Below are 72,089 nucleotides of genomic sequence, written 5' to 3' on the forward strand. Positions count from 1 at the left end.
TGATTTGTTTGGCACCTATCAGGCTAATTAATGAACATGTACTTGCCACAAGATGTATTTAGAGGAAATAACAGCTTTCGTGATTGGTTATTTTAATTCCTATTTACATGTCAATATTTCTTAGATGAGAAGTTTATGTTTACTTTATTCATTGATATTTAGACATATTTATCATTATCGCTATTTTGTGCATTTTTCTTTTGATCTTTTTGTGTGATAATTTTCATATCATGCTTCTCGCTTGATATGGAATAATTATCACTAGAAACTAAGGAGGCCACGTGGCGTTGCTAACGAAATTGACATGAAATTGACAACGTCGTCATAGGTAAAATAGCGATAAATAGATTATCATTGGTCATCTCAACTCGATTGCTTTTCTCACTTTCGCTGTACCAGCTCAAGCGAGAAAATCAATCTCGTTGAGATGATCAACGATAATCTATAAATATAGTTATATTGTTCGTTAGTTTTATCATCTTAAAGGAAATGAGCAAGACTATTGACTCGTAAACACGTATGCAGTTTACATGGGGCAGCCCTATAACCAAACTCGTAATAACATCATTTACGGCAATACCTGAATACGTGAACATTACTTGGGAGCAAACGTTTTATTCACAAAAATTATTAAAAAAAACCACATCACCATGTTAAATGATATCGTTGCATACTACTAGTATTTAAACTGGTTCTGGCTTATGAAAATAGAAACAAAAAAGGGCTAAAAAGATAAGTTGAAATTGCATGCCATAAAAAGCTTTACATTGACATAATGAAGTTAATATGGTTCATCGACCTATAATTTGGATTGGGGAACGTACACATTTCTTAATATGAAAATGTAATACCGTATCAAAATAATGCTTTGGGTCCATGGGATGTTGAAAACAGGATCATTTTTAGACTCGAGAGATATAGATCTTGATATATTTTTATTGAGACTTGTCTACTATTGAAGCATATCTTGAATTTTAAAAATTCTTCTTTGTTTGTATCGTTTGTTTGCTGTCCCATGTACGTATTATTTCAAATTTTGTTACATACATTTCAACATAAAAAATGGTTCCGAGCAGTTATTGAATAGGAGTAAAACTTCCATATATTTTGAGTTCATAAATATATGGTAAAACTTATGATATATCTTCGGTATATTTATTTAAGTAAAACTTTAGGAGTCTTCATTTCAACATTGTCATCAATAGAAAGGAACATCAAAATTGGGAATGGAAATCGTTTTGTTCATCATAAAATTGGTTGTATATGTTTGATTTATAAGATTAAATTCCGTCAGATTAAATGTCAACAGTAGACTAGTTTTAAGAAAAATCGAGATATATCATATAGATATCTGAAGGTAATAAACATATTATCTATTATATGGTACAACGTCGAGTTCTTAGGAAGCTATGTTATTCAAAATAGCGTTCGATATAGCAGTTAAGAAATAAACGGATTCATGATTGTTGTGTGTCCCAAAAGAATTAAAGGACGATATATTTTATAAGCAAAACGAACATAAATGACTTCGACCTAAAATCTTTATCCATTTAGACGTAACGACCATATTTTGATATAGTCACGGTCAGATTTTATTTGATATGAAATGTTCTTCTAACTATAGTCTACGACTTAATGGATGGATTGAGTATAAAGATAGATATGTTGCATGAAATTTTTCCATGCGATATTACAAATTCAAGCTAAGGGGTCGTGCGATTTGGTTGTACACGTATATAATGTATAAAACAGATTTGGGGACGTTACATACGATACACTACTGGTGTAGGGAGAATACAGCACTCATTATACGTTCAAAAACACTTGCTACAAACCTTTAAATGATATTGAGTCTACTTAAATTACTGCCCTTACAACATACTCATCTTTTCTCCTTCATCCCATGTACACCAACTTTGCAGAACCTGCATTTTGATTGCTAATTAGTCATCCTGAGTTTGTACGAAATATTTGCCACTGAAGGTTTAACAAAAAGCAATCAACCAATGAACTACGTGGGAACATTATGTACGTCATCCAATGTGGACACACTTTTCAGAACCAACATTTCGATTGCTAATTAGTCATCCTGGGTTTGTATGAAATATTTATAAACTGTCATAAAAATATACGAGGAAATAAAATAGTAGTACTAATTATATAGCAAACGAATATAACATGTTAGACAAAAACAACAGACAAATACAATTCAAGCATTGAGAGTATTCTATTTCATGAGCAACCTTTCAACAATAGTAGAAACACAGAACTAATTACTCGAACAGTGTATTGACGTTTGGTTTCATCATCCGACACGCGTCTTGCATCACAATTACTTTTAGTTAGATTTTCTTTGCAGACTGCCTTAGTTCGCAAGTACGTTAAAAAGTCAGTTTCTCAAAAGAGCTGGTTTTCAACTTATTTCCTGAAATCGTAGGGATATGTCAACTGATTGATTCTTTGGAAATATATCGTCGATTTATTTATAAGGAAAATATTCAGTACATACTTTGATGATCTATATTAAACGAATTTAAAGTGACATTCCGTGTATCAAAATTTTACTTTGATGAAGAAAATGGCTTTGTAAAGGTATACACTTTCCTTCTAAATTGACTCGTACTAATACCATGAATACCTTGTGTCGTCTAAAGTACATTTACCTTTCATCCATTTTCTAGCAGTACATTTGCATCATCAGAAGAAAAAACAATGATTATAAGCTAAAGTTCATGTTATAAAAGCAGTTGAGAGTATGTACTAGTATATGAAAAAATGTAACTACATATACATGTTTGAAGTAGTTGGATACGTTTTTGTTATTGTTTTAGTAAATGTAAAAATTCTGTTGTGTAAAGAAACATTTCACTTCCTGTTTATGTATTAAGGTTAAATTGCTATGCTTGATATAATACAAAATAACAGTGCTCAAAATGTCACTCTTTTAACAGCCTCTGAAGTCAATATAAAACAAATCTTGCAAAATTGCCAATGAGACAACATTGTCAACAACAGACCATAGGACAAGGATGTGAAACTTTACCATGATCGAATTTCATACCGTAAAGTAGACCTCACACCACATCTTCCTATATCTATTCAAAGGCCCAGAAGTGACAAAATATGAAACAAGTAAAAAGAAAAACACCGACCGTTGTAGGCTAAAAATTTAAACAAAAACAACAGTTATGGCATTGGAATTTTTCATATTTTGTATGTTGTGGGCATTATCATTATCTCTAGATGATTTTTTAAAAAGAATACGTTTATTGCCTTTTTTGCAAGCACGTATAAATATTATATCTTATAATTATACATATACATTCAAATGTATAATACAAATGTCTCGTATGGTGTGTAAATTATGTCTAAACAATGAAATGAAAAAGTGTCATGATTTAAAATCATGTAACTTATTTATTCCATGGTGTACGGTTATATGACATTTAGTGGGGTTGCTTCAATATCTTAATCAAGGAGTCATTTGTGTTCAGTATGGGGTAACTACCTTTTATTACGCTAAGCATAACAAAATGTAATGATTATGATTATGTACAGTTACCAAGACCGATAATTAGATACAAGACAAAGAATTTCTCTTTTTGGCAGATGATTATAGGCTCCTGTAGTTTAACATTATCAACAGGAATGATGTATTTGTGTTTATGTGAAAACAGTATAACCCTGATCCCTGGAGAAACAACGTCTTAGAATACCGTTTTATTTTATAGACCCTCCTGAATTTGTTCTATGGATTTTATAGACTCTCTTGACCATGTTTTATTGATTGTTGGCACATTGACGCGTTGTATATATCAATTTTACCTCTAACCCCAAAATCCAATTAAAGAATAGTACGTGAAGATATGAGTTATAATCCTGTTCAATATTCGTGGATGCGTCAAGTTTAATTACAACTTTCTTGTAAATTGCCTCCAAAAAAAACTGAGTTATAAAAATAAGTAATAGGAAGCTTCAACACAAAAACAATTTCCATTTTTATGGAACCATCAATAACCTTCGTTTGGGATCAGCAGAAAGATATAATTGGTAAATAGTTGTTAAACTTCTTTTATACTTGTCATTTAGTGGTCATTTGTCCTATCTGTGAATACGTTATTACACTTATCTGACAAAGGCGAATAAAATAACAAAAACACAATTATATATAATGACTTAACGTTATTCGTTTGCAACGTTGTTTTAATCACGTATGATGGAGAAACCGCGGGTACCACGTTTTTATTACTGTTAACCGCGGTTCAAGGTATTTGAAATCGTCAAGTAAATGAAAAGGAGACACTCGATGAACCCAATCTGACTCTACAGTTGATACGAGTTACTTTCCTTTCATACGTTAAGCGGTTTGGATTACTTGGTTATAATAGATTGCTTAACGTCCAGTGACAATTATTGCCAGCATATGGCAGGATGAGAAACCATTAAAGCCATAAAACAGTACATGCATGTATAGGTTCTGCAAGTTAGGACGACAGGGGTGAAGGGTTGATTTGTAAGTGCCTTCGGAAAGAATAGTTATTTTGGATAGGGATGAAATTTAGTTTAGCAATAGACTTTAATGTAAATTTGGACCCTCGAAAGAGTTATTCAGTGTTTTTTTAAATTTTTTATGCACACCGTTTATAAATAATTCAAATATAACATGTTTTTAAGAGAAGTAAGGCGAAGAGGCATAAAGTACATGATAGAAATAATAATAATGATTAAATTGTAGTGTCACGTTCAGTAGAACATGTTAAATGCATAGATAAGTATCATGCAGGAAGTGAACATGCTAATGTGATGTGAATGTGAATCCTGCTTTATACAAAATCCACACTCTAATTCAGATGTTTAACACAAAAAGGAAACAGACATTACGTCTTTCAGAATAACTCCAAAATGGCACTGGCTTTTTCTATAAATTTCAAAATCTTTTCTAATATTGCCCCTGACAGTACTGACCATCATTACTAAAGGTATAACAACTTTTTTGTTCTATATAGATACCTTCTTTTCAAATGTTTAACCCCGTCACATTATTTATGTATGGGTCTGTCCCAAGTCAGGAGCCTGTAATTGAGTGGTTGTCGTTTGTTTATGTGTTACATATTTGTTTTTCGTTCATTTGTTTTTTTTACATAAATAAGGCCGCTAGTTTACTCGTTTAAATTGTTTTACATTGTCTTATCGGGGCCTTTTATAGCTTACTATGCGGTACGGGCTTTGCTCATTGTTGAAGGCCGTACAGTGACCCATAGTTGTTAATGTTTGTGTCATTTTGGTCTTTTGTGGATAGTTGTCTCCTTGGCAATCATACCACATCTTCTTTTTTTTTTTATATATATAATCGTTACCTGCAGAGAAGTTCCCTTTATAAATCCATAGATCAAAGGTTCGCATACATGAATATGCATGTACTATTTGCTACTGGACGTTTATTGCATTTATGTTGATAGAATTTTGTCAATTGGCAGTCTCATTGGCACCTTATTTTTAAACAATTTTTGTTCGTTCGTTTGTATAATAAACCAATTATCACAGATTTGCATTCAGTAGTTAATTCATTTATTTATGATTGTTAATATACATTCAATATTAATGTTTTGGAACGAGGTTTCTAATGTAAATACTTACTAGTTTTCTTTTTTTTACTACTGACTTTAGTAAAGTAACAATTTTATACACCGACAATGTTTTGAAACATTAGCGTATTTTGTTAATTTCTCAGTTATGACAAATATAATATGTCTGTATTCATGGAAAATATATTTTACAGAACACATTATTGTTAATAACTTAATAACGTTGTAATTCCTGATGACACATGGCTATTCTTTCCAGTGTTAATGTTCGATTTTGTAATGTACCATTTAGTATCATGTCGAATCGTATGAAAATCATTTGAAAAACAACTGGCCATCTATAAATGTAATAATCAACGAAATAAACTCCCAAATAACATAGTTTACAAATTCTAATATCGTAAAGGTCAGAACCATTTACCGTAAATTATACTATTATATTGTTTAGCATATTTTCGCGCAATTTTCTTGTTAACGATGCGTAACTACGTGTCTGTAATAATTAGACATGGAACTACTGCATGTTGTACTATGCATTGTATACGGATGCATCTGATTAACAACTTGGCAGAGAGACACCCCCGGTAAAATTAAGTACACATTTTCCTGGATATTCATAATTATTGAGGCATTGATCAACATAGCGAAGCTCGAATGGAACTAGCTACTTCTGTTGAAGTATGATTTCTTAATTTAGGTAAGTAATTTAATTTGGTATTACAATCAATATTTCTTTGAATATATACAAAAATAAGTAATTGGTTGAACTTTAATTTCTTTTTTATCTTTGATTTTTTTCTTTTCTTTATTTGTTTATAACTTAAATGGAAGAGATAAAACTAACATATACGTTATTTTTTTTATTAGTAGACATCTATACCGATAAACTGCCTATACATTACTTGTGTTTCTTCAGTCTATAGTAGTAACTAATGTATTTTCGATATTTTATTTGATCCTGTAGAAATAAATGAAGTTATAACTTGAATCTTATACTCGTGAAATACTCTCAAAAAAGAAAGAAAGAAAGTAAAATTTGCTAATTCTTTAAGTTTTTTTTTTTATTGAAATATTAATATTTTCAAATAAAAATTCCTTAACACACATAACATAGATTTTTTTATTTTTTTTATTATTAACATGTTGTGCAAAAGTTTCACACGCAATTTTAGGATAGGCATTTTTATTTGATAGTTAACTGCCATGTTTATGCCTTGGTTTATCTTAATTGGTTTTGATCACTGTATACAATGTAAATGATAAGAAAACGTTGCGCCAATGGAGACTGATAATTGACAGAAATAGTTTGCTTCCTAAGCTATTTGTCAGCACATAATGTTGCTTATGACTTGAAATAATTATCAAACAAAGTATTAATTCGGTAATAGCGAACACCTTGTCTGTGCGGGGGAAGTTTATACGTTACAAAACAGTTTAACAATTTACCAGAATAACGTAAAATATATTTACATAATAAAAAAAGCATACAACATTAAGGGGCGGAAGGATACGGGAGTTAGGTTGAGTTACATAACGATACAGTAGACGACATAGATAATTGCTAGTGACACACATGATTACATTCTCTGTCGGTATATGTTGTCTTCACAACAGCTGACTATGCCGAACAGGTCATACCTGGATGAAAAAACAATGTCAGACAATCTATTTTAAAATCAGCTGATTTATTGCTTAACCGTTTATATTTGATAGCATCATCATCATTCATCTTACACCATTGCAAATCTAATTACAACACTTTCGTTACGGACAATGCTATTACTGTTTTCACTATAAAAACGAGCAAAATGATAATTAGCTAACAAAAGTGTGTCACGGTGAATACTACTGCATTTCATCTCATTTGTTTAAAATAAATCAAAACAAACAAAACACCCATTCATAAATAGTGACACACAAGTACAATTTATTCTGGAAGACTAAGAAAAGCAACAATATTTTTTTCCATTTGATGTATACATTATACCCAGGTTTTAGCACATAGTTTGTTCGGCGTTTGTAAACATCCCTTCTTTTATCTGGTCCGAGACCACCATTGTCGTCCCTTGATTTTCGTCAACAAATATAGTCCCTAGTGTTGACAGTGGGTTACTTGCCATTAATTTTTATACCCCTTCCAAATTTATTTCTTCATGTTCAATGCCTCAAATTGCAAGTAGGGGGATGAAATTACACTGTAAAAAAAATTTTGGTTCAGAATTTTAAAGGAAAGTAGTGATTTGGTCCAGCTGAAAAGGTTGAAAATGAGCACTTTGGAAGCTGTCAAAAGATTTCAAGACGCCCTAAACATAAAATTGTCCATATTTTGAGTTAGATGCGATGAAGTTTTCTATAAATTTGATATAATTTGTCCCAAAAGTAGTACAACACACTGCAAAAGTTTCATTGAGAAAGCGCAGGTGTGATTTTTTTTTATTTTCATTTATGTTCTAAAAGAAATGCACTACAAATTAATTGTGTTCTCGGACCGTCTTGCCAATACAAAATAAACAGAACAGGTGACTCTTGCTGCTTTAAGTTGTTGTTGAATGTGACTAAAAGTCGAACATAATTTATACCTGGAGAATGTGAATATATAGAGAAAATGACGCTGTTGTCTCCTTAATCTTAGTGCAAAGAAGACAAGATATATTTCCCACTATTATGTTTTTGGCTGCCTATGATTTGTGTCATTTCTTTTTTTAATTCCGGCTACATAGTATGCAAGGATTTTGCTATGTGCGTAGGATAACCAGTACCTTGAAATTGCTATGAATCAAATTGATATATACATTTTTAAATCATCATTTTGTAAAGTATGTAATAATTGTTTGCTTAATTCAATTGTCGAAATATGCATCTTATGCAGTAACATTGGTACCGTTTAAATTAGTTCACCACAAGAAGAGAGGGTTTATGCGTTCGTTGTTGTGGTCCTCTTAGACATTATAAATCATTGGCTTTACCAACTTTGTATTCGGGTATGCGTTTCTGATAAAGGTAATACCAGAAACAGGTATCAATCGTATAAAGAGATTGGTGCTAAACGCTTATATTTGATTCGATATCAATAACCATATTTTATTAACATGGAAGATTTTTTAAGTCTTTCCATTTTATAATGTTAACAGTTTACATAAGATAAGAGTGTCAAATTTTTTTTTCTCGATTTTTTGTTTAATGTATATATAATGATGGCTGGCGGTTAGTTAAAAATCTTTTGAAGATTTTAGTTGAAAAAATATTTTACATAGCTATAGGTATGGCTGCTGAAAAGTATACATAAGCTTAGATAAGGTTAACTATGACTGTTACTGGTATCAAAAAACAGACTGCTTATTTTTACATATAGATAGATAATAGCACTTTTAATCTATGTTAATTGCTGTTCTTTCCCAATTTTTTTTTACGTTAAGTGTAATGCTTCATGTACAAATCACAATTGCAATAGGTTTAAAAACCATGTTTTATCCACCATTTTCTACATAAGAAAATGCCTGTACTAAGTCAGGAATATAAAAGTTGTTAACCATTCGTTTGATGTGTTTGAGCTTTCAAGTGATTTTGATATTTAATACGGACTTTCCGTTTTGAATTTTCCTCAGAGCTCGGTATTTTTTTTTTATTTAACCTTATACATACACAATATTTATACGTGCATAACAATATTAATTTTGAAAATTTGTCTTTATATATATCTATATATACAATAAAAGTATTGCAAATAACCATGTCAGCACAATTTCCGGAGAATATAATATTGTTACTAAGGGATTTGTGGTTTATGTCCTATTGAAAAAAAATTCAGTAAAAGTATCGCTTTATAGTTTTAACTTTTTTTTCACTAAATGTGAAATTACCGGTGAACAAGACTGATTTTACAATTTAATATTAACTTATATACTTACATCATTTACTTTATGCATATATCAGCTATGTACGCACTCTGTGTAGGAACTCTGTGGAAAAGTGCACTCGTCTAAAAGAAATATTTTTACAGCATCAGATTTCGTTTTACAATCCCCTGCTCTGACACATAATTACGACTAGCAGTTAAATTATTTTTTGTTTGAATTACTGTACATTTGGCGAACAAAGTCATTTTAATGAATATACAGGTTTTGGGATATTAATGATTTTAATATGCACTAATTGAGTACATAAATCGTTTTAGGCAACCAATATCAATTTTGTTCAGATATCTTTTTTTGGACTAACAAACATTTCATCATTTATCTATTAATTTAATAATATTTCACCATAGGATGTACGGAATTAAACACGCATGTTGATCATTTGTAATCTGGTTTGTATAATCTGTCTTGATGAGTTTATTATCCAAAGTGATCGTACTAATTAGTGTAAACCATCTGTATTGAATAAATAAGAAAATGAAAACTCATAAACTCATAATAAGACATGCAGTATATCACATTACATATGCACTATTCAATTTCAATGAACATTAGGATTTATACGATTTCAATACGTCTTTACCTTCGTTCCTTTTTAATTACAAAAGGATCTTTTCCTTTTTTCTATTTTAATTACAAAAAAGTTTATTATAATTTTTATTTTTATTATTAAAAGTTACAGATATCTACTGTGTATCTCCTTTATGGTTATTTTTGGTTCATTTTCTGGTGGGTTGCTGCCACATGACTTACTCCATGTTTCACATTTAAATCATCTCCTTGTTAAGATGTGAGAACACTTAGAATGAAATATTAAACTATTTAGTGGTGCTCAAAATGTTAAACTATCTTTTGGAAGCAAAGCAAAAAATAAAAAAATAAAAAAATAAATGTGGAATTACTTTTACCTAATCAGTTTGTTTACGTATATATAATAATATTGTATATTTTCTGAGAATCGTTCGTGCATAAATACAAATCTTTAAGAAATATTCTTAAATACGCTAAGTCAATTTTATGGAATTCATCAAATGTTCCAGTTGGGAATGCATACTTATAGTTTTGGTAACCAAAAAATAACAATTAGGTCTTGCTGTAAAAAGTTAAAAATATTCTTTTGTTTACGCCTTAAAATTCTTGATGACATGAGCGATAACTTCATTTTTTATCTGTACAATTGTTTATGAACATATGTATTACTTTTTTGTCTATCGGCTATGCAAGATGGCCACCAACACCCAAACCCAATTCGTCGATAATAAAATTGTTCTCGTAAACTATAATAGAAGTCAAAATAATACATTAACATAGATAATATGTTATTTTTTTTATAATTCGTTGTTTTGTGAATTTATTTTTCGTTGTTAATTTTTTTTTGCCATTGTGTTGTCACTTTATTGGTATCTCCGCCTCTCTTCTAGATTTTTCATTAGAAAACAGCTCATTACAATTTAGTTTATTTGAAACCAGATAATTGTTTAATAATATTTACATAAAATTATTATAAGTTAAAGCAAATAACTTCACTTAAAATAGCATTCATTAAAAATGCACATTGTAAACGACTTCCATACATTCTAATTAAATCGAACTATTTCACCTGTTGCAAATACCACTCCACTAATATAAAGTGACTCTTTTATCTGAGGAGATAATATAGCATGTACAGTGCAATGTAATTATTATATAGAACAACAGATCGAGGGAAACTAAATATAAGTATTAACCTTTACGAACGGTTTGGTGTAGGTATTGCAGAGATAATTTCAGGCTCTGTTGGCGATCCGTGCGCCATCGAAACTTAAATAGAAGCGGATGTGCGAACGGATATACTTTTTCTTGCCTAATTATAATTCTCAACTTCATACATTTAAAACCGCAACATTTACATACACAAACAGCTTCGATAGTGTGTCTAATATTCAGCTTAATTCAAATATAAACATCATACCCAAAATGAAATACGAAATATTACGGTCTGAACTACTAGACATTATCTTATTGGTTTTCTGTCTCGTTGACACATGCCCCACATATTGAAATACTACTAAAGAAGTGAATAAAACCCTTTTCATTTTTTTAACATTTCGGAGGAACATAGAAATAAGATTAGCTTTTCTTCCCTTTCTAAACCTCGAAAAAATAAATAATAATTCATTTCCCGACAATATATGAATGTATTTATTAGACCTTCAGGCTCAACTCACATTAACATTAATATGAGGGCATTGGTATATTTATGAAATTACGCGAGAGAAGATTGATATTTTCTTTATGATAGAATAACGCGAAACTATACAAATGAAAATGGCTCAGTTTGTTTATAGATCTTTATATACTTCAAACGATTTCCTATAACTAGAAACAAGATGTTACAGTAGTTTGTATATTGACATTGCTTGCGTTTATCTGTTTGTCTCATCAAATCATACACTAGTTTTATTAATGCATGGATTTCTAAGGGGTTGGTCATTAGTGATATGAAATGCTGTTTTAACCAATTATCTATTCAGAATGACCTAGCTTCTTAGAGAAAGTAACAGTCAGTCGGTTAATGTACTGGTACAATATACCGGATTATGTTTAAACTTGCTGATCAGATAGCAATATGATGAATTGACGTTTTCTCATTAAATTTTGTATAAAGGTATATCACTGAGATGGACACATGATGTTTTCAAAAGGGAATATCTTACTAGTTCTGAGAACAGTATGAGAATGCACAGGAACTCGTCTCAGAAAAATGTTCTATATACCTTTACAAAGGTATGTAGGATTTTTTTTCTGAGACGAGTGCCTGTGTGACATTGGTGCAGTTCAAGTTAGCAGTTCATTGAAACACTTTTGTTCCAAATAACATAGTTAGTTTTCTCTCTTGAATTGTTTTACATTGTCTTATCGGGGCCTTTTATAGCTGACTATATGCAGTATGGGCCTTGCTCATTGTTGAAGGTCGTACGGTGACCTATAATTGTTAATGTTTGTGTCATTTTGGTCTTTTGTGGATAGTTGTGTCATTGGTAATCATACCGCATCTTCTTTTTTATATACTCAAGATATTTTTAATATATATATATCAATCTTTACCATAGCAATCGTTAACACATTTACATTTCGGGAAAAATGTGTTTCTTTAATTCATATGACGTTGCTCTGTACTTATTCATCACGCCGTTTTGTTATTGTTCTATAATAATTTTTGTATTCTGTTCTTTCATATTTGCTAATACTGTTCTTTTTGTGTTTCTTTGAAAACTTTTTTTTTGTTTTTGAGAAGAAATTCACAATAAGCATATAGGTAAGCGCCAAGAAGGACAAGAAAAACTTCTAATAAACGTATTCACACTTTTGGTATTTAGCTGAATCTTTCCTCCGAATGACCTTAGATCTACTCCGAATCATCTTTTGACATCAAGCAACAATCACATTTAAATTGTGACGTCAAGTATTTAAAATAGCGGGCAAATTTGCATACAATACAAGTATTTAGATTGTATAACGGATATGCTTTAGATATATATTTTGTTCATTCTTTGAACGACACAATTATTTCATTTCTATCTGTATGACGTTTACATGTTCGTCAAACGCGCGATTCTACGTCAGAGGTAATGTTAACCTAACCATGATGTGCCTGTCAGAGTAAGGATAATGTCACAGTACTTACAATCTTTCAATTCTTTATGTTTAAATTTAACATAGATAAATACAATGAATAAGGCTGTTAAATTTGATTTATTCCTTATTGTGCTTTTTTGTTACATTTTTCTTTGTTTTTATAGTGATTACGATTATAACATGTAATGATCAACGCTGTACCCCTTTTTTAGCTCACGTGGCCCAAAGGGCCAAGTGAGCTTTTCTCATCACTTGGCGTCCGGCGTCCGGCGTCCGTCGTCGTCCGTCGTCGTCCTGCGTTAACTTTTACAAAAATCTTCTCCTCTGAAACTACTAGGCCAAATTTAACCAAACTTGGCCACAATCATCATTGGGATATCTAGTTTAAAAATTGTGTCCGGTGACCCCGCCAACTAACCAAGATGGCCGCCATGGCTATAAATAGAACATAGGGGTAAAATGCAGTTTTTGGCTTATAACTCAAAAACCAAAGCATTTAGGGCAAATCTGACACAGGGTAATATTGTTAATCAGGTTAAGATCTATCTGCCCTGAAATTTTCAGATGAATCTGACATTCCGTTGTTAGGTTGCTGCCCCTGAATTGGTAATTTTAAGGACATTTTGTTGTTTTTGGTTATTATCTTGAATATTATTTCAGATAGAGATAAACTGTAAAAAGCAATAATGTTCAGCAAAGTAAGATCTACAAATAAGTCACATGACCAAAATGATCAGTTGACCACTTTAGGAGTTATTGCCCTTTATAGTCAATTTTTAACCATTTTTCGTAAATCTTAGTAATCTTTTAGAAAAATCTTCTCCTCTGAAACTGCTGGGCCAAATTATTTGAAACTTGGCCACAATCATCATTGGGGTATCTAGTTTAAAAAATGTGTCCGGTGACCCCGCCAACTAACCAAGATGATCGCCATGGCTATAAATAGAACATAGGGGTAAAATGCAGTTTTTGGCTTATAACTCAAAAACCAAAGCATTTAGAGCAAATCTGACATTGGGTAAAATTTGTTAATCAGGTGAAGATGTATCTGCCCTGAAATTTTCAGATGAATTGGACAACCTGTTTTGGGGTTGCGGCCCCTGAATTGGTAATTTTAAGGAAAATTTGCTGTTTTTGGTTATTATATTGAATATTATTATAGATATAGGTAAACTGTAAACAGCAATTATGTTCAGCAAGGTCAGATTTACAAATAAGTCAACATGACCAAAATGGTCAGTTGACCTCTTTAGGAGTTATTGCCCTTTATAGTCAATTTTTAACCATTTTTCGTAAATTTTATATATCTTTTACTAAAATCTTCTTCTCTGAAACTGCTGTGCCAAATTGATCCAAACGTGGCCACAATCATCTTTGGGGTTTCTTGTTTAAAAAATGTGTCCGGTGACCTGGCCATCAAACCAAGATGGCCGCCACGGCTAAAAATAGAACATAGGGGTAAAATGCAGTTTTTGGCTTATAACTCAAAAACCAAATAATTTAGAGAAAATCTGACATGAAGTAAAATTGTTAATCAGGTCAAGATCTATCTGCCCTGAAATTTTCAGATGAATTGGAGTACCTGTTTTTGGGTTGCGGCCCCTGAATTGGTAATTTTAAGGAAATTTTGCTGTTTTTGGTTATTATATTGAATATTATTATAGATATAGGTAAACTGTAAACAGCAATAATGTTCAGCAAATAGTTATCAAAAGTACCAGGATTATAATTACAAATAAGTCAACATGAACGAATTGGTCAATTGACCCCTGTAGGAGTTATTGACCTTTGTAGTCAATTTTCAATCTGCTTCCTTTGTTTAATATTCACATAGACCAAGGTTAGCGACACAGGCTCTTTAGAGCCTCTAGTTGACATTTTATCCTATTATGTCTGTTTATTTTGTTCGCGCACCATTGTCAATATAATGGAATTTGATGCGACTGTCATACAAGTAAGAGGTTTAGCTAGTTATAAAACCAGGTCCAAACCACCATTTACTACATAAGAAAATGTCTGTACCAAGTCAGGAACAGAAAAATTGTTATCCATTCGATTGATGTGTTCCAGCTTTTGATTTTCTCTTTTGATTAGGGACTTTCCACTTGCAATTTTCCTTGGAGTTCAGTTTTTTTGGTGATTTTACTTTTTCTGACATAACAGTACTAGTATTTAATCGTACATTAAAACTTTATCCAAAATATGTAAAATTTTCATAATTAAGTATCATCGTCTTTGAAAGTCCCTTAGGTAAAGGAACTATTTATCCAGCATAGATCACTACAAACCCTACCTGATTTGTTAACGTCTGCTACTTTGGGTTCTCATTAAACGCAAATATTTACAATCATGTTTAGATATATGAGTATAAGAAGAAAGAAAAGTTCACATCCGTGAGCTACACCCCAACGACATAATAACAACATAATAACACAACTATAAAGAACATGGTGATTGTTTACAGCTACACTTTCACGAATGAAAGGCAAACTAAAGGATAGATGTCAATGGTGTATATAAAACATAAAAGAAACATTTCTACACATACTTATGTATCTGTATAGTAAAATACGAGATTAAACAGTTTATAATTTACAAAGATGTTCATTTAAGTCAAGTATGTAAAGCTGCTTCTCCTCCTCTCTGGAAGTTCATACATGATGACATGAGTTCTCCAAAGAGCAACGACTAATTTCATCGTTTGATTCCCCCCTGATATATAAAGGCAACAGAAGCTGTTCGAAATTTATAAATCATTTGAAAAAACAAATTGAACTGAGGGAAACGCATCAAATATATTTTTCACAAATTCACTTTTGCCATTGCACATGTTCATAACTTTTTTTGCATCTTTCATGACTTTCTTATACACAATCGACAAGTAGTTATCAAATGCTTTAAAAAAAACTAATCATAGAAATATAGGCAGTGTAACTTTATCTAGTCACATGACAATCTTTTATATGTGTGTAAAGCATTGTATCGTAGTCTTTAGGTTTTCACACCATTGTTCTTTGTTGTTGTTGGGTATATAGTTGCATGCCCCTTTGATAATGATAATTCATCCCCTATATTTATACTTTTTAACTTGTTGCTTTATCTTTTTGTTGTCTGCAATAACTATGGTATTGTCTTTGAACCTTAATTTTTTTATTTAATTTAATATTTGATTTTGACCATGAATATTAACTTATATAATGATCGTATGTGTGCTGTCTTTTCAAAGGGTTTCTTCCATGGTTTAACGTGTTTTCTTCCTTCTTTTTTATGTTTGGCTGTCCCTTTTTCTTTGGTATCCCTTTTGTACCTTTCATTTCTTATTTTATAGTGCGTTTTGGTGGCTATCTAATCGATATACGTATACTCTATCTCCTGTTCTTCACTGTTGGGCTTCTCCACTCAGGGTTTTCCAAATAGTTTTATCTAAATAAATTGGTTGTACTTTTCCACTGAAGTGGATTGTCCTAAATATGATATGGACGAACTATCTTCAACTTGATCTTAATCAACAAAAAATCTAACATCAAAACTGTGGACCCTTTGGGAATTCGCCTTTTATAACATTAAGTTATACATTCTAGTATCGATATTTCATGACATTTGATGTTACCCACAATTTACTCTACGTCTAAAGCTGTCTAAATAAATACTTCAAAAATCCAATCGAACATAGGAAATCTTATCGCCAAGGAAGGTCCCCTGGAAGAACACGCTTTGACAGTTCTCAAGTAATCGGTTTCATTTAATTTGCAAGACAGACAATACGATTTCATTTGTAAGTTCCACAGGAAATTAAACATGATTTCCCTCTTCGCATGACTTGTTTAAATCTCTAAACATAACCAAACAAATCCCTAACATGACAAGGCGAATTAGCAGTAAGGCTATAAAACACTTCTTGTTTTATATTGATATTTAAATCAAAGTCCTTCTATACTTTGGTTGGGTTATAATAAGTTCAATAATTCAATCTATGCGGTTATACGGGACAAAAAGATTTTTTTAATTCTTGTCTGAACGTTTACATTGTTGAAAGGAAGTCTGCAAGGTCTGTTATGGATATTTTATTTTTTCCATTTTTATTGAATATAATTAGTAAATGAATTTTTAGCATTATCTAATACGTGTATCTCGTTCAGAGGGGTGCGAGGGTTAAATCGTTATTGTTGCTGTATTAAATTTTCACCAGGTATTAATATATCATTACAAAAATACTAATACCTGATGAAAATTTAAAATGTTTTGGATTTTCACTATATCATGCAGCATTCTAATTTAAAATTAATAAAAAAAGCTGCGTTTGGCATATATTGTTGCAAAGATCCTTATTTAAAACTGATTTTGACAAAAAAAATCTTATACAAATAGAGATTGTGCGTTTTAGCAAATTAAACGTTCATTTATTTCGGGAATAATTGTTGCTAACAAAAACGATATGCAAAATGCGTCATTTTTTATGTGACATTATTATCACTTGCACTTGCAAAAAACATGATAATGACATCGTATGTGAAATTATGGCCTAAAACGACATGACTATATGAAACTTACATTCAAATTTTGTGAATCATAATGAAACGTTGTGTTTAACACATTTTGATGTGCAGTTTTTCATCATTAATCGAATTCATCAATGGAAACGGTTCACGAATGGTCTTTCTAGAATTTACACTATCAAAGTACATTCAAGTAAACATTAGAATTATTACACAATCAAGAAAAAGGAAATTTAGTTTCAAGTAACACTATTGAAATATTCTCGTATTCAGTGTACAAATCTTTCTTAAAGCTATAAATATCAATCTGATTGTACTTATATTGACCATAACTATTTGGAGTCGTAATCTATAACCATTTCATATTTGTGATATAAAGATCTAAAGTTGCAAAAGGAAAAACAAATAATACACAAAAAAATGAACTTGGAGAGACCATAAGATTTTTTGTACAAAAACCAAATCTGTTCGAAATAGTAAGAAGTTTGCTACTTAAAATAAATAAAAGAAGTATTAAGGTATACGTTATTACTGCAGTAACCCCGCCCCTTTCCTCTACAACTTAATACGCATTACATGTCTGCATAAAATCTTCAACATATAAAGCCTTGATTTTTCGATTAATTCATAAAAAAAGGATGGTTAACGTAGATACAAGTATCTTGTCTAAGGAAGGTGACATCCTACTTTGTAAAAACATTCTGATTCAAACAACAAATTCTCTGAAACTGATATCATCGAGATGCTTGATTTCTTGATATACAACATATTTGCTATGTTTAGAGGACGTGTTTTTCCAACAAAATATTGGCATTCACACGGGAACAAAATGTGCTCAACTTCCTGTCGACTTGTTTCTTTGTGAATATAAACCTCACATCACACTGTAACGTCGTAGGAAACCGAAATATCGACTATAAAGATGATGTTCTCTAACTTATTATTTACAAATTTGGTGACAATGTTAAACACATTTATAAAATCGAACTTGAGATAAGGATACAACAGATACAGTTAAGTATGCCTCAAATCTTGACTCACGTCTACAAATTAATAATGCGTTTCGGTTGAAAACAAAACTTAACGACAAAAGAGATTGAACTTTCCATTTCTATGTAGGAACAATCCAGCAGCGCCTGCATACGGAGTAGATATCTTCAAGTTGAAAATATTCCATGCCTTGTATTTCCTATCATGATTTCCTTGATAGAAAATTGCTGCTCACATGAGTTCCACGTGAAGAAGTTGAAATAATCCCTTCGTAAGTTTTACTAACGCCAACACGAGTTGGTTGGCCGTTATCGAATATCTCTTTCAAAGATGGTAACAAATATATTCTTATTGTAGTAACTACAATCTAGTCCCATTTTCCAGATTTTGACCTACAGAACTAGACATATTAACGCGGGTACATACTAAAATGAACAACACGACGGGTGCAAAGTGTAGTCAGAATCTGCTTACCCTTCCGGTGCACATGAGATCACCTCAAATTTTGGTGAGGTTCATTTTGCTCAGAGTTTTCTGTGTTGTTTTTTGTGTACTATTATTTGTATATAGTTATCACAGGTACCAGCATTAGAATTTGATACGACAGACGCGCGTTGTGTCACCATAAGAATCATCAGCGACGCTCAGATCAAAATAGTTAAAAAGCCAAACAAGTATTTCTTTTCCAATTTTAGACATGACGTTGTCAGCTTATATTTGACATTTGAGTTTCATTGTTCCTCTGGCATCTGTCGCCTTTTTTTCGCCCAGATTCCAAAATAAGTTTCAAGTAAAATAATCAAAGGGACTATCAGTTATCTGACATCAATACCAGATTATTTATGAGGACAAGAAAATATAAAGTTTCAACAAAAGATAACCACTGATAACGTTTTTATGTGTTTAACAATTTTGCTGTTCGTTTAGTTTTGAGCTTTGAATGATTTAAAGATTTTGTATCTGATGCTTAGTATCATGAATAAACTTTTTGTGGTCGTTACTGTCGTTATTAAACCCTTAGCCACCAGTGATACATAAAACAGCAATTTTCGTTAAGACATCGATTGTCAAATCACTTATTTGATTGTAAATATCTGTCTTTGGTTCTGTTTTTGTCCCAGGATTTTATATGTGAAATTTCTTCCTGACGTGATGTATTCGTTCGGTAATTTATTTCTAATATATATTCATACAATGAAAATTGTTTAAAAAAGATATTTTTCAATATTGATAAAAGATGTTTTCCCATGAGATGCGTAATAGAATTCATTTCTCTATAACGATTCCTATGGACTTCCTATCAAGTGTTTCGTCTAGAAATGTTGTTGGATAATTTAAAAAAAGCATAATTTATAGTATTTTTTTTTGGGTCTTTATTATAATAGCAATCTGATAACAGAAATCAATGTAGAATTATAGAGAAATGCATAGTACTTTTGTTGTTGAATTCAAGTTCAAGAGTAAGTGTCGCAGCCTAACAAATACTGTTTTCAAAGGTTTATTGATAAAGCACAGCTAGAATAATTCAGTTAATCGGTTTCAATAAAATATCCTGCTATTAAGTGTTGAAATAGATTGTCATATTTAAATAACAGTCATGTACAACAATTACGAAATTGGTTTTAAAGTATATCCCCCATTTACTGTGTACAGACTTTCTAAACAAGAGTCTCAAACAAAATTGAGCATGTTTGAAGCATATCACAAAGAGTCATCAAATTGCATGTTAGTTAAAACTCTTGTCAATTCTATTAAACAATAATATAAAACTATTGAACTACTAAGTCATCATTGCATCTAAATTTGTTTTGTTTACAAATTATCCTTGTATCTGTTTTATTGAAGTAACATTATGATCTATTGTATCTTTGAAACAAGTACTATTCTTCAAGTTAATTTTGACAGCTTAATAAGGAAATGAGTGTTTGGAGTATTCTTTAATAGATGGTTAACGGGGAGTTCAATAAGTTTCAGTACAGTGTTATTTAATTAGGATTAATCGTCCGTTTACTGCAACACCAGTTCTTGGTTGCTGTGTTAGTTAATATGCTGTCTATTTATATTATCTAAATGATTACCAGATAATCATTAAATAACAAATATATATGAAGCTGAAGCTCGTACAAGCCGCTGAAATCATGCGTCGTAAAACAATATAACTACACATACATATATCAATAGAAAAACCAATAGTAATTTAGTTAAAATGTTTTTACGGCTCTAGTCCTTTTGTATAAATGAAAGTCTAACGATTTGTGCAACAATACTGATAAAAGATAATAATATACGAACAAGATGAAATGAAATCGTTTTGACAAATATTTCGGCATAGCAGATGACCTTCGTCAAGATATGACCTTCGTCAATGACAACCTTTTTTCAAAATTGTGAGACAGTACTCATTTAAGTTTATCATTTTCACTGAGCTTGTTTATAAGAATGATTCATTTCAGTATTTTTAATTGAAATACAATAGTCATGTGTCGATTTATTTAATAAAAAAATTCGTTTGAAAGTCTTTTCTGTAAAAAAATCAGAAATATTCTTTAAATTGTCCAGTTTGACAAAATTGCTAACATGGGCTGACTTTTCAGCCCATAATATAATCTTTATAACAAACATTACAAAAGTATTCTTGATTAAGTAATATATCTTACTCATGCATAGCTCTGATTTATCGTCCTTTTGATCCTTTTTGGTTTGTTTCAGGTGTTTGAATTTTAAAAATAGTGACCACGAGCATCACTGAAGTGTTATCAATTATCGAAACGGGCATATGACACAGGAAAATTAGCACACTGTTAATGTTAAAATGAAGACATCCGTTTTACATTGCATAGGGTCTTTTGATAAGAATAAGTTAAACAACCAGGATTTGTTGTTATTATTCTATAAAGTTGACATTTGAGGCCATATTTAGGCAACAGAAACCCGATTCGTTTTCCAAATATGTTCTGTTTGTTGTTTTGATATCACAAACAGCGTGATGGTACATTGAACTTTGTCTGTGCCAGTACATTAAACATTCTCTAACAAAGGTAATTTCATAACTGCATTGCTCTTATATTTAATTTTTTTTCCTTGTTATTCAAATTTGTATTTATAAGCCGACATTTGGGATAACATTCCATATACATATCTTGATGCATATCTATCCTGAATTGTTATAATTATAGAAGTAAAAACTTGGGTGTTTTAATGAATATCAGGCAAATGACGTTAATTATCACTAATTGTCGACTAGTTACATCATTGCTTATTTCTATACAATTTAACTGTCTCCCAATATAAATAATAGTATTACAAGGAATTCAAGAGAATACCTTTCTGCAAGTCCTTGGAATTTTAAGTGCTATTTTTGGCAAGAATTGTTCTAGTGAAACGAATACAACATCGTCTTTTATTATCATAAACTAAAATTATAAATAGAAACCTACAGCAAACATTATATAATGTGAAAACCACATACGATGATTGATATTTACTAAACATAAAGATTTCACTATAGTTGTGAATGACTGTGTCATGAATGACATTTCTTAAATATCATATTACTGAATTTTACGATATCTTCTATAAAACCATATTAAAAGTAATTGAGTATTTAACAAGAAACGTATATCACTTACACCCCTCAACCCCCCCCCCCCCCAAAAAAAAAGCCGAAGAGAAAAAACATAAAAGAGTTTAATAGCTATTATGAGACAGTTGCTTTACGGCTATAATGTTTCTTATAGATAAAACAGTAACAACCACTCTATAGTTATTGCACTGTTGGACTTTCCGTTTAGAATTGTCATTGGAGTTCGGTTATTTTTGGTATTCTACTTGAAACGACTTTCACTTACAAATAAAAGTACAATATCACACTTGCATATAAGTGCTTTTAATTCAATTAAATTCAATGTTTATTGGAAAGAGCACAATAGAGTCTTGATCCAAAGACAGACAATGATAATATTAAAACAACATATAAATAAAATATAAATGCATTAACAACCAGTCATAAGTAAATTCTATGGAAACCATAACATTCTAAGTATATTCTATGATTACTCTTACATTCTAAACTCATATATTCATACACTTTTAAGTGACATTGCATTTGTAACTTGTAGTTGAAAATGCATGAATATGACTAAAACTGCAACTTTGATAGGTTTTAGTTAAACAAAATTGATCAACAAATAATTTATTAAGCAGAAAAACATTGGTAAATATCCAAACCTAAATAAAATAAAAATGGTAAAAGCCTACATATCAAATATAAAGTACATATTTTTTTTTATTGATACCTGATGAACTCTAATAAAACATTTAATAAGCCACGGTATATTTGAAATAATGTGTCAAAATTGTCTCCACCAGAAATGCGTAGCTCTGGATAGCAGTTTGATTTTAATTAATAAATGGAAAATTGTAAAAAAAATCTAAAAACATAAAGAGAAAATTGGTCATACTACTTTCCCTAATTCAATGTAAATATAAGCATATTTGTGAATGTCTCTGTTCGTCCAAAACAGTGCTGGTGGACGTTTCGTCCCCGAGGGTATCACCAGCCCAGTAGTCAGCACTTCGGTGTTGACATGAATATCAATTATATGGTCATTTTTATAAATTTTCTGTTTACAAAACTTTGAATTATTCGAAAAACTAAGGATTTTCTTACCCCAGGAGTAGATTACCTTAGCCGTATTTGGCACAACTTTTAGGAATTTTGGGTCCTCAATGCTCTTCAACTTTGTATTTGTTTGGCTTTTTAACTATTTTGATCTGAGCGTCACTGATGAGTCTTATGTAGACGAAACGCGCGTCTGGCGTATAAAATTATAATCCTGGTACTTTTGATAACTAATTAGACTATTTTGTTTAATGTCTAGTATAGACATCGGTTATATCTAATTTAAGCAAATTCAGTTTAAAACGACTCACAAATAAATGGTAGGACTTGTCGTTTAATCTGACAACGCAAATGCCATTTTGAATGATGAATATAATGAAGTCTAGGGTTTGTCTGAATGTAGTTGTAGACAGCAGGGTTAGACATTTGTATAATGACTGGTTTTATGTATTATGTTTTTTAACTATATATACAAAACGTCAAACTGTCACGAAAGAAATGTAACAAAAGAAAATATATCTCAACCCTTCCTTCCTAATGGAATTGAAAAATCCTTCTCCAAACTTGAGTTTATACTTTGTTTATTGATTATGATGAGTTTATACTTTGTTTATTGATTATGATGATGTGTCTTTCCATCAAGCCATGCATTATAGTTATGCTATTATTCAATTATTTCCTTATTATTTTTTATATTTGACAAATGTATTGATTTGAACTTGTCGTTGAAGATCTTTTATCCATTATGCAGATATTTATAGTCCTTAATTCGCGATTTATTATCATGATATTACATGATAACACGTGCAATCTGAATGCCCAAAACCAATGTATGCTTAATATGCACTTATTTTAGTTAACATTAAAAACGATTACAACAGATTCTATAATGAGATATTAACATGCATTTAAGCTGTGCATCATTATTTTAAAGACAACGAATACTGAGACTGATGGTTTAAAAGAATAAATTTTAGATCAAACACGTGATTAGAATTTTATTTGAAAGAATCACGAGAAGGATATAACGCATTAAAAGATTTAAGTTGAAAAAATACATTTTTGTAATTAAAATAAATATTCCTTTTAGAAAAAAAATAATTGAAAAATGATTATACATCTGCAACTAAAAACTAGACTGGTTTTATTATTTAAATGTATTGAACAGCTAGTTATACTGCAATTTTAAATAAAATATAATGCGCAGAGAAATCTGACTATGAATAAAATTTACTTGAATATTATAGTAAATGCAACATTATTGTAAGACAGACAAATTATTTTCAATTGATTAAATATAGTGTAGGCGGTGTTTCAAGGTTGCAGAAAATGACCTCTTCATGTTGATTTTTGTTGTTGCAATGCTTTCTAATCAGAATTTTCCAATTCAACGTTCATTAATTAAATAGTTTTCTACACTTGATGCACGTTTCGTTTACTTCAAATTCATCAGTGATGCTCGTACAAAACCAAATTAAATGGTAAAATCCAAATCGAAGTTAAATAGTTTTCTCGTTGCATTGAAGACCTGTTGTTGACATTCTGATGTTGTCTGCTCTGTGGTCGGGTTGTTGTCTCTTTGACACATTCTCCATTTCCATTCTCAATTTTATTAAAAACTGAAATTCCAAAACAATTGTGCAATATTTTGGCAAGACATACATGGAACATCTTAGTGTAACATCATTTCATAAACAGTTAAAAAATAAAATCACAAAAATAATGAACTCCGACGAAAATTTTAAAAGGAAAGTACCTATTGAAATGACATAATCAAAAGCCCAAACACATAAAACGAACGGATTACAACTGTCATACTCCTGACTGGGCACATGTATTTTTATTGAAGTTAAATATAGCCTTGCAAGTGTTTTATCTTTTGGAGAATTAGGTGTTGATGATAGATCTAAGATGCATTTTCATAATTAATTTACAACTTTTACAGAGGTCATTGAGATTTCTAGGTATACACATTATAGAAACATATGAGTATTGATGAAGAATAAAAGATGCTGTCTTGATATATTTTGGGTATTCTTATCTTTCGGTTACTGAATCATTGAAGTAAAATACTTAATAGTTTATTTTCTTCAAATATTTTTTTTTCTCAAAACGAGCAACATTATTGGTGTTTATTAATGTGTAGCGGAAGTTCTTTATAAGCATTTTACAATTTTGCATCGGTATAAAAACGAGTTGGTGCAATCAGGGATGTACGGAATGTTAAATCAGTGTTGTAGATTCATACATTCTTCGGATACGCCTAATGGTGTTTGCATTTTCAACAACGGATTAAAATTTTGTAAACCCTTGATTCCACTAAGAAAACTCAGGTTTTAATAACTATTGTTTTCTTCAATTAAATGCAGAGAAAAATTATATATTTGCAGACATTTGCTATTCAATTGGTCGTCACACGGAATGAAACAAGTAAACTCATGTTCAAAGAAATAAGCTGATTTAAATACGAAAGTAAAAATTCAAAATGTTTGAAAACTAAGATGTATGACTAGGGTTTTCCATTCGTTCGGGGCTGAGTTTTACGGACTTCACCCATTTTGAAATGCCTTTGAGTTCAATTTTTTGTTTCCTTTTAACCATGTGCCCACCATAAAATTGCTTTTAAATTATGTGCCCACCATGTGCCCTAAATAAAAAAAAAGAACTACTTGGAAACCGTTGCCTTTGTTATTGAGGTTTTAGAAATACCTTACTTGAAAACAAATGGGGACGATGATCGACGTTTAATAATTTGAATATCACGTAGAATGACAGTTTTGATCGAAAAAGCATTCTTCATTGATAAGTTTGCATTACTCTATGTTTGGATTGTATTTCATTAGTTACAAAACTTTGAGTTTTTACATGATATTGAATGTGACGTTTCATTCAATCATAATCAGCTTCAAGGATATGCACAGATATAGAATTACAGATACAAGAGAACAAGAAAAACGAGAAATTATTATATATCACATGCTTGTGATTAATGAGTTTGAAAACTTGTATTCTGAAATGAAAAGGACATTCTTCATAATTTCAGGCGAATCTAACTTACAATATACGTAACAATGAAGTTCCAGTATTGGCAGCTGTCATTTACACGATCTCCCTTCATTATCAGCTTTCTGACCATTGGTGATTTTATAATGACATTGTCGTTATGATTCCTTAAGAACAATAATGTCATTAGCATATTTTTTTTATTTATAGATAAAGATAGCGGTTGACGAGGGAGTTAATTGTAACCTTTTAGCATTCTATGCATCAATATGTTTATTCCAACAACGACTTTTTGGGGATTCATATGGACTTTTTGTTTACACTATACAGCCCATGGACAACGGCCTAAAGTAACCATACCTATAGTGGCGAAAAAAATAAGAAAATATGAAAGAACAATTACAACTGAAATTTCTACATTGATGAGAACCAGAACAACTTTTATGTTACTTAGACAATACGACATTAAAATAGTGTACTTGCCTTTGGATAATGAATCACCATCTGATATTTTGCAACTGTTTAATGATACCCTTTTGCAAGGAGGTATCAATTCCGTAATATACCTGCAGATAGGCGGAGAAACCTCTGTATCGTCAACTGATTATGTTACAACTGTCTTGGAGGATTTAGGATTGCCAGTTTTATCATGGGACCCCAAATATGCGGGAGCTCTAGAGGTAATTATTTCTTTTATTTATATAAGTAATTGTGTATACACTATTGTGTTTGGGGACTTTACTTTTTTGAAATGTCCACGTAGTTCAGTATTTTTATGATCTCCTTTTCCCATTTACTTTAAAGTTTACTTGTCCCTGTTTACTGCTATTGATACTACTTATATCGAGTAATGTACTTTGCACGCCATTCCACACAAAAAAAGAACTCATTATCATTAAACAGACATATATAAATTGTGTTCAGAAGATGTTTAAGTTAAAATATATATATATATATATTTTTAATTGAAAATCCAATTGAAAAATCAGAAGCTTTGCTTACTGAACAATGGTCAATTTTTACCTTTTCAAAAATTGAACTTCAACAGTGGTTTGAGTATATCTGAAGGGATTTGTCACGAGTTTGTTTCATTTTTTGCAAAAACAAAAATCAAATTTGTGCTCGAAGATAAAAAAAACCCCAACGTTAATACATGTATCATTAACGGTATATATTGTATTGATCAGAAACCTAATCCAAACGTTAATTCTAAATGGGTATGCATTTTGTATACCTCCACCTTCATATGTTGTAAGATAAAACTTAAGGTATCACAAAAATGAAAGGTTAATCTCTTACATCAAACGTCAGGAACCACTATTTATTGGCACATCTGAAGTACATTACAAATGTTAACAGTATTTTTACGTCAATGATTAAAAGGTAAATCACAAAAATACTGAACGTCGTGGAAAAGTCAAAACGGAAAGTCCCTAATCAAATGACATAATCAAAAGCTCAAACACATCAAACGAATGGACTTTCATTGAAGTTAAATGTAAAAATTGTTTTATTTGTCGTTTCAAACTTTCGTTGATAAGTATCATCTTCTTTATTGGGTAGAATGGTATTCTGTAAATGTATATGCTTGGTCTAATGATATTGAGGTTTCAGGACGTCTCGGACCAGATGCATATACCAAATGACACAAACATGTATCTGTATACATACATTGGTATTTAATGAAAGGGAGAGATTCCCTTTATATTAATTTTGATTTAGGTAATAATTCTACAGCAGCCAACAAATAAAAGAACACTACTTAAATGTAATGTGAACCAATTACAAAACTAAACAGTTTTCTTGGATATTATTGAGATTGTCAAACTATTTGTTATTTATAGAATTTAATTAATGTAGTGTTGAACAATAGTTGAGTATCTATGACAGTTTTGATTGATAATCATAGAGTTATCGAATCGAATCTACGATGTTATAGGTTAAATAAACAATGGTTGTTCAACGACAGATACGTACTTAATTTGTTTTCGTCTTTAATTTATTTTCCTAAAAACAAAAATGCAATGCCTATACAAAACGTTCAAGCTGTTTCTGTTTGTTATTTTTTTAGGAAGATTATTTGTACTTAATTTGATCAATAAATATAAAATAGTTTATTTAAACATTAAAAGTACAAAAAAAAATTTGAATGGACATAGCACTGAAAATTGTAATATGTTATATAATTGTAATTGCATCTATTGTATGGTAGAATGATAATTTCAAAAGTTACAAGTCACCAACTTTTGATGGTGTATGCATTCTAATGCTTACCATGACGTAGAACATATTCTTGCTCTTTTGAAGTTGTCAGAATTCCCTCAAATTTGTGTATTCTATTCTTGGTCCGTAAGCAGTGTTCTTAATCCCTATAATTTGAATAAAAATATTACAGAAAATCAAAGATCAGAGAGTTTTACAGTTTGCACCGACAGTGTACCATCAAGCCAGAGCTATGTTTCAGTTGATGGAGTTTTTTAATTGGACGCACTTTACGGTTGTTTCAAGTACACACACCAATCACTTTGATTTCGTTAGTGCTGTGAAGGACTTAGTGACTGAGAAGAACGAACAGGCTAAAAAACACATACCCATTAAAGCAGAGTACGTATATTGTTTTATGACTAGAAAGAGGTGTGAAGCATAAGTTAATGAGAAGGCATATTGTTATGGATACTTGATATTGAGCCAAATGTCCTGCACTTAAAACTTCTTTCAGTTGCTCAATACAAAATTATGGTTTAGTTTTTGTAAATGGGACCAAAACCGTAACGGCACTTTCAAAAGAAAACAAATATCCTTTTGGATTTTTTTCATTAGTGATCTTATCTAAAATAAACGTCCTCACAATCAACGATATATTGCATGGTCTGCAGAGTAGCTCATTAAAGCTTCTACAAAAATATCAACATTAATTTGATCAGTTAGCAAATAAACATTCCCCATTTTCATTCTCAATTTTATTTTTATTATCATAGATATTAGGACTAAATTTTATATATACGCAAGACGCGCGTTTCGTCTACAAAAGACTCATCAGTGACGCTCGAATCCAAAAAAACGCGTAACTGTGAATTTATCTAATCCAAAGGAGGTTTGTATCAAATGTATACAAATTATATTATATGGTTCGTACGCATGCAATTTATAAGGTGTCATTTTTTATACGCCCGTCAAAATTTTGACGGGACGTATTATGGTATACAAATGTCCGGTGTCCGTCCGTCTGTCCGGCGTAAACATGTCGCACCGTAACTTGAGAATGACTTATCAAAATTTCATGAAACTTAACATAGTTGTTTCTTATGATGGTCAAATGATCTGTATACTTTTTTGTGAAAATAAGATTAAAAATTTTTGAGTTACGGCACTTTGTAACTAAAACAGTGGTGTGTTTTTTTCACATGTCGCACCGTATCTCAAAAACGATTTTTGATTATGGCTTTAAACTTTAAATACTTCTTAGTTATATTAATCTCAATATCTGTATATTTTTTGGTGATGATTCAAAATTTTATTTTTGAGTTATTGAGTATTTTGTAAAAAAAAGGGGGAGGTTTTTTTTTACATGTTGTGCCGTATTTCAAAAACAATTTATGATTATTGCTTAAACTTTACACACTTCTTTTTTTATATTAATCTAAAGATCTGTATACTTTTTGGTGATGATTTAAAACTTTAATTTTGAGTTATTGAGTATTTTGTTAAACAGGGGAGGTTTTTTTTACATGTCGCGCCGTATCTCAAAAATAGATCTGTATACTTTTTGGTTTTGATTCAAAATTTTACTTTAGTGATATTTAGTTTTTTGTAAAAAAAAAACAGGGTTGGGGGCTTCACATGTCCCGCCGTGTCTCAAAAACAATATATGGTTATTGCTTAAAACTATCTCAGAAACTATTTATGATTATTGCATAAAACTTCCACACAAGACGTCGGGCGTATCATGCGCTCATGGCGCAGCTGTTTACTTCAATATATAAGAGAACATTCAGTTGTATCTCTATCGTTTTTCAAAAGGAGGCGACATATATTTAAGAGGCATTCAAGCATAAGATAAGCAAAATGAGTATGTTAAATTTAATGTATGTCTTTTTGTGCTTCTTCGTTACATTTTTTTTAAGTGATTAAGATGATAACACAGTTTTGACTGCTGTACCCCTATTCTTGACATTTTTACTCTTTGAGTGTGGTTGTTTTGTTCATGCATCGTTGACAATGTTATTTGAAGCGACTGTCATACAAGTGAGAGGTTTAGCTAGCTATAAAACCAGGTTCAATCCACCATTTTCTACATTAGAAAATGCTTGTACCAAGTCAGCTATATGACAATTGTTATTCATTCGTTTGATGCGTTTGGACTTTTGATTTTGCCTTTTGATTTTGGACTTTCCTTTTTGAATTTTCCTCGGAGTTCAGTATTTTTGTGTTTTTACTTTTTTCAAACTCAACAGTCGAAAAAACACTAACAAAGCAATGGCTTGAAAAGAAAAAAGTCACATAGACGAACCATTGAACATAAAACAGCAGAGAAAACAAAATACTGTGAAACAAGAATCCCACCATCTTAATCTTATTTATTTGAGGATTAGACAATTTGATTGGCCTGTTACTTTTTAGAGTAGTTTACCATACAAGCAACATACGTTATATCTATTTTCAGATTTAAACTTTTAGAGACTATTGTTTGCGATATAGGAGAGGGAAAATATTCAGATATATACCAGCCATTATTGAAAAGATGTTTGCAACAGAAAGTTCCAAGGGAAAACAGAATATTCCTAATGCACACAGAGTGAGTAAATTAAAAAGAATTTTTTTTTGCCACCCTTTGTGAGATGTTCTAACATTAGAGAGTAAAATTCAGAAAAAAACCTAAATAAAGGTAATAGAAGTTAACCTATGTTCAATAGTTATATTTCGATTAACCTGCAAATCCTGGTAACAATCTAACTCCGACACATCAATTGTAAGAGAAAATTAACGGAACAACAGAAACTCTGAACTATACAACACCATCAGGGAAAATAGTAGGCAAATCTTTCATGAAAAGAAAATTCTGTCAACGACTTTATGCAAAATGTTACAAAATGCCACGATACTATCTGTATATTTTGAGAATAGAATTAAATGTTTGTTATTATTTCCTTTTAATATCATTTTGTAAATGCTTCTACTTTAATTTATGAGTTATAGTAGCTGCAAACTAAAATATAATAAAGGATCTTTTACTTTTTTCATTTTGTCTATTTGTCCACAATCTAAATTTCGCTTACATATCATTTGTTCTATTCCTTTTATAAAAATCCTCTGTTATAACATTAAACGATTCAATATATTTTACTTGGTACATTTTATTATCAGTATCGTCCTTAACTGTCACACCATAAAGTGAGCTTGAAAGCCAACGCTACTTTTCTTTTTTCCATTAAAAAATTAGGAAACGAACCCAACACAGTAACCGTAAAATTGATTAAAATCATTGTGATTTGTAAAAAAAACAGTCTTGCGTCGTTATCATTCCTTTTTCATATTCAAAGTTATGCTTTTCATCTTAAAAGTGTCTTTTTAAAACTTTTAGTCATTCAAGATCTTACATAGTTCCTAGCCCTTCTTTCTAAAGGTTCGCGGATTATCGTTATGTACACATGCTTATAATGATACAATTTATTATCAGGTTAAAAAACACATTCATCGTATCCTGTTATAAAAAAAAAATAAAATAATTAAGTTCGACATTTTATTGCATAACTTACAAAAAGTAGACAAACCTGTTACCTATTAACACATACGGAAAACAAGGAACAACGGTGGTGTTCCTATGAAGTTGATTAACAAGTTTACACTGAACAGTAAATCATGTTAAGAAAATAGTACTTTCTAAGTATGTGTTGATGTTACCTAGCAGTAATGAAATAAAATCCGAATCAATAACTCCCAGTCTTTATCTTCAGTTCACTATTTTAAATCTTTTTTGTTTTAAACGTGTATATGCTCTGAACACATACATAACTAAGATAGACCAAATTACTAGGCTATTTTATACCCCGTTTCGTACGGTACCTTTGATAATTATTTACACCACTGGGTCGATGCCACTGCTGGTGGACGTCTCGTCTCCGAGGGTATCACCAGCAGTGGCATAGATTACCTTAGCTGTATTTGGAACAACTTTAGGAATTTTGGATCCTCAATGCTCTTCAACTTTGTACTTGTTTGGCTTTATAAATATTTTGATATGAGCGTCACTGATGTGTCTTATTGAGACGAAACGCGCGTCGTGCGTACTAAATTATAATCCTGGTACCTTTGATAATTATTTGACGTTGTCGTTTTGTTGTAATTTTAGAACTAAATATGCAAAAGCTTTAATGGAAGCTGCAACCAGTATTGGTTTGACGACAAAAGACTACCAATGGATTTTAACAACATCTGCGATGGGACTAGTGACATATTTGGCAGACAATGCTTATCCTTTAGGAGTACTTGGTAGGATAATTTTTTAAGAAACAGTATGTACTCTATATGGTAGCAGCAATGTTGCGCACATAACAGATCCAAAGGAACTTAAGTTTACTTATCATAGTATATACGATCATAAATGTTTCTTAAGTTAAATAGCATAACATTTGAAAAAAAATTATCGTTAATGTTATTACTACCATTCAGTTAATACCTATGGCTGGTGAAGTGTGTACTGGCATAAAAATACAGATATTGTGTTGATAAAATTCTCTCCTATAAACTTCTGGAAATTACTGTTACATTTAGACAATATTAAAAAAAACATGTCAAAATCTCTGATGCCTTTCCCGGCTTTGGTGATACTTTTTGTTCATTTGGTATATTAGCTTTCCATTTCTTAAGAATGTATTAGGTGAGGTTTTGGAATTCGTGCAAAATTTTCGGACTCCTTGGTTTTTTTTTTTTATACAAAATAACGTAAAATAGTTAGCCCCATAAAACCCATCAATTGTTTTCATATAAGACTAAATAGCTCATGAAAGGTCATTTACCAAAATATTAGAAGATCCTTAATTTTCTTTGCTTTTTTTTGGGACCAAAATAAAACCAATGCAAACATGAGGTAAACGTCCAAGTCAGCCTTTTCCGCCATATTTTAGATCTCAGATATCTCGAAATAGAGGTCCATGACCTATCAATATTTTCAGCTTATTTTTATCCTTAAAGAATGCTGTACCAGCTTATAGTATCAATTTTAGATTCTTGATTTATTATTTTTCACCTCACCTCACCTAAGTACATCCTTAATAAATATTTGGATTTTTGTATATTTTGGCTAGGAGTATCATTCTAAAAATGTGCATCTGGTGCAAATAATGGTACCGTTTATATTATAACTATTAGTTCTTGCGCTTGATAAACGAATCTGCGTGATATGTTATTGAAGTTTCTGGTCACAATTTAACGACGTGTTAATGTAACTCGGGTAACTACATATGAATATTTACCGTAAAATCTTAGGTTCGTTCAGTGTAAATGAGTTTTGAATTATCTCTTCGGCGATTTGCTATTTGCAAGTTTGTCATTCAGAAATCGTATATCCAAGGTGTTTCAATCAGCTATGTTTTTAACTCGCGTAACCTTTGAACTATTAGTATCTATAAAAAAGGAGACGAAAAATACTGAAGGATATAAACTCATAAATCGTTAACTAACTGACATTAGACTTTAACGACGAGAAAAGAATAATACACAATTTTACTCTCTAACTTCGTTAATCGCTGATTAATTTAACCTTCGGAATTTTTTTTTTATTTTACAGCCATTGACAATTCTTATGAAAAAGGAATAACATACTAGATTGTGATTCCCACATCAGAGCTTCACTGATGAGTCTTATGTAGACGAAACGCGCATCTGACTATTTGATATCTTTTGCACCTCCTTGATAGGTTTGCAAGACTGTCACCTTGTGTGTGTTAGATTGTCGTTTGCTTTTTGCTTTACTTCAGCGGTTTTTTGTTTCGTTGATTTCCTCGTATAATTGATGTGTTTCCTCGATTCTAGTTTTTGAACCGGATTTATTTTCTCTTAATCGATTTATTACTTTCTAAAATCGGTATACAACTGTTGCCCTTAGATAATTTGTTATACACATAAAATATGTATGGTAGTAAAATTTTTCTCACTTTCAGGATTATCACATGAAGAGGAATATCCTTCTCCTAGTATAGTTAAAGTCATCAAAGATGCAATATATGATTCAGTTAGAGTGTGGACTATGGCAATGGCAAGTTTGTCCCGTAGAAAATCTTTAGACTTGTTTCCAGATTTAAATAATTCATCTAGATGGCAGGATGGACAAGAACTTTATAAGTATTTATATTTCAAAAAACTGATTTGACATTATTCATATATCCGAAAAACATATCTAGTAATTCATCTAGAGCACCAATATACAATGGTGAATAATTATGTTTTAGCAACTGTTTTGAAATTATGTAACAATGAGTGTTTGCATATATAATACCCCAATGAACACGAAGATGCTATCAAAACTATAAAGTCTATAAAGCCAAAAAGGCTGTTGTTTCTCAATAGACTTTAAACTAGGATATATGACAATCGTGACGTAACGACTTTTTCAGCTGAAGCATACCCTCTTACTTAAGGGCATACGATACAGTTTTGATCCTGTATTTACAAGTTCATGAACATTTGCATAAAGGCTATTTTTTACCTGATTAAATCAAATATGTAATAAAAAATATACCTTCATGCGCTACTTTTTGAGTAAAATGAGGTCGAAATTTTGTATATTTGCTCGAAATTCAGATTTGTGGCCGCAATTTCTTTTTCGAAAGAAAGGCATAACTTTTTTGTTATAAAAGATAAACACAATTTGATTTTTGTTAAATAATCGGTAATTTCTGTATTTTATAAATATCTTATAAAAATATGCAATTTGTTATTCAGAAATAACTCATATTCATCAAATGTTCATGAATTGAGGAAAACACGTCATTTTTTACTGCATGTTTATCAAAATAAAAAAAAAATCCTCTATTTACAGTTTTATAAAATTTGGGTCACAAAATCTCCCTGAAAAATGAAACAAAATGCAGTTTTGAAAAATAGGGGTCCATGAACTCTTTTTCAAATTAAATCTGTTTGAATGATAAAAATCAGTCGAAAATGCATCTTTTCCCGTCACAGTTTGACGTCGCAAAAATAACAAATTACGTTAGCAACGTCATTACCTTCCCTGTAACTGTATCGTATGCCCTTAACACATTGCGTTTATATATCTCAACTTATTCGTAACGTGAGTGCATTATCACATTATATAGAAAAAAATAATAGAGGTGCGTGTTCATTCACATAAACTGCTCCAGTATTGTTATTGGCACTATAAAAGTTTTGCAGGTCATCCCCATAAATCGATAAGATATATTTGTTTAAAAACTCACAGGTGAAATGATTTCGCGGTCTTAGATTTTTGAATACCATATACGTCATCAGATTTGTAACATATCGCTTATGTCCTTTAACCTAATGTGACATTTTGACGGAATGTAGGTTCTCATGACCCGAGTGCACACATACCTGGAAACTTTCTCCTGTCGACGTATCCTGTCAGCTCCCTGCTTTTTCATCTGGATTTGTGTATTAAAAAAGGGTTAATGAGTGTAAATTATTTCAAACACTATTCAAAATAAATATTCTTATGCATATCATTCGTAACAATAATTTTCATTGTTGAAAAAGGGGTAAATTCCACGTTCTACGAGTCCGTAACTAAGAAAGCCACAATTTTGAAATCTGATTTTTTTCTCACAAAATAAACATGAAAGTTACATGTTGAGCCTTACAATGTTCTACTTGTCAACGTTGAGACCATTCTGAAGCGGACTCTTTCTTTTCTTTCATTTTAAGCCAAATATTCATCATAAGGTATTCATTTTCATATGCTGAATTAGAATGGTGATTACTGGATTGTATTTCAATCTTGGTCTTCGTAAAACATGATTTTACTATCGCATATATCAGTTTACCTTGCTCCGCTACGCGTCGCTAGTTAATCTCAATTTACGATAGAAAAATCTACGTTTTACGAAGGCCAAGATTGAAATACATTACAGTTATATCCTAACCTTATCATTAACATAATTATATATGATAGTTGCTGCTTCATTTTTTTCATTATGACATACTTTGTGTATTTGATCAACACGTCTTAATAAATTCAGATAGATGCAAATATATATTTCTCTACAATTGCTTCATTTCAGTGAAATGCTTAACATAAGATTGAAGGATTTGCGTTCGTCTGTTGAGTTCACCGAAAATGGATTAAATCAATACACATCGTTAAATATACTTAACACACAGGAGAAAACAGAAAGAACGAGAGTAACGAAAAAATGGATAAAGGTAAGAAAATTGATTAAACCAAACTTTGTTTAACTAGTTTAAAACACTACATACCTTAAATATTGAAAACAACACGTTATTAATTCTTTGAGTCCGAAGCGCTTTTCTGGGTTTACCTTCATCAGGAACGCTCAAAGCCAAACATTTGAAATCCGAAGATGTATAAGTACCGAAACCGTTGAAGAGCTATTTGATAAAAATACCAAAAATAAATAGCCAAATTCAACCAAAGCCAACATTGCCTGAGGAAGTTGAAACCTTAGTTTCTTAATAATTTATGAATTTATAAACGGACATTTTTAGTAAAGTTTGTAAAATCATGTCAGTACCGAAGTACTGACAACCCACTGAGCTAATGATACCCTCGGGGACTGATAGTCCACCAGCAAAGGTAAATTATACAACCAAAAAATATGGTTTACAGACCATACCCTCTACCAACTTACTTGTATATGGATTAAACATAAAGAAATTAGTTGTGAAGGTATATGCAAATAAGTTGCATGTCTTCACTAGAAACTAATAAATGTTAGTTTACTTGATTTATACTTTTTACATTTTATCAAGAAAAAAACATGGTGTATCATCAACCAGATTTGCTCATAAATAAATAATAGTTGTTGTCATTGCTCTTTTTATTTACGTTCAAATATATTTTAGGGGATAGTCAGTCAATTAAATTTCTAGCATTTTCGCATTTCCACTAAAAATATCGAAAACATTTGATTAAACATTTTAATAATTTTAATTTGTGATTGATAGGAATAAAGAATTATTAAAAAAAAAAAACGTCATTCGTTGATGCTTTCAGGTTGGTGATTGGTTTCCGAAAAGAGTCGGGTCAGAAATAAAGCCGTCAATAGAATTAAACAGTATCACATGGCCTGGAAATCAACCATTCCCTCCACTCGGCCGACCAGCTCGCCGGTTTTTCAATATTGCAACTTTGAATGAAGCACCGTATGTGATGTACAGACCAACAGATGTTCTAACGGGGAAATGTAATTATCCTGCTACAAAATGTAGAGTGGTATACAACGCTACTGAACAGTGAGTTATAGGTGATTTCTATTCCGTATCATTTCGGATGATCATATCTAACAGATATTCAAATAAAATAACTAATCAGATAATTGTCAGTTTGACGTCAATTTTAAACTTAGAAAATGTATTCTGGATTCCTTTGAGACAACTCTCCATAAGAGACTAAACGACATAAATAAACAACTGAAGGTAACCATACCGCATTGTCAGTTATAAAAATATTCGAAATGACACATGTAAAACAATTCAAACCAGACAACTAATGGTATAATTTATGTATAATATAATGAACGAAAACCTTTTAACTTTAGTTACTGTTGCCTATCTCTTATATACAAAACAATAAACAAGCTGATAGATCGACAGTGGAAAAAACTGAATCAAAGTCTCTTACATGAGACTGTTTCAAACAAAATGTGGCGAGTTAATTTATTTAAGAGTGCCTAATTACATCCCAATCCTGTAGTTTAACATCGGAACACATGCAACACTGTTCAAATAAGTTGCAAAATGAGAGATTCTTCACACCGATACAAAGCACAAAATACAATTCTTAATATCAATAAAGACACAAAGTACATCTAAGGGTACTCACAATAATTATTATTGATAGCTAGTTCGTTGCCTACTGTAACTAAGAACAAAATTATGTAAAACATACTGAATAAAATCACCCGTATTTTTATAGTACTGTCAAGTATATAAACCTATCTTAGATACCAGGACTAAATTTTGTATATACGCCAAACGCGCGTTTCGTCTACAAAAGACTCACCAGTGACACTCGAATCAAAAAAGTTAAAAAGGTCAAATAAACTAAGAAGTTGAATAGCATTGAGAACCAAAATACCTTAAAGTTAAGGCAATCTATGCTCGAGGTAGAAAAGGCTTAGCATTTCAAAATTCAAAATATTGTAAACAGTTACTTTATAAACATAACCATATCAATGATAATTCATGTCAGCACAAAAAGTGCTGACTACTGGGCTGGTGATACCCTCGTGGAAATAAATCTCCACCAGCAGTGGCATCGACCCAGTGGTAGTAAATCAATTCATTATAGATACCAGGACTAAATTTTGTAGATACGCCAGACGCGCGTTTCGTCTACAAAAGACTCATCAGTGTGGCTCGAATCCAAAAAGTTTGCGCGTTTTAAAATGTTTAATCAAATAGTAAAGGTACTATAATTAAAGTTGGCAAAGTCAATTTCAGTCCGATCATTTAACGAATTTTTTGACATACTATGCTTTTTCTTCAATATTAATCTACCTTTATTTGAATATTTTTTTTAGTGGAAACGATACAACGTTCGAGAACGGGACAGTTGTAAACTGCTGTACAGGATTGAGCATAGATTTGTTATTAGTTCTGAGTGACAAAATGAAATTCGATTTTAACTTGTTTGAAGTTCCAGATAGAACGTTCGGCATTCAAGATATGGTATGATATATTAATACCATATTTGTTTAAAGTTGAATAACAACAAAGACCCTTATTAGATGGCAAAATTAAATGCTCAAGCACATCAAGGGATGATTTGGTACAATCATGTTCAAGCTATTATAGCCAGCTTAACTTCGCACTTGTATGCCAGTCGCATATAATTCCTTTATTGACAACAATGTGTGAGCAATTTGTGTATATTTTTCAAGTAAATAGTAAATTCTATGCATTATAATTTGATCAGACTCATAGCCTGTCTAGTACAAATTGGTATTCCAATATCTTCTAGTAGACATTGCATATAAAGTTGATATTATCGGGCCTCTAAATTGATTTAAATTTTTACCAGAATTCAGGTTTTTATTTAAACAGCAGTGAGTTTCAGAATTCTATTAGTAATTTTAATTTATTTTTATTATTTTTACTGATTCACTTGATAAGTTAATGATATTATCGCACCTCAGTTAAATTAGTGACGTTGTGATTGGTTGAACGCCATCAAGATGCACTATGGGTCCATGGGGATAGGCAAATTTCAATTGTGTATCATGACTCATGATTGGCTATTAATAGTGACGTTATCTATGAAATATTATTGTATCTCATTGATTATTTTTTTTCAAAAGTTGGCAAGAAAAGTAATGTGTGATAGTTAGGGCTCACTACAGACCCTTCTGTACTCACCCCTTATGAATTTTACTAACCCTCTTTGCGTCCAAAGGGGGGCCAACACTACACAATATAACTTATGATAGGTCTTTTTATTTTAAACAGGCACTTTATTTTCTGTTTGTTATCCACTGTCTTCAATAATTGTGTTTTTCCGTTTATTTCGCGTTAAGCACATATGAAGCCGCTGATTTTCTTTTTATTTCAAATATTATTCTTCCTGGACCTTTATCAACTTATTAGTACGGGGGTTGATCATTGCTATGGTTGACAGTTTTCTCATTGACAAACAAACCACATTATCTGTTTATTTTAATTCAACCATGTGTTGTACTTTGGCCAAGTCAGCATATCTAAACTTATGTCTTTTAAAAAAGAGTGGGTTGTTGGTGACTGCTTCATAGATATAGGAAGATGTGGTGTGAGTGCCAATGAGACAACTCTCCATCCAAACAACAATTCAAAAATTAAACCATTATAGGTTAAAGTACGGCCTTCAACACGGAGCCTTGGCTCACACCGAACAACAAGCTATAAAGGGCCCCAAAATAACTAGTGTAAAACCATTCAAACGGGAAAACCAACGGTCTAATCTATATAAACAAAACGAGAAACGAGAAACACGTATATATTACATAAACAAACGACAACTACTGTACATCAGATTCCTTCAGTCTGCTTTTCAGCCAGAAATTATTGTTATTTTTTCATGCAATTTTCCTTGCTTTGGTTAAAAATAGATACTATGTCATGAACGAAGAAAATTATTTCTACATATTTCAGGGGATAGGTCCTTTCTATACGTGAGAAATATTGTAGAAGCTTGCGTTAAACTATAGCCTGTTTTTTTTGTTAGCTGCTTTTTTAGCTCACCGGGCCCGAAGGGCCAAGTGAGCTTTTCTCATCACTTGGCGTCCGTCGTCCGTCGTCCGTCGTCCGCGTTAACTTTTACAAAAATCTTCTTCTCTGAAACTACTGGGCCAAATTAAACCAAACTTGGCCACAATCATCATTGATGTATCTAGTTTAAAATTTGTGTTTTTTGACCCGTCCAACCAACCAAGACGGCCGCCAGGGCTAAAAATTGAACATAGGGGTAAAATGCAGTTTTTGGCTATAACTCAAAAACCAAAGCATTTAGAGCAAATCTGACATGGGGGTTAAATTGTTTATCAGGTCAAGATTTATCTGCCCTGAAATATTCAGATGAATCAGACAACCCATTGTTGGGTTGCTGCCCCTAAATTGGTAATTTTAAGGAAATTTTCCTGTTTTTGGTTATTATCTTGAATATCAATATAGATGGAGATAAACTGTAAACAGCAATAATTTTCAGCAAAGTAAGATTTACAAATAAGTCAAATGACCAAAACGGTCAGTTGACCCCTTTAGGAGTAATTGCCCTTTATAGTCAATTTTTAACCATTTTTCGTAAATCTTAGTTAATTTTCACAAAAATCTTTTCCTCTGAAACTACGGTGCCAAATTTGACCAAATATAGCCAGAATCATTATTAGGCCATGTACTTTAAAAATTGTGTTATGTGACCGGGCAAACCAACCAAGATGGCCACTGCAGCTAAAAATAGAACATAGGGGTAAAACTCGGTTTTTGGCTTTTAACTCAAAAAACAAGGCATTTATAGCAAATCTGACATGGGGTTAAATTATTTATCAGGTCAAGATCTATCTGCTCTAAAAAATATTCAGATGAATCAGACAACCCATTGTTGGGTTGCTGCCCCTAAATTGGTAATTTAAAGGAAATTTTATTGTTTTTGGTTATTATCTTGAATATTATTATAGATGGAGATAAACTGTAAACAGCAATAATGTACAGCAATTTAAGACTAAAAAATAAGTCAAAATGACCAAAATGGTCAAGTGACCCCCTAAGAAGTTATTGTCCTATATAATCAATTTTTAACAATTTTCATGAAATTTGTAAATTTTTACTAACATTTTCCACTGAAACTACACGGACAAGTTCATTATAGATAGAGATAATTGTAAGCAGCAAGAATATTCAGTAAAGTAAGATTTACAAACACATCACAATCACCTAAACACAATTTTGTCATGAACTGTCTGCTTCCTTTGTTTAATTCACATATACCAAGGTGAGCGACACAGGCTCTTTAGAGCCTCTTGTTTACTCTTGTCCAGGTGTCATTACTCTATTATTTAATGACAAAAAAATATTTAAAAAATACCGAAGTCAAATGTAAATGTAAAAAGGGAAAGTTAAAAAATCTGACATAATCAAATAAAAGACTTTATCAGAAGAAGTCTGTTTACCTTTAGAAAGGTTTTCATCACCTTTTAAACTTACTCTCTGTGCATCTTTTGACATACGGGTACTTTTAGAAAGGTTTTCACCATCTTTCAAACTTACTCTCTGTGCATCTTTTGACATACGGGTACTTTTAGAAAGGTTTTCACCACCTTTTAAAGTTTCTCTCTGTGCACCTTTTGACATACTGGCGCTCAGTACTGACGAGAATAATTCAATAGAAATGATTTATGTTTTACTCTTAAAAAGTAAAGAACGAAAATATCGAACTTCGAGGAAAATTTAAAACGGAAAGTCCAAAATCAAATGGAAAAATCAAAATCTAATAAAAATGTAGAAAAACGTACCATACTTTTTTTGTTTAAACTGTTAGTATTTGAAACCAGTACTAATGAAGTAATGGCATTAAAAATTCTAAAATGCTTTCACTTTCTGTTTATTCAAGGTTACAGGAGAATGGAATGGTCTTATCGAACTATTGATGAACGGAGAAGCAGATATGGTTGTCACTTCGATGCAAATTACACCTAGACGAAGTGAAGCCGCCATGTTTTCTATGCCTTTCCTGGAAACTGGAACTACCATTATTGTATCATTAACTAAAGGAGCAATATCTGCCACTGCTGTGTTAGGTACTAGTATATATTTACATACATGATTATAAAATGGGAGTGATATCCTCGCGATGATCAAAAGAATGACTTTCAAGGCAAAGGGAAATTGAAAGAGTAACAGAGAACCTGTTTAGCATTAATATGATGCCTTTTATGAAGGCCTTGCTTTATTTATTCACTGTAATAGGCATATTTACTCCATAGAAAAACTTTCCAAAACTTTTCTCGCTATGTTTTTGATCATACTGTAGTCAATCATCATTTTCTGCAGTCATTGATCAAAAATATAGTATTTTAATTGTAAGAAAATGGAAAACTTTCAGTTGAAATATGATTGGACTTCGGATATAATGTTTTAAAATTGATTATAATAGTGTGTCATATATTTAGAAGAGTTTAATTTTATTTATTTCAGAGCCGTACGATTACCCAGCTTGGTGTCTTATTTTGGTATTCAGTGTCCATTCTATTGGTGCTTCTATTTTCATATTTGAATGGTTAAGTCCAGCTGGTTTGGATCAAGGCAAAACACCAATGCGAGGTAACTACGAGGTAAATTTGAGGTTAAAGGTCAGCTTTCAATAAACTCTTATGACTTTTAACTGAATTCCTCATCTAAGGTTATCTATGATGTGTGTGAATGGATATACCAGTAGATGTATTAATACAAGCTACACAAAGATGCAGTAAACGACCACATTTGTTCTTGTCGGTCTTGGTTCAGTATTCGATCCTCTGAAGCTTATTTTCTTCGATTGAACATCCTTTAAACCACTAACGCCGCAATGTTATTAAAGATAATAATTGATTTTATAATTATATGGATGTAATTGTATCTATATATTCGTCACATTTCCCTTTTCGGCCATACAAATTCTCGAAAAAAATATATGATTGATTATTGATGTTATGCCGGCGTCACACATTGATGTATAGACCGGAGTGTACCAGACGTACAGATAAAATTGACACATACCGAATACATTCGTTGCAAGCCAGAGGAACGCTTAGCAATCGTTAAACGCGCGTTGCATAAGTTTGAAGTACGTCGAAATGCTAAAGTAAACGATTGGCAAACGCTATAACTCCAGAAAATTTGTATGCATCATAAAAATGTTCATCCAGCTCAAGCGTTTGCCAAGCGTATACCTGTACGCTACACGCACGTTATCCTTATTCTACAAGCGCATTGAAAACGTTCCAGATAAGTTTCGGATACGCTTAGGGCACGTTGTATACGCTTCAAGCTCGAACGTGTGAAGGTGTGTTTGTGACACACATCCCAGTATTAAACCCCCACACACGCCCAAAGCACGGATAATCGTCACTGGACGCTTCTCAAATACATTCAAGAGGCGTGTTTTCCTTCGTAGCGTACATTCCATCTACGTTAAACAAACGCCAGACATACGCCAACATACGTTACTTAAACGCCCGATAAACGCTTAGGTACATATGTCGTATGCCCAATTCACGCTGAAAGCTCGTTTTGCACCCGATACAGATATGATTGACTGGATAAATTCATCCAAAATAACTAGCGTATTGGAAGCGTATAGGATTTTTTACCACGCCGGGCGTACGTCGGAGCTATACGCTGATGTGTGAAGCCGGTATTAACGCCACTTTCAACACTTGACAAAAATGCACATATTAAAAAGAGCTACTATATTACAAATACAAAACAAATATGGTTGACCTGAAAAGAAATGACAAAAACAAATTATTACAGTAAAAATGTCAGTAATATTTCATAAATTAATCTAGCTTTCTTTTGTTTTTGGTATAGAACACAAGTTTTCCCTTTTCCGGTCTTTCTGGTTAATATGGGCTATGTTGTTTGGTGCAGCCGTGTCAGCTGATAATCCTCGTGGTGTGTCAAGCCGTTTTCTTGGAAATGTATGGGCATTGTTTGCCTTGGTTTTCCTTGCAAGCTATACAGCTAACCTTGCAGCCTTCATGATAACAAAAGAAAGTTACTATGATTTATCAGGAATACAAGACTGGCGAGTAAGTGATTTTTATGATAGCTTCCATTACGCACTTTAAGACATGTTATCTCTTAGGTATGCAGTCAAGTAAGAAATATAATATTTTACACAAGAGTATCATTGATTGAAAAAAAAAATTAATTTTAGACTATGAAGGGTAATACAATTTTTTTTAAATTTTAATTTCATTTTGTTTTACAGTTTACAAATCCGCATAATTCATTAGCCATGTAGATAGATTAGAAATGTTTTAAATTCGGACGAATTTATGAGGGATCAAATATTTTACACAAAAAGTATCATGGACTAAAAAAATATTTTTCAGAGAGAAGACCTGACTATAAAGGGTAGTAATACAATTTATTTTTATTCTTATTACATTTTTTAACAGTTAACAAATCCGTATAAGCATAAACCTCGTCCATTTAAATTTGCTACTGTTCCTAATGGAAGCACAGAAGAAAATCTACGTGAAACAAGACCAGGAATGTACAAATATATGTACCAATACATGCAGCCATCAGTTCCCGAGGCTATAGCAGCCCTGAAAAGACAGTAAGTTGATACAGTTATATATCTTGTTGCGTATATTTTTATTTCTGCATTTATAATGCCATCGCTTTAGTAAAACTAATGTATAATTATATAAATGTCAGATGTGTTCATCGATGAAGTATTGTCGCCTCAATTTACACCGGTATATCTGCAAACAATCTCTTCCGCATAGTCAAAACCAAATAGACATTACCCCATATGTTTATATCATCGTGCACTTAAAGAAAATATTTTTTGAGTTCGTTTTGTGATTGACTTACTGTAATTTCACAATGAAATATCTGTAAATACAAATACATAGAGTTCATGCTTTATTCATGTATTCAACTATATAGAGCAATGTTTTATATTGCATAAAAGAAAAAAGAATGAAACTCCTTATTAGATACATGTCCATATTTGCTTGATTAACCTTCATCAAAGACTGTTTTCACATTTAATAGGGACATCAACGCTTTTATCTATGATGCAACACCATTGGAATATCAAGTAGGTATTGATCCTGATTGTGATTTAAGAACAGTAGGACAGTCCTACGCTATGACAGGATACGGAATAGGATTTCCACTAGAGACTGACACTGATCTAGTAACAGAGGTTAACAACATTATACTGGATCTACAAGAAGACGGTAAGAGTCATATATTAGTCTGCCAAATATGTCTCTTCATTTTTACTGCTTTTATTTGTAGAGACACTAACATTTCCATGACATAATAACAAACCATTAATGCAAAAACAATCTTATCATTTAGCAAATAAAAAAAAAATTACTAACTAGTTTGATAACATTACATATACAGATGCGTTAAATGAAGAGATAATATTAACAAATTTACGCATTGGTTTTTCTTTGAATCTAGCTGACTTGGATCAAAGACCTACAGAATATACAACCAGAATACAAATTAGGAAGTAATGGCTATAGAAATATATCATGCATAAAGCTAAAAGGGCAACATGAACGATCATCACTTTTTTACTTTTTCCTTATATTTCTACGTCTTTTTTTCAGTTTTGTGGTCCATTTTCGCTTCCCCACTGAATCGTCTAAATAATCATGTGCAAATTGTTCTGTAATGATCGTATGAATTCAATAAGGATTTTTAGTCGTATTAAAAGATCATTATCAAAATAAAAGACTGGTCCATTAACTGCAAAACAAAATTTTAAAGTACAGTTATTTACAAAGGTTTAGCAGGGGGTAACAAATGACAATGATCTGATAAAGTGAAAATATGCACACTTAGTCTATCAAATGTCTACAATTTTCTGATTAGGAAAAACGATATGTGATGTGCTTCAAAAAGTGAAATAACCTTTATTATTCCACTAGAATACGTCTAAGATTTGAAAAGTACTTTCCAAAGTGATACAATTTAAAAGTTTTTCTGGTGGCAAAATAAACTTAAAATACAAACCTGTGCGCTATTTTTGTTTATATATATACCATGTACCACTTAATAATAGCCTCTGTATGGTTTTTATGAAATAGCTACACTTTTTTAATTGGGATGACGCCTTTTTGTGAGAACATATTTATAGTCTTTTTGATCATTCAATCACATTTTATTTGATTCCTCTCTTTTATAATAAGGTGAACTGGAAAGACTTCGAAAGTTTTGGCTTGCAGGAGCATGTCATTCTAAATTGAATCAGAAAAGGTCTAGTGACGAGTTAGGGATACTCAATTTTACAAGCGCATTCATACTGTTAGCGGCTGGTATTGTTCTAGGAGGTTTGCTTCTAATACTAGAACACTTGTACTTCCGGTTTGGGCGTAAATGTTTGAAGGAGTACGACAAATGTGGATGTTGTGCCTTAGTAAGTCTGGTGAGTATTTTATCTATATAAATAGCGCCATGAAAACTATTTGGAAAATATGGAATTATGAACCAGAATGAAGTAGTAAATTCAGGAATTGATTATAATAATGCTTGGTTTTAAAGATTGTATTCATATTTCACAAACAGGTTACTGATATTTAATACTTTAAACAAAACAAACTATAAAGTGTTTGAAATCTTATTGGCAATTATATCACATCATCTCATTTTTATACTTACATTCTTCTGCGAATTGTATTTGGTCACATTCTCTATACGAGATAAGATATCACAAATTTGTAAGAATATTTGAGATGATTATTAATAAAGTGTGAGATTTCAACTGTCAGGAGTTCATAAAACATAAAGGTTTCAGAACCAGTTCATATGAAACAAAGAAGAAAGTTATAAAACAATATCTTTTTCTTTAGAGTTTGGGTAAATCATTGACGTTCGAACAGACAATAATGGAAGCTATAGACCTACATAAGAAACATAAATGTAAAGATCCTCTGTGTGAGACACAACTATGGAAAGCAAAGCACGAATTGGATCTTGCTTTGTTAAAAATACAGAAACTAAGTAGAGAAATCGGGTGAGTGACATGGGCAGTTGTAGGTGATAATAATGTTCAATAGCAAAAAGACTGATTTTCTTTATATAGTGCCATATTTAAAGGCAACAGTAGTATACCGTTGTTCGAAATTCATAAATCGATAGAGAAACAACAAATCCGGGTTACGAACTAAAACTGAGGGAAACGTATCAAATATAAGAGAACAATGGCACAACAGAAACACAACACCAAAATTTAACACACACAGAAACGAACTATAATATAACAATGGACATTCCTGACTTGGTATGCAAAAATGGTGGGTAGAACCGGGTTCTGTGGCATGCCAAACTTACCACTTGTTAATTATATCATTAAAATAACAACATTACACACCAGGGCTACAATAAATAAATGGGAGAAAATATAGGACAGAGAAACAAACGAACAATAGCCATCAAAGGGTACCAGATTAAAATAAAATACGCCAGACGTGCGTTATGTCCACACAAAACTATGCTCAGATTAAAAAAGTATGAAAGCCACAACAAGTTCAAAGTTGAAGATTGTCGAGGAAAAAAAGTTCTAAAACGTTGTGACCAATACTGCAGGGTTATCCGCCTGTGACAAAATTTCATTATTATCAAGAATAAAACATAGTTTTGCAAACTGTAAATTTTATAAAATGACTATATAATAGATATACATGATTAAACTGACGTGGTGATTAGCTATAGAATAAAAACGAAAACATTACAAAATAACAGCCGTGTTATTTATTGTAGCCATTGTTATTCAAATAGTTATCAAAGGTACCAGGATTACAATTTAGTACGCCAGACGCGCGTTTCATCTACATAAGACTCATCAGTGACGCTCATATCAAAATATTAATATCAAAGCCATTGCAACGCGTAAAGTGACGTCACATTTGAATTTCTAAAACGTGATCTAAAAATTAAGAAAGAATTTGGATGAAATTCAAGATTAGATTTGAATGACTTATCTAACTTATATTAATAACAGTGAAAATTATAATACTAATTGATATCTAATTGTAGTAGTAATTAGATAATTAATTGTATTATCTAGCTTTGTCGGGGATTCTACTGATCAAACCAAATATATCGTGTACATTTTGTTGATCCAATATAAAATCTACCAAAAGAACTGGATGATTTATCATCTCCAACACAACACAACATCAAAATCCAACAAATTTATTTGGGATGTAAAAGTATATCTGTATTTATGCACACTTATTTCAATTTATTCAGCTGTTATTATATTATAATTATATTTTTTAGACCAAAATATCAACCTTTTGAATAAGTTTTTATAAAAAAGCACAGATGAGTTTAACAGACAATCGAAAAAATGTCATACGAATTCGATTTTGCATCAAATTATAAGATATACCAAGTCTTTGTAACTGTCTTCGTCTAAATGCGTTTTTCGTGAATAGAGGAACACGTACACATCAAATGAATATTATATAACGTACATTTTTCATTGCCCGTCATACGTATACAAGAACACTGATATAATGTTTTATTTTAATGCAGGGCAATCAAGCAAGCGCCGGCATTAAAGTACAAACTTGAAATTATTGGTCATCAAGATTCTAAAGTTGAAGATGACACCATAGAAAACAAATCAAAGGTAGCTGAGACGTCTAATGGCGACATGCGTCAAAGAAGACGGGATTCTACCTTAAGGCGATCACCTAGTTATAATAATGCCATAGGTGGGGATAGTAATTTGACTCAGGAAAATCAAAGTGCAAAAAATAATGCTTCTGAAGGAGATAATCTAACTAAAGAATCTCCATCGTCAAGGAATGGAGCATATGCTTTTGGTGAAGGAGAAGTATAAGTAATTTGTGATATATGCAACAACGATGTATAAATTTCATTATGCAAATGTCTGTTTTGTTTGTTTGATGTAACATGACTTTAGTGGATGAAGCTGTGCCTTTATTAATCTGTGTTAATTGATGCAATATCATGTGTAAATAAGTGTATAAAACATATCATCTATTTTTTAACATTTTCACAAAAATAAAAAAAAATGAAATGTCTTGTGTTCTTCTAATTGTGTTTTTTTTTCGGAGAATTAATTGCATAGGCATTTGGGTTGTGTGAGTATAGACATAGTATCAATTCAAAACGTTTTTTATTATTTAGTTTGATTTACATATGATGAAAATGCTGATTACCAAATATATTAAACAGTACAACAGACCATACCAACAGCATGCTACTAAATTCTCCTAGAAATTAGAAATAAGACAATACAACGTACAAGGTACAAACTGAGATGAAATCGGATATATCTTAATATGTTATAGGTAAACTACAGTCTAAATAAAACATTAAAACGCAAGTGTACTAGGTAGGGAATCGTTAAGAATTACGGTACTACACACACAGATAGAATGATAAAAGACTAACGATTATTGCTGTGATACTGGTTGAGATAACTGATATACAAATAATTGAATAATGAAAGCAAAAAAACTACATAGAAAACAAGAAACTTAGCAACACGAAATCTAACGAAAACCCTGTTGATATCTGGATACTTGGTGCTACGGAAGGATGAACAAATAATGCTTCATATGTGGCACACAACGTGTTGCTCGTGTAAAAAGTACAACGCTGTGGATAAATTCGGTCGGTCATGTTTGAGAATTAGGACATGATTGTGTTTTCGAAAATAAGAGCGTGTCGTAATCTTTGAAACGGATATCAAATAACGACCAACAAACTCATAATGACGTCCGTAAAACATATTAGGAATGATTTCAACTTCATCACTTAGAACTATTTGGTTAACATCATCCTTGTAAGAAGCGACAACATCTATGAAAACATCATGTAGGAATAATTAACTGATTAAAGATACCAGGACTAAATTTTGTATATACACCAGACGCGCGTTTCGTCTACAAAAGACTCATCAGTGACGCTCGAATCCAAAAAAGTTAAAAAATGCAATCTCTGGAATCGACTCAACTGTAGAATGTATACCTCATATACAGACGCTGCTAAATGTAGAGGCATAAGAATGGAAAATTAACAAATAGGAAGCTCAAAGTGTTTACCCCTTAACATTGTTTGTCTTCATCGGAGGTTAAATCAAATCAAATAGAATATGAAATATTCCTCAGATTGAGTTTAATATGTCAAAGTACAATACAATAAACTACTTAATAGAGTATGATGAATATATATATAAAGAATATTCAAAAACGACAAATGGCTAATAATTTTAGTTCCTGAGTACATTAAAAAACTTGAATAATGAATGACGAAACTGTAAAAGAAGAAAAAAGATGACATACGACCATATGAAGGTCGAAATTTATTGCAAAATTATTTAGTTTTCCCAAATGGGAATTACATGTTTACTTTCTTAATTCATTTAATACTACACAGACTTTTAAGTTTAATGATTATAATTACATATTTGATTGGATATTCAGCATATTTGTTGGCAAACACTTCCTAATTGACTATTAAGAGAATATCTTTCTTACAGCAAACGTAAATGTAAATTCTAACGCGTTCCCGGACATGCTTTATTTAAATAATTTCTCACAGGACTCTAAGAATAATTTTAGCTATGTATAATCCATTCCTGTAGGGAACACATGACTACGTGGTTAACACAACTTTGCATTCAATTTAGACATGAAAAATGCAATGGCTTTGCAAAACTACAGTTTAGCATATTACTGCCCTTATTTCAGTACATCCAGGTCAACTATTTTATACCATAACAACTGGCATCAATTCGTCGTCCATATCACAAAGACGCAGATTGAAATAATTTTGGTTCACTGTTTACACAATTTGTTTTTTGTACATATCGTTTTTCATACAAAATATTACATTCAATTGTGAAATTTATTGATCATTATTGTAAGTCTGTTACTTATACAAACTGTATTGTTATTTGAAATATGTTGTGAACAAAGACGATTAAGCAAATCTGGAAATAAAGACGTCATATAATTAAACAAAAATGCGAGTGTTCATAGTGAAAGTATCAAAACAGATTCACAAAATTGCCACTGAAATGGGGCGTAGGCATTAGCTCGTTTATAGTTTTTCCACGAAATAACTTGAATAGTATTTGAATTAACTTTTCCATTGTCTGATAAAAACTTAGCCAGAAGCTGGGGTTCGTGTTGTTTATTCTTTAGTTTTCTATGTTGTGTCATGTGTACTATTGTTTTTTTCTGTTTGTCTTTTTCATTTTTAGCCATGGCGTTGTCAGTTTGTTTTAGATTTACGAGTTTGACTGTCCCTTTTGTATCTTTCGTCCCTCTTTCAATATATAATTAAAAAAAGTATGAATGACAAAGGGAAACATTAATGGCAAAGTAGGTTTAATGATCATCGTGACAAAACGAAGACTATTCGATAAAATAGCATGTTATTGCAGGCAACTAAAATACATTTTTGACCGAAACCAACTGAACTATGATGGTTAGTCATGCATGTAAAATGAATTCACTGTCGAGTTTTTAAGTTAATATACGTAGCACATTTGTCTATATATCATAATCATACTTGATATCAAACACGTAATCAAACTTTAAATGTGATCACATTAGGCAAAACACATATTTGAGTCTGGACTGATATCAAGCAAATCATTTAAGCCTGGATTGATATCAAGCAAATCAGAACGACAGGAATATTCTGTATAGTATATAAAGGCAACAGTAGTATACCGTTAGTGGTCATAACTGATGCGCCGTGTTGAAGGCCGTTCATTGAACTATAATGGTTTACTTTTTAACTTTTTTATTTGAATGGAGAGTTGTCCTATTGTCAGGTAACAAAAACAAATCGAGGGAAACACATCACTATGAGAGGAAAACAATGAAACAGAAACACTGAACTACAAAATACAAATGCATATATATAGACTGTTGATAACAACTTCGAATGACCAAGGAATTCTAGTAAGTAAAACACAATTTCATGATGCAACAAGATAACTGTAATTTGTGTTAACATAACAAAATGTTTAAGTGAGAATGTACGTTTAGTCCAGACGGACTCACTAAAAATTGTAGACAAAGTCATTTTTGTCTCTTAGGGAAGTCACCTCAGTGGACATGCACTTTTGGGAAGCCACCCAATTGTGATATATATAATTTTGTATACTAATCGCATCCGATGTGATAGTTTGCCTCTCAGAAAGAGAAAAAACTGATGTTATCACATTCAGCAATTGTTTTGTTTAAAATATACTTACTATATATATCAGTAATTGATTAATTTGCAAAATTTACGTAATTTAAGTAGTGAAAACGTTTCTTAAGTAAATCAGAATAAACATTATTAATATTTTAAAGAAAAATTTAAATGGAAATTTGTTTTACGGATATTGACTCACATGAACTATTCCTAACGGTATATACTATGATGTAACTTCATTTGTTTAAATTATTGTATTCGTCCGTCGATAATTATTTTAACGACGAAGCAAATCTTTTAATGGTGTACCGAATTAAGGTGCAAATGAGACCTTCAAACAAATTACAACGGATTTATTAATGTTGCATGCCTATTAAATTATCATTTTTTATCCGTAATCGAATTAGGAAATGAAGATTAATGCTATTTTGAACGATGAATTAAGTAATCTTGAGTTTAGTCAAATCTCATGTGAACTAGAATGTGTTTTGTGTCAAAAGCTCTTGCGTGATGGATAGTACTTAATCAAACACAAGCGAACAATGGCATGGCAAAATAAAATCGTTTAAATAAAGAACAAGAAAAAGCTTACTTATTCATGTAGATATGGATTGTATTGAAACAATGGCGATGTAACATTTATCATACCTTGTGAAGCATATTCCAGGGAAACATTGAAAACGTTATCTTACATTTAATCATACAAATGGTTCGACTCTATCAACTTCCGGAGCACCTTTGATCATACAAACTGTTTGTCTCTTTGTCCTTTTTTTTTTAGTTCATTGCCATGGTATCGTGCGCTTCTCTTAGACTTATTAGTTTTTAACAATCATCCGTTGAAAGATCACGTTTGCAACAAAGGTTGAGATTCCCTCAACATTCTTGTCTGCAAAATGTTTTGGCGCTACTATCTATTCATTTGTGTTCTTGATATTCTCAATAATAAACTCATAGATACCAGGATTGAAATTGTGTATTTGCCTGAGACGCGCGTTTTGTCTACAAAAGACTCATCAGTGATGTTCGATTAACAAAAAAGGTAAAAGGCAAAAACAAGTACAAAGTTGAAGAGCAATGTTTGGTTTCCAGACATGTTGCTTGTGAAATCTTTTCTTACGTATTTTTTATATCACGTATCACATCACGCAAAAACAAAATATATCCAACGTAGTTTTATATGTGACTATTTTTCTTTTTGATATGGAACATTTTACAATCAACGAAAGTTTACAAGATAAAAGTAAAATTTAGTTTGTTCTTTCTGTAATCCTATTTTTTTTTTATTTTGACTAGACAGCAATATCACATATACGAATTAATGGAACTTTTCTGAGCACTTGAAAATTATAACTGGAATTAGGTTGAATTGCTCCAATTCAGATGTAATAGACAGTTGTCATATGTTTCGAAGTGAAAATAGTCTTAACTTAACTCATATAAATTATTACTTTTAATTAGGGCTTTCCCCCTTTTCTGGTGGAAAGACCTATTGGTTTTGTTCTGATTATTATTTTTTTTCTTCCGCCAACTTTTGTTTCCTTCGCTGTTTTTTTGTTTCGCAAGATGTCGCTTAGATAAATGAAATATGATATCGAACAGTTTATGCGCTATTGAAACTGACACTGCGAAACCGAATACTTTCCCATATAAGAGTTATCTCCCCAAACAATGTTTTTTTTGTTATCGCCTAATCTTCACAACCGTTTAAGAAACCGACAAATTTATTTGTTCAAATGCCGCGTTACATCCTCAGGATGTTCTGTTTTATTTTGACCGTAGCCGTATAGAGATTCCATATGAGAGGTATTTCCCCTTTTTTTTTTGAAATTTTGAAATGTATTTTAAACTGGAAAACCATAAGTGATAGAGACCTAGGGTCTTTTGATTTGAGACCCTGGGTCCAAAAAATGAAAATTAGGTCAAGGTCAAAGGTCAAGGTCGTATTTTAGATTTTTATTTGTCTTTGATTTCCTTATAACTTTATAATGGTTATAGATACAGAAAATTTACATAGTGAAAAATGCTTGGTACCTCAGGTGGCAACTTTGTTACATTTCGACTGTATTGGCTTTACCATTGTGTAAGGGACATAATCCCCATTGGTGGTTTATATAAAGCCATTATTAGGCAAAACTCTTTAACAAAATGTCCTTGGCCCATAGGGTCTTTTGCAATGATATTGTGAAACAATGACCTTGACAAAGGTCACAAGGACAAAGGTCAAGGTCATGTTCATATGTGATTTATGTATTACTTGAAGAGTTTTATGTGTGTTTGCCAACCAACCAACCAACAAACCAACAAACCAACAAATCAATCAATCAATTAATCATTGATTGATCAATCAATCATTTTTCCGTCTCATGTGTTTAGTATAGGGTCCAAGATCTTCTTTGTTACTTTTTCGCTGTTTCAATTGACCCTATCCAACGTGTTTAACCAACCATCCAACCAACCAACCAACCAATCAATCAATCAATCAATCAATCAATCACGATCATGATCAATCAATCATGTTTCCGTCTCATGTGTTCAATATTGTGACCAAGATCTTCTTTGTTTCTTTTTCATTGTTTCAATTGACCCTATCCAACGTGTTTAACCAACCAACCAATCAATCAATCAATCAATCAATCAATCAATCAATTAATCAATCAATCAACTAATCAATCATTGCAAGCATGTTTCCGTCTCGTGTGTTTAATACGGGGTCAAAGGTCTCATTTGTTTTTTTTCCGATTGTTTCAAGAGACCCTATTCCAAGTGTTAAACCAACCAACCAACCAACTAATCAATCAATCAATCAATATGTATCACTGTTTATTAATGACAGTATATTGAAGGAACAAACTCTCAATGGTTCAAGAAAAAATGAATTTTAATATTATTCTTGCGTCTCTTCTGAAAAAAAAATCGACATGTACTCTGAAACTACAAGTCCAATCGACCCTTAAAATTTGCAGTCAGCAGGGCATACATATACTAAAAGTTTATAAGAATCGTGGTGCAGCTTCCTCTCAAGAATGTTCCTAGAGTTGTGTACATTCCGTCTCTATACATGTTGTCTGTTCAACATCCCCACCTAAAAAGGAATAAAAATAATAACTTCTCGTTATTTTAAACCCGCGTCACGTGATGTCTCCTCAATCTGGCGCGCGCTGGACCTAAAATAAAATCTTTCCAAACTAAACATGAAACTTCTCCGGTAACACAATACTATAGACCCCTTACAGAAACAAACAAACAAACAACAAACACCCCCCTTTCAATCATTGTTTCAAAGGGGGGAAAGACCGTTTACAATTGCTTTTTAAAAGCAATTGATTTATATTTATGACTTATATTTGTACAATTTTCAAATATCTTGTATTCATAATGAGTTTATATAGATAAAACATTCAGCAACATAGGACCATAATTACAAATAAACAGTCATATAAAGTTCACAACACGACCATAAACAATTCAACAGAGAAAATAAAATATCTTCCACTCTCACCCTATCGACTCACAAGGATAACTTCAGTTTTTTTTTTTTTACTTTGATTTGTATCTTTTTACGGGATTCATGAGATTCGTATATCTGTAAATTACTGTTGTCTCAATTTAGGATTAAAAACTCATACCACAATTTCTTATTTATATCAACACGAAATTCTGAACATGGTTGAATGATTTACTTTTTCCATGTTGTCAATAACTTTAAAAAATACAGAATTTTTAAAATAATCCAGTTTTTTTTTATCCAAAGCTCAAAATTTTAGTGTAAAAGAGAGACGAAAGATACCAGAGGGACAGTCAACCTTTTTTCTACAGGCATTGGTGTGGTATCTGTCATCTGTCTTATGTAGACGAAACGCGCGTCTGGCGTACTAAATTATAATCCTGGTACCTTTGATAAAAGAGGGACGAAAGATACCAAAGGGACAGTCAACTATCATCATAGAACAAAACTAGATTATCAGTTAATAAATTGGGTGTATTTACCTTAGGACCAGGTGATTTCATGATTAACAATTTTCGTATCGCCATTACTCTATCAATCCATCTATCAAGAATAAGAGCGTTGTTAGGATGATACACACTGCTTGTTGTAATCATTAAGTATTACATCAAAAGATAAGAAATGTTACGAAACCATCGTGTGTAATTATACGACCGACTGTTTTATACAGAAAACACTCGTTATAAACGCTCAGATGAAAGATGGTATGTTAACTCTTTAATGAGAGGATCGTACCCACTGAAAAAGTTATTACCGGATAAATTAACAATATTGATGTCTTAGTATCATATTATACAAACAATATATGATACTTCATAAACATAATTCGCTTTACTCTACACCTTTAATGTCTTGTGAAGAGACAAACAGGTGCCAATGATCGAAACGGAAGCAGCCTGTTACGATATAACAAGATTGCAATTTAGTATATTCAAGTGTTTTCTGTCAGAATTATCTCATATACAATATCGATTATGACATCGTTTTTTTTAAGTTTAAGTTTAGATTCATCTATAAGATAAACGAAAGAAGACAAAGGGATATTCTAACCCATAAGTCAAAAACAATCTGTCAATGACATGGCAAAAAAAGAAAGGACCAAATGACCAACAACAATACACAAAATGATGGTATAAAACATAGAAAAATAAGACTGAGCAACACGATCCCTAGGTGATCACAGGTGCTTCAAAAGATTCAGCAGCAAATGGATCAGGTTTGAGCATATCTATGAAAATAAAAGTTTACTTTTTCTTTCTTTTTCGTCGACATGGTGTAACTTCATTTTATTTAAAGAATGACTGTGATATTTTGTTCTGTCTATTTGAAATAACATAAAATATGTAGTGCACACTAAATTACCGGCTAGGGGTTATTTTAAAGTAAGCACCACATTTTTCATGTTTTTTGAATAGACAGAAATACTATTATTACAGTTATTTCTTATAATTTAATTCTAAATTTCATTTCAAACCAGAGTAAACCATGAAAAAAAGTTGATGACGTCACGGTTGCATAACAAAATAATGTCTATGAGCTGATGAACAAAACAACGTCAGCCAATCTGAAAAAGGCGTAACATCCAACATTAAATTATTTAGATTTTTTTTTTTTTAAATCAACAAAAAGACAAAAACATTGCATGGGACACCATATGTACAGTAAATACTGAGTACCACGAAATCCACCACAAACTGTGGGTTCTATAAACTTCTTTAAAATCTCTTTCATATCAATTGATTAGGTTTTGTCACAAAACCATCTCATATATAAATTCATCATAGATACCAGGACTAAATTTGGTATATACGCCAGACGCGCGTTTCGTCTACAAAAGACTCATCAGTGGCGCTCGAATCCAAAAAAGTTAAAAAGGCAAAATAAAGTACGAATTTGAAGAGCATTGAGGACCAAAATTCCTAAACGTTTTGCCAAATACAGCTAAGGTAATCTATGCCTGAGGTTGAAAAGCCTTAGTATTTAAAAAAATTCAAATAATTGTAAATAGTAAATTTATAAATATAACCATATCAATGACAATTCTGTCAGCACAAAAATATCAAGCATCGTATCAAGCTGCTTCAATTTCGATCATTGACACCTGTTTGTCTCTTCGCAAGACATTAAAGGTGTAGAGTAAAGCGAATTATGTTTATGAAGTATCATATATTGTTTGTATAATATGATACTGAATTTGATATTAAGTATAGTAACACAAATAGAAGGTTTGCTTGATATTTTTTATCTTTAACTCGACATTGTCGACTTCTAACTAGAATGAACGGTAAGATAACGATGATATCAAGTTTCCTATTCTCAACATTCCATTCATCAGCAGTAAAAGAGGGGCGAAAGATATCAGAGGGACAGTTAAACTATTCTCAACATTCCATTCATGAGCAGTAAAAGAGGGGCGAAAGATATCAGAGGGACAGTTAAACTATTCTCAACATTCCATTCATGAGCAGTAAAAGAGGGGCGAAAGATATCAGAGGGACAGTTAAACTATTCTCAACCTTCCATTCATGAGCAGTAAAAGAGGGGCGAAAGATATCAGAGGGACAGTTAAACTCATAGATGGAAAATAAACTAACAACGCCATCGCTGAAAATAAAAAAAAAAACAGACAAATAATAATACAATACAATACAAATAGTTTATTTACGTCTCACCATATATATTACAATACATAAAAATAATACACGAATACATAACCAAGACATGCAACTGTAGTTTTGATATAAACAGCTATTTAGAGACTTTGAAGACTGAAACATAAATCATGTTCATTTTCAGACTTTTCCGAAGAAGTAAAATCAAAATGACCATTCAATACTTAAATTCATTTACACATGACCTAATCTCGCTACTTTGGACAACAAAGTAGTGATAGACTATACAAGGGTGTATTTTAACGTTATTGTTTTCTCGTATAAGTATGTGAAATTGAAGCGTCAGTTGCGAATATATTATTTTATTTTGGCCGGAATGACAAATTCTTCCAGACTTTAATGTTTTCGAGTTGGGTGCAATAATGGTTTCCGTCCAAAATTGAGTTATGTACCCTTTCCATCCAACTTAGATGCACCATATTACTTTAAATATGTCATTTAAAAAACCCAATTATGATTAACAAATTTACCTCACAATTTTGAGGTTGTTCAGGTGTTCCAAGAATTATCTCACATTTACAATAAGTCCTAGATAGTCACAACGACTCTGTGTAGTAAAACAGGTATACATGTGTCATCGTTGAAAAACCAAATCATACATATATACTAAGACATTGTATTGTTTGTAGATGATTTTTTTAAAAATTAAATAAGTGTAGCAGCGAGTAAAATATTTAAACGTTTGATGTACACATATATCTGAAATACACCACAAAAAGCAATGTAATGATGATATACGGTAGTAAGGCAATTATAACATTGTTCTAATTCTATTGATCTGAATATCAAAATTATTTACCAAAAATCAATTGAAAAGTCGTATGGAAGACATGAGAAATAAACAAAAAGCAAGATCACAATAATGTATGAATAAAAACGTACGTTCTTTTCATGTACACACATTATTCATGATGGTGAACATTTGCTATAATTACGTTGGTATGATTCTTCTTTTATCTTTAAAATCTTAAGCACATATCAGTTTAGTTATGTAATTATAAGTACATATCTCTGTGTCAGTTTGCCAGATCAAATACATTACATCAATGTCAACTTACAGCTTCTATAGATTTACACGTAACCACAACCTTACGTAATGCTTCATTTCTATAATTGTGTATGTTGCCTTACGATTATGCTAAATTGACAAATAAATACAAAGAATGTTTTAAGATTGTGTTTGTCGTTCTGAAAACACAATCTACCGCTGATTTGTTTATTCATCAGTGGAAACGACTTAATGAAAATATAAAATAAAAAACTTTAAAATCAATCAGTAACAATTTTGATTTAATTATCATCTGGATTACTCAATTCCGTCTGAAGTTTTGTTTCTATCGTTGTGTCCAATTTCATTGTTATCTGTCAATCAACACGTTAAAATAATCGAATATCCACAAACTGATTTTTTCTTCTTTTTTTCTTTATTCTTTTTAATATTAAACATATTTTATTAACAATCACCTGTTTTATCAACCCTCAGTTGCCCATGGAAGCAACAGTATTAATTCATTAATTGAACTGTTAATCTAATAAAATGAACAAATAAGATATTCACCAAAAAACAGTGGGGACTTGCTTCTTCATTTGTTGACGGCAATTGATGTGGTATGGTGCGCTGTTCAATATTGTTGGTAATTCATGAAACTCTTTGTACGTATTATGTCATTCAAAAATTTAAAAAAGTTAGCATTAATTAATGTTGCATTCTTATTGTTTGGTCAATAACGTGTTAAATCAAAAGCTTAAATACATAGACTTGTCGAGGGATAAAAAAATTTGTACGTACTTGCAGAATTCATTATTTCAAATAGAGTAAATCTAGGAATGTAATTCAAAAATTTACAAAATTGCTCCTTAGTTGTGTCAGCACGAACACATAATGCATCGAACTATTTGTCTTTCAGACAGTTTTGTAATTAAGGCTTGGCACGTTGAACAATCAAACATCTTCAAGGTATTATACAGATTGCATTTCTGCACTTTCTCTTAACGTAAAAGTGATATCCTCTAAATATCAATTATTCTTTCGAAAAAGATACTATATTTGAATTTGTTTATCAATGTTATGGGTTTGCCGTCTGACTTAATGAAAGCGTCGATATTTTGTTTGTGAATTGTTACATTTCTATCAATTCAGATAAATAGTAAGGATGGTTCCATAGAATGCACTACCCTCGAAGAGAACATATTATATTTGGTTATCTCACGTTACAAACGCCCTTTCAAATCACTACATTTTCAGCTATTATCTCAGATATTGCTATTGTTGCTTTTCAGAAGTGTTGAAAACATACTTAGATTTCAAGATGTAATGTCCCTCTTTAAAAGAGAGTAAGGTATTGGCAATTAACTTGGAAAACCATCAGGAACTCAGCTGACACTTACTTAAGAGTTGATTCTGAACAATCATATGTTTGGTCGTGTGTTTCTTTGATCGAGGTCTTTCTTCGCTATAATAGATACTCAGATTGCCAAAGTGATTGCAAATGTTCGAAAGCAACAACGTTTAATTCCTGGATATGCTACAATGAAACCACCTTCCAAATTACTGACCTCTACATGTATCTAGTCAATTATAATCAAAACCGGGTTTCATTGTTACTATAAACAATATTTTACCTATTATGTCTGTTTGTTTTGTTCACACATGGTTGTCAAAGTAATGGAACAACATGTGTGACAATATACATAAATAAAGGCAACAGTAGTATACCGCTGTTCAAAATTCATAAATCGATAGAGAATAAACAAATCCGGGTTATAAACTAAAACTGAGGGAAACGTATCAAATATAAGAGAACTATGATACAACAGAGACACAATACCGAAACGTAACACACAGAGAAACGAACTATTATGCAACAATGGAAATTTTCCTGACTTGGTACAGGGCATTTTATGAAAAAATGGTGGTTTGAACCTGGTTTGGTGGCATGCCAAACCTCCCGCTTTGATGGCAGTGTTTATTATAACATAAGGCATAAGTTGTTGTATCTAACTGTTTCTGTTTCATGCGTGTAAAACAAGACAAATGAAAATATATCAAAAATTAAATTAAAAATGTATTTACTTTTTTTTAAGGTTGTAAAATATGTGTTCTCTATGCTTATGGAACACATTGCACGGACATACACTATGTTCTTCAGTCTCAATGATGCTTAAAAGATGGTTTATATTCTTAAACAGCCATAGGCGTTTTTTCTCTCGTTAATTTCTTGAAAAGAACTCAATAATAGAGATTAAAGACAACACTTACACTTATACTTTTAAAACGATAAATTCATATATGTGTGATACAGACTTTTTGTGTGGTAAATCTTACACAGTTGTTGCAGTTTATGTCCCCATTTTACAAACGTTACTATTATGTAGTAAAACTGATGTAGTAAAAATGTAAAAAACATTTTTTCTTTGTGTAATTTATCACATTTACCTTTAAGAAATGGCAGAGGTAATACCTGATAAGTGTCAACAGTCTCGTAATAAAAAAAGTGTATGCTTCATAAGGTCCGAGAACACAATTAATTCGTAGTGCATTTCTTTTAGAACATAAATGAAAATTAAAAAAATCCAACCTGCGCTTTCTCAATGGAATTTTTACAGTGTGTTGTACTACTTTTGGGACAAATTATATCAAAATTATAGAAAACTTCATCGCCTCAAACTCAAAATATGGACAATTTTGTGTTTAGGGTGTCTTGAAATCTTTTGACAGCTTCCGAAGTGCTAATTTTTAACCTTTTTCAGCTGGACCGAATCACTACTTTCCTGTAAAATTCTGGACCCAAATTTTTTTACAGTGTAATTTCATCCCCCTACTTACAATTTGAGGCATTAAACATGGAGAAATAAATTTGGAAGGGGTATAAAAATTATTGGCAAGTAACCCACTGTTAACACTAGGGACTATATTCGTGAACAACGAAAATCAAGGGACGACAATTGTGGTCTCGGACCATAAAGGCAACAGTAGTATACCGCTGTTCAAAACTCGTAAATCAAAGGACAAAAAACAAAATCGAGGTAACAAACTAAAACCGAGGGAAACGCATTAAATATGAGAGGACTTCATGCAAGTGTTTTCATTATAACGTTTAGAGCATTAGCGAAGAAAAAAAAGTTTTTATATACGGTATTGATTAACCTACAATACAACCATCCAATTTTGATGACTTTTCTGCCTGACGATCATTATCCAAAATATACTTTCTGTCTTCCCAAAAGAATACTGGCATACAAAATATTGTTAAAATGTCAATAAGATATTGATATATTCTAAGGAAATATCAACGAGTTCATAAGAAACGTCGTTATTTTACCCTTTTCCCTCAGGATTTTAATGTAATTTCTATGACGATAAATGCTTTCTTAGTATTGTAATAATTATACTTTTCCTCCTGATATTATGAAGTAGCATCAATTTTAACGAGTGACCGAGTTTTATTGCTCTGTTACATTTACCAATGAATCGTGTATCAATTTTAAAATGTAAGTTAATATTTGTAGTATAAACTGTGACAATTGCAAAATATTTGGAATAATTCGAACACAGACGATCCTACATAGAACGAAAGCTCGCAGTTACTAAACACAATTGTTGTACTGAATCTATTGGTTTTGAAATAACTTTGTCCTCTGCCAGCTAATATTGGTGTGTGAACTCAGTCAGAGCATATTTCAACGTCAAAAACAGTTACAGACAAGAGCTCTCTTGTGTAAGGTCTAAAGTGATTTCGTGCAAAAATCTAAAAGCATGTTGTCTAAATATATTCAGCTGCTAAGGTACATATCCAATCATTGATTTGTATTCCAAAACAATACTATTAAGTGTTATGATAGACAGTCTTTGCTTTTATTCTTGGTAATGAATTTGTCCATTTTAGAGTCTATGGCTCAAAAGGACCCCATGCATATTTCAAATAAGAAAAGGTCTGTACGAGGAATATGACAGTTGTTATCCATTCGTTCGATATGTTTAAGTTTTTGAGTTTTTCATTTGTTTAGGGAATTTCCGTTTTGAATTTTCCTCGAAGTTTAGTTTTTTTGTGATTTTACTTCCTTTTCCACAAAAGATATGATCCGTTATGATAAAATTTTTCCAAACAGTCAGGAAGAATAGACAAAAAATTAGTACACGACATACAAATTCGATTGACAATTGATAAAAGCTTAAAATAAAGTGTTTTGACACTGATTGATTAAGTAGAAGAATTTATGATAAATTAAAGATTCTTCTTTACATATACAAGTGTTTATTCTAATTGTTACTGTTGAATATCGTTCGAGTCTAGACAATTTGGGAGTACATTCAACAGAGGTGATCAATGACCTACAATCAACTTATTCCCGAAAGGACACACGACTATAGCATATAGATACATATAACTACTGGTGATCTCCTACTTACTTTCGATCTGTACATTTGAAGAAGTTCGCTGAGTTAAACCTTTTTTTTAAATCTCCATCAGCGACAAAAACACTGGTGGAAATAAAACAATACAACTAGGAATTGTCGTAGTTACTGAAAAAAGTATATAACAAAAATACCGACCTCCAAAGCATATTAAAATATAGGAAGTCTTTAAAAACAGACGAAATCAAGCGATATCCATCAAAGGAACAAATGAAAAACAACAGCCATATTTCTGACTTGGTTTAGGCAGAAAATGTTGGGTTGAACCTGGTTTTATAGCTACAAATGTAGCCTAATCTCCATTTCTATGAAAGATTGTTATAATTCCAGTATATTGACATAATTTAATAAGCAACAAATACAGTTATAATGGGTTAAAGTGACAATAATTGGGATCCAGTAGCTAAAAATGCAAACTGACACACGTCAGACTTAATCTGCTGCTTGGTATTTCGGCTAATGTTTTTTTCTGATGTAATGTTAAAATTTTGAGAATGAAAATGGGAAATGTTTCAAAAAGACAACAACCTGACCAAAGAGCAGAAAACAGCCCTTTAATTGTATCCAGACCCAGCTTTATGCTACCTGTGTTTCAGAACGCAAACTGTAGTTGCTATGTGTTTTACACTCAGTCTTGTTTGACTGAATTGAGTCTTGAACAATAAGCACGATTCATATCCATGAGCCTGGTTCATATCCATGCCATAAGGAAAACAAAAACTATTGAACATAACTTGAGAAAACAGAGTTGAATTACTTGTTAATTTAATTATTATCTTAGTTGACTTCCGTTCATATATATGTCATCAGAATAATCACAAGGAAACAATTTATTGATTTACAGTACATATGTCACTGCCATTCAAGTAATATACAATGAATTAAGAATACAAAGGTAAATACAATGTGTAGATCAAGACGAGTTTAAAATTACTATTCTAGCTGCTCTATAATAACACAAAGACAAGATTAATCAATCGGTTATATCTTGATTTAATATCAAGTCTTTAATTACTTCTTATTCAGGCTGTGATTTTTAACTTGCATAGTACAACTTGGTACATTTGGGCTTACTAGAGACTTGGTCTACATGTAATCTGTATTGGATTTTACCAATTAGCTGTAACTATGCAAAAAAACGTGACTTTCTATTGCATCCGCAAGTCGACAGAAATCGACGATCCCTTATTTTTTTTTCTAATCGTGAATATCATGCTTCAACTAAAAAAAATGTCCACCTTGTTTATCTAAGTTCTGATTATTTTTTTTGGATTTATTTTAATTTTTTTGTTTGCTTTGAAAATTGTGTAACCCCCATCGACTCCATGACCTAATGGCCTGTTGAAATTTTTATCTAGAGTTTTATTTGTTGTTTGTATAACTCCATATATATTTAATTGTATTGTTTAATGCACACATACCTTTCATAATTCCATTTCGATATTTACCATTTTACAACAAATACATTTAATTTAATTGCTGTGAATTTGTCTTTTATTTATAAGACATCATAGAAATATGCAGGAATTCCTTCCATATAAAATACTAGTATGGTAAAATTAGAGCTAAAATGATTAAGTTTAGAGTTATCGGCCATTCACCGCTATTTGTTAAGCATTAAAAGTACAATGAAACCTGACTAAACCGAATCCTGCATAAACCGAAAACCTGTATAAACCAAACATTTTCTTGAGCACCGTCATATCAAAGTGTATGCGTTGTGAACCTGATAAAACCGAACAAAATCTGAAGTCCTAAAGGGGTCGGTATTGCCAGGTTTCACTGTATAATAATACTAAGTCGGCGACTTATCGACAAGACGGCTTTATAAGTCAGACCATTCTAAAATAGTTCAACATGTGATAAGACTTAAACAGTTCATTCCTGAAGATTTTTCTTTGTGTTCACTTAAAGAATAAAGTTCAAGAAGCAAAACTAACAGAATAAATGTCTTGCAAAATAAGGCCTAGACAGTACAACAAATACTTTTTACCGTCATTTCTGCCTGAGAAAGCTACCAAGTTAATCGTTTGTGTTGGTACGTTCGTAATTGGGCACAGTGCTTTAATTTTAACCCCCCGATGACAATAATGAGATGTCCTATAATCGAGACAACTATCAACCATAGACCAAAGGACAAGGTTGTAACATTGCAAAATACAGAAGTAGCTGTTAATTTATTTATTATGTAAAGCAAAATTTTATGCATCTGTGACAAGTTTCTCATTTTTCTTGTGTCAAATTATAGTTAATTTTCTATTGATTTATTTCATTTAATTAATCAGTTAGTTATTCTGAATAGGTTTTATACGGACGCCGGTTATTGTCAGGGTAGAGTTTTATTTTTAAGTCGTTGTAACGACTTGGCTAACTTGTTTTACATGTCATGGTATCAAAAGAATCTTTTCTGTCTATAGGAGACACGTGAACTATATATATTAAAGACTTCATTGAAATTCAAGTGCTCCAAGAAAATATGAAAGAGCAACAGTTTTAATATGGACGACTGCATATATACATATTTAGTTCTATTAATAAAACAAGGAGATGTGGAATGCCTCCCAACTATCAACAACAGAACAAGGATAATATAACCATAATGTTCAACGTCAGACGTCGACAAAATCGGTTTAACCCGCCACATTTATATGCACTCTGTCGGACAAAGTCATGTTACAGATATGTCTTTGTGTAGGTTTACATTTAGTATAACGATATTCTGACATTGTGCTGTACAGCTAGATAACATCTATTTTTTTTGTCGAAGCTATTCAGAACTTCTTGTATGGTGTTGACTGATAAATATTGAAGAACCTGTATTGGTGATGGTTTTGTATTTTTGTTGCTTATTTGATTGAATTTGACTGTCCTTATTACAGCTCCTTGTCCGTCTTCAAAATTTATTCCTGGTATATATGATGAGTTTATTGACACAAATCAACAATGAAAACATCATAGCGCATGGAAAGCTGGAAAAGTTTATCTGATAACTAGCGTAACTAATTGTGAAAAAAAACCCGCACTATTCTACGTCAAAACATTGAACACCAATTATGACATACAACCAATCATGAGAAGTCGTGGCAAGAAACAGGCACATATTTGTTGATGATTGATTGATTGTTGATGGCTTTTATCCAATGGCAAATATTTCACGAAGGTTCAGGATGAGAACAAGTTTCAAAACAATAAGTATAACTGGCAGGTCTTGTAATAATAGAGGCCCACCGATGATGATCGGGGGAGTGTCAACTTCCACTGGAAAATGATGGTATATTAGAAAGGGACAGAAATTTTGCCTTGCAACAGGCCACCTTCGGACCCCTCAAAAAGTTGTTGCAACGGTTCTTAACGTGTAGATATCTTGTCACTCTCTTTACACGAGGCATTGGATTTAACTTGCCACATGCATTCTGACAGGACGTACTGAGCTGCAAACTAGAAACATCTTGCACAGCCAAACTTTTGCTGTTTTTTACTGCCGGTCGGAGCAGGGCAAAGTTGCCATATTTCTAATCCAATTCCACCCTTTGGGCTTATATTTGCTGAAAACGTTTTTCTCAACATTACTAAAATTTGTTAGAAAATTAATGTACCAAAAATGTATGGGTAGAAATGTACTGATTTTATAGCGGCATTTAATGTACTGATTAGTGATATTTCCTAAAAGTGCTGTTTATATAGCGGCATTAAATGTACATATAAACGTTAGGCAAGTTGTTGGTAGTGTATTTCTGGATAATGACGCTTGCTTTTGTGTTTATCATATGCAACTTATGTCACCTAAATGTACTAACAAGTACTGAATACCAATTATAATGACAACCGAATAGTTTATTCAGCTCAAACAGAACCCCATTCGGTACTAACGATATTATTTGGACTTGTTATATCTTTCGATACCAACACAGGAACTTGAGTTGGTATACTGGGTCTCCGTAATTTATCCAGTTTTCTCTTCATCTTTTGCACTCTCCTTGGTAGTCTGAATGCGAGATTGTTACTCTCCGTTGCATCTTCTGAAATCAGAACAACAATATGTTAAGTCAAGAATATCAAGAAATTCTAAAAAGGCAACAGTAGTCGATTCAGAATAAATAAATCTTGGTTACAAAATAAAACTGAGGGAAATTCATCAACTATAAGAAGGAAACAACGAAAAAACAGAAAAATAAGACTAAAATGCAACACACAGTGCAAATAACTATAATGTAACAATGGCCATTTTCCTGACTTGGTTCAGGACATTTTAAGAAAACAAATTGTGGGTTAATTGTATATATATTTGTTTTATATATCAATTAGTTTCGCAAACTGCTATATTCTTTTTATTGCGCAACATTTCATTAAAACGTAACACGATCATGATGGATTTAAACCCGTTTTGGTTTTCAAAAAATCAAAACAATAATGTGTTTGTTTTATTACTTGAAAATACAGGTAAGCGGCGATATCATATATGAAGTTAAAAACGTAAAAGGTTTGATATTACTTATGAACAAAATGGTCACTTTAGTTGATAAAAGATGGGCGAAAGATACCAGAGGGACAGTCAAACTCATAGATAAAAAATTAACTGACATCGACGCATTTAGCACAATTTTTTTGGAATTTGTTTGGCTTTTTAACTCTTTTCACCAGAGCGTCACTGATGAGTCTTATGTATACAAAACGCGCGTCTGGCGTATTAAATTATAAACCTGGTACATTTGATAACTTTTTAATAGAGATAACATGCTTGACAATATTGTGTTTTCTAAAAGAGGGGCGAAAGATACTAGATGGACATTCAAACTCATAGATCGATAATAAAATGAAAACGCTATGACTTAGAATAAAAAAAAAAGCTCCAGAAGGGTAAGCATACCCTGCGTGTTATCAGCTTCACTATTTGGAACTTGTGAGCAGCAATTCTCTTTCAAGGAAATTATGATAAGAAATACAAGACCGAGAATATCGTATCATTTAGGAGATATATCTCCCAAACAAATATAATCTATAAGTTGCTCTTTGTAAATACAGCTGTTTCTTAAACCACGCCTCTTTTGGGGAGATTTAGAATATTCATAAATAATTAATTTTGATTACATACTGGTTCCCAGTTCTGATCTGTAGGTTGAATCTCATAGAGACATAACTTGGGAATGTTACCAGTAAATATACTATACAAATATAGCCTTTGTATGAGGTCGATACAGGATATATTGACCTGAAAGAAGTATATTGAAAGAGGACGAAGTCCGAGGTCGATATACTTCTTTGTGTCGATATATCCTGTATTGACCTCATACAAAGGCTATATTTGTTATATTATAAATTTCCGACCATATTTGTATCAAAATCGTCATTTGATTTTGTTTGAATTTTTAGATATTATATTGTCTCCTTGACAATGACAACATATTTGTTTTTATTTTATTTAATATTTTTTGTTTAGCATGTTATATTTTAAGATTTTTTCCGTCAAATAATCGTTCAAAGATATCATTTGTTTGAAAACGTTTAATTATATCCTTAAATTCATTACATGACGTCACAAAGTATATCGGTTTTTAGACATAATAAAAAGTAACCGTACAATATGGTTTTTGCTGTGCAATATGCTTTTTGCTATCCGCCGTTTTCTCGCTATCTACGAAAATGCAGCTTAACATGTGACTTTCCCTAAACGAATCATTTTTCTTTTTAAATAAACGATTTTATAATATATGTGAATATTGTTTATATTGAAATCTGTGGTAACCCTACACTCGAGTTTTTTGTTTAAACCCGTAGAAGTTCGGGGCATATAAACACTGTAGGCCTCAAAGCCCTATATTTTGACTTTTGAAAAAAATAGTAGTGCAAATGAACTTTCGATTCTCGGATATGATTTTTCAAAACTTCATCCAAAACGTGGTATAGTTTTAGCCATAAAGGGAGTTTGTATGGGAAATGCATTGTCAATATCTACATCAATGCAACCTATAGTTGCTATGTGAAACATCATTGTGTCTTTCAAATTTAGATGACATAAATAAGAATATACTGCAATATACGACTTAATAATGATCCTATGCTATATTTTAATTATTTATACATACTCTATAAATTGAATAAGCGAATATCGGAGTTGTTTGGATCAATTGGTTTATAAACAATGTTTCCCATACTAAAATTAATTGTAAATGCAGCAACGCGTGGTTCTCCGACAATCAGTTTGTATTTTCCAATTCTATATCAAAGACAAAAGATGCAATTAAAGTACGTTTGTATTTATTTATTTGTAGTGTTATACAATTTTCCTTCAAATCATTAATGAAGATAACTAAAATGCCGAGGTATTTAAAAAAAAAGAGGCCCTAAAGAGCCTGTATCGCTCATCTTGGTCTATGTGCATATTAAACAAATGACACAAATGGATTCATGACAAAATTGTGTTTTTGTGATCGTGATGTGTTTGAAGATCTCACTTTACTAAACATTGTTGCTGCTTACAAACATCTCTATCTTTAATGAACTTGGCCCAGTAGTTACAGTGGAAAATAGTTAAAAATTGACTATCAAGAACAACAACTCCTTAAGGGGTCAACTGACCATGTTGGTCATGTTCACATCTTTTGTAAATCTTACTTTGCTGATCATTATTGCTGTTTACAGTTTATCTGTATCTGTAATAATATTTAAGATAATAACCAAAAAAAAAAAAAAAAATTCCGTAAAAATAACCAGTTCAGAGGCAGCAACTTAACAATCAGTTGTCCGAATCATCTGAAAATTTCAGGGCAGATAGATTTGCTCTTAATATGTTGTTTTCAGAGCTATAAGCCAAAATCTTCGTTTAACACCTATGTCCTATTTTTAGCCATGTTGGCCCTCTTGGTAGGTTGACCGAGTCACCAGACACATTTTTAAACAAGGTACGTTTGCTTTACCTTGACCCCGACGACGGACGACGGACGCCAAGTGATGAACAAATCTTACTTGGACCATCGGGCCAGAAGAGCTAAAAAAAGGTAACAGTAGTATACCGCTGTTCAAAATTCAGAAATCGATTGACAACAAAAAAATATCCGAGATACAAACTAAAGCTGACGAATACACATCAAATATAAGAGGAGAACTACGACACAACAAATGTAACACACACAGAAACAAACTATAATACACAAGGGTCATTTTCCTGACTTAGTACAGGACATGTTAAGAAAAAAATGGTGGGTTGAACCTGGTTTTGTGGCATTCCAACCCTCCAACTTTTATTGCAATGTTAAATATAACATGATAATGACAACATTATATAACAGGACTACATTACAAATAAATTTGAGTACATTTAGGACTATACGTGGAAGTATAATAAAAGTGCATAACCAACGGCGATTATACACTAACCAACATATCAACTGAAAAAAAAACAACCATATACCTAACCTTGTACTTTCAGTTTTCGAACAAAATGGTGAGAACATGATGGTTTTATAACTACTAGCTTAAAGTCCATTCGAAACGTGCTAATAAATCGTTCTCAGGATATTCCAGACTAATATTTGAATACTAGTAGTATTTTCATGTCCGTGTAAATTGAGGGCTTGAATGAACCATAAAGATAAAAAAAAGTTACAACACATCTTGTTTATGTTCTGTACAAAAACAAATGCAGCAGATAATGTATATTTG

At 31.7% G+C, this 72,089-nt stretch overlaps 1 protein-coding gene across 1 annotated transcript; it reads left to right on the forward strand.

Moving 5' to 3' along the window:
• The first annotated feature begins 6,074 nt into the window (after positions 1-6,074).
• LOC134725970 (glutamate receptor ionotropic, NMDA 2B-like) lies at positions 6,075-49,664 on the forward strand. The gene is made up of 17 exons (XM_063590306.1): positions 6,075-6,282; positions 26,438-26,907; positions 28,623-28,831; positions 30,891-31,022; positions 32,577-32,716; positions 34,387-34,567; positions 36,484-36,625; positions 37,437-37,675; positions 38,965-39,112; positions 42,522-42,708; positions 43,106-43,231; positions 44,480-44,700; positions 45,073-45,236; positions 45,680-45,867; positions 46,834-47,069; positions 47,494-47,657; positions 49,184-49,664. Exons 2-17 carry the CDS (start codon positions 26,497-26,499, stop codon positions 49,491-49,493), a joined length of 3,198 nt encoding a protein of 1,065 aa, XP_063446376.1. The 5' UTR covers positions 6,075-6,282; positions 26,438-26,496; the 3' UTR covers positions 49,494-49,664.
• The last annotated feature ends 22,425 nt before the right edge of the window (positions 49,665-72,089 follow it).

The sequence above is a fragment of the Mytilus trossulus genome, chromosome 7, assembly GCF_036588685.1.
Source record: "Mytilus trossulus isolate FHL-02 chromosome 7, PNRI_Mtr1.1.1.hap1, whole genome shotgun sequence".
Lineage (NCBI taxonomy): Eukaryota > Metazoa > Mollusca > Bivalvia > Mytilida > Mytilidae > Mytilus > Mytilus trossulus.

What these genes read in the sequence shown, in the direction of transcription:
- LOC134725970 (XM_063590306.1), top strand. Translation starts at nt 26,497, where the DNA reads ATGTTTATTCCAACAACGACTTTTTGGGGATTCATATGGACTTTTTGT. An exon ending in ATATTCCTAATGCACACAGA is followed by an intron (nt 31,023 to 32,576) that starts GTGAGTAAATTA and finishes TTGTAATTTTAG; the next exon opens with AACTAAATATGCAAAAGCTT. An exon ending in GATGGACAAGAACTTTATAA is followed by an intron (nt 34,568 to 36,483) that starts GTATTTATATTT and finishes GCTTCATTTCAG; the next exon opens with TGAAATGCTTAACATAAGAT.